This window comes from Diadema antillarum, unplaced genomic scaffold, assembly GCF_040938485.1.
Source record: "Diadema antillarum isolate AM-2024a unplaced genomic scaffold, OU_Dant_1.0 seq00001370_RagTag, whole genome shotgun sequence".
NCBI lineage: Eukaryota > Metazoa > Echinodermata > Echinoidea > Diadematoida > Diadematidae > Diadema > Diadema antillarum.
The window spans coordinates 1,505,552-1,577,017 of NW_027272131.1; the positions used below are offsets into that span (position 1 = coordinate 1,505,552).

Consider the following 71,466-nt stretch of genomic DNA (forward strand, 5'->3'; position numbering starts at 1 on the left):
TTACAGGTTTCCAACTTTTTTATGAGATAATGAGAAACCTCTCCTGAAGTATGAAAGAGCATACAATTCTAAGAGGAATACAAAATTTATTTGATGAAAATAGGTTTTGAAATAGCTGAGATATATCCAAATCAAAGCAATCCCAACAAAAGGTGGGACCCACCTTTAGATAGGATTGCTTTGTTCTACTTTGTTTTTGGATATCTCAGGCACTTCAAACCCATTTTTTTTTTAATCGAATAAACTTTCATTTCCTCCTAGAAGTGCATGCGCTTTATCATTTCATAGAGCGATTACCAAGTATCTTGCAAAAAGTTGTGAATCCTCCCCTCAGCCAATACTAGACCATCCCTTTAACCCTTTTTGTGCTAAGGACTTGGGGCAGTATGTGTAATGCTATGGGATCTTAGCCAATAAGCACTCAAGGCATACAAGGGGTTAAGACACCTGATACAGACCTTGACAATAATCGAATACATGTATTGTTTGTAAAGTGTGCAATCAACAAACATGGGGGCGAGGTAGTGGATGTTTTTGTGGTTCCTGCATTTGGTTCCTGCATTTCAGCTTTTTTTTTCTTTGTGTGTGTCTGTGGGCCAAACACACCCATTTTGGGCATTGTTTGGGCATAAAGGAATGTGTTTTAGAGATACTGTATGAAGTATCTGTGCTGACAAGTTTATTCAGCAAGCTTCCAGTTATTGGTATCAAATTTGTATGGACTGACTGAAATCATGGAAAATGTGTCTTAAACTGTTTACTTCAGACTATTATGTTTATGTTTAAATGTGTTGTATTTAAATATTTGGCTAGTGAGTCATGAGGGTAATAATTACATTTTTGTCCCCGCCGAACGAGTTCGAGCAGGGGACTATGAAACGGGCTCCGTACGTGTGTGTGTCCGTGTGTCCGTCCGTCCGTCTGTCTGTCCGTCCGTCTGTCTGTCTGTGCGTCCGTGTGTGATCAAAATGTTCAATTTGCTACTTCTCTGTCATTTATGAGCCAATTTTGATTCTGTTTGCTTTATATGATAGCACTACATGGGAGCTTTGAAACTTCTACACAGAATTTCAGTTGTGACCTTTGACCTTGACCTTTGACCTATATTGTACATTTTGCTTCAAAATGCTACTCCTTCGCCATTTCTAACCCGATTTCAATTCCGTTTGCTTTATGTGATGGCACTAGGTGAGGGCTTCAAAACTTCTACACAGAATTTTGACCTTTGACTTCTTTGACCTTTGACCTTGATTTTTGACCTATATTGTACATTGGCTACAAAATGCTACTCCTTCGCCATTTCTAACCCGATTTCGATTCCGTTTGCTTTATGTGATGGCACTAGGTGAGGGCTTCAAAACTTCTACACAGAATTTTGACCTTTGACTTCTTTGACCTTTGACCTTGATTTTTTACCTATATTGTACATTGGCTACAAAATGCTACTCCTTCGCCATTTCTAACCCGATTTCGATTCCGTTTGCTTTTGATTTTTGACCTATATTGTACATTGGCTACAAAATGCTACTCCTTCGCCATTTCTAACCCGATTTCGATTCCGTTTGCTTTATGTGATGGCACTAGGTGAGGGCTTCAAAACTTCTACACAGAATTTTGACCTTTGACTTCTTTGACCTTTGACCTTGATTTTTGACCTATATTGTACATTTTGCTACAAAATGCTACTCCTTCGCCATTTCTAACCCGATTTCGATTCCGTTTGCTTTATGTGATGGCACTAGGTGAGGGCTTCAAAACTTCTACACAGAATTTTGACCTTTGACTTCTTTGACCTTTGACCTTGATTTTTGACCTGCATTGTACATTTTGCTACAAAATGCTACTCCTTTGCCATTTCTAACCCAATTTCATTTCCGTTTTCTTTATGTGATGGCACTAGGTGAGGGCTAACACTTCTACACAGAATTTTGACCTTTGACTTCTTTGACCTTTGACCTTGATTTTTGACCTATATTGTACATTGGCTACAAAATGCTACTCCTTCGCCATTTCTAACCCGATTTCGATTCCGTTTGCTTTTTGTGATGGCACTAGGTGAGGGCTTCAAAACTTCTAAACAGAATTTTGACCTTTGACTTCTTTGACCTTTGACCTTGATTTTTTACCGATATTGTACATTTTGCTACTAAATGCTACTTCCGGCGGGGACATATTTTACGCACCGCGTAATTTCTACTTTTCCTTGTTGGAGACAAAAGTGGTTATAATTTGATGTACTGGTAAATTTTCTTCTAAAGTCTCTCTTACAATCACAGACCTGGGGCCTGTTGCTTAAAACTTTGTACCTGAGAAAAACTCCGGTTAGTATTGAATTTAACAGAATTTTTTCCTGTGTTAAAATCAATGCCAGCATCATGCTAACCATGAGTTTTCAGTTACTAGTATTACCAGAGTTTTCCACAGGGTAAGCATTTTTATGCAACAGGCCCTGATGTCTTTCATTTCATTGCATAACAATTCATGTGAAACTTGGCCTGGATGTGTACCAGAACTAAAATAACCCAGAATTCTTAAATAGTATTTTGTGTTTCATCATTCGGTTTATATGAGATATAATGTTCAATACAGGAGCAGGAATAACTTATTTTTAAGTGAATGTTGTAAAGGAAGATGAGTACTTAGGCTGATAAAAAAAAGAAGAAAATTAATCTATTCATTCTTCAAGAAAGTATTTAAGTAAACTGTGTTTGTTATGCTCAATCTTTAGCAGGAAATGCATCAATACTAGTGTGCTAGAAACCTTGGAATCCTTGGTTGTGGTTTCTAGTTGCCTGTTGACTCAGGAGAGCCTTTCACAATGACAATGAGAAACTGAAGCAATAGAAAACTTGTATATTTCCATAAACAGTTGCTAGGCAACTGCAAAACCTTGGCATTCAAAACATTAGCAATTATTCAAACACTGACCAATAATTCTTTCATCTCACCATGAAGTTTGCTGTCATGATTTACAGCAAGAGAATCTTCAACTGAAGAAAATTGGTCACTTTTCTTTGGTCACATGATGTCTACTGGATATTTACTTGGCAGCATGTGATCATATAATATGTATGCTGCATAGCAAAGACGCTTAACTGAAAAGACAGGAAAGTGCGCGCTAATCCTGTACAAAACAAATGGACAGCGCGCGGTCCTCAAGCGTATTACGCACATCACCTGAGACCACTCAAAGACGCTTGATAAACAACAACAACAACTTCAAAGACAGCGCGTCTCTGGTGATGTGCGTCTTTGCCTGAGATGCGCTGTCTTTGAAGTTGTTGTTGTTTATCAAGTGTCTTTGATTGTTTTTAGATCATGTTGTTGCCAAATTTTTACCTCCACGAAATAATCCTTATTACTTTAAAATCCAGTTCTTCAAAATAATTCCCTTGATCGAAAAAAAGCTACGACTATAATTTTTAGATCTTTTTAAGATAATAAGAATACCACTACCTTTGGAAATAAATGATGTTTCTAGGTGTACTGAGTTCGTACTTAGCTCTCTTTTGTATCGTCATGTAGGGTAGCCATTTTGTTTCTATTTTTATCACGCGCCTTCCGATCTTCCTCTACTCTCTACTATCTTTGCTGTATGGCTAGCTGGCCAGGATTTCGTCTGTGTGACCTGGTGCAAACTGCGAAATGACAATGTAATGCCAACGAGGTGGCAAAAGCTTGCAAAATTTGTCTAGTATCATAGCAATTAGAATTTTCATTGCAGTGAGAATGACAAGAGAAAAGATTGCAAATTGTACTGTCTGCACACACTCTATTCCCCACTGAAAGTGGATCTAGGGATGATATTTGTTGCTTTAATTTATAAGCAACAGATTTTTGCAAACTACTGAGCTGATAATCTGTCATTTGTAAGTCCAAAAGCCACAGCAGTGGACTTTTAGCCATAGAAATAATGCTCCCAGTAACATGCATTCACAGTTGTGATAAATATTACTTAAGAAGGTAAGAATGTGCCACATACAACTGACTGATAAGGAGCTTAATGCGTAAAGTTCCAAGATTTATGAGTGTTTTATATGTGATAATATTTAAATTCACATACAGAGATATCAGGGATTGTTTCCCTGCCGAATCGTCAAGTAGCACATGTGTACTGTTTCTTGTGTAGTATCACCAGGCAATAGACTGGACTAATGTTAGGCTATTAAACATTAAATAAAGGTCAGCAGAGTAGACACGTTTGATACACATAAGAATGTTTTTAAAGGGGAACAGACGTATGGAAAGTAGTTATGATGATGTTGCCTTGCTGTTGTGGTGTTTAGTGGTATTATGCCCATTTTAACTTCCTTGATTTATTTTCTTTTATAGATGAAACTTATTGGTAACGGAGACCTTTTCTAGAGTTTTTATGGACTTGTTGACAGTACATCCTATATATTTTGTGCAGGTTTCTGTTTGACAAATTTAGCAAGCATTGTGGGTGAGAAGAATGAAATGTAATGATTTATGGAACTTGTACAACATAAAGCAGCTATGGCAAGAACTTATCTGGCAGCATGGCTATAATTTGCATGATACTTACTCTCTAAAAAAAGAATGGAGTGAAAATATTCACTCTTGAAGGAGTGAATACAAAAAAGAGTGAATTTAGAGTGAAATTGGAGTGAATTTTGAGTGAAAATGTTCATTTTCACTCATTTTGGAATGACCTCAGGGATCACTCGAAGATTTTGGAGTGATCCCTGATGTCACTCTAAGAAGAGTGAAAATGAACATTTTCACTCAAAATTCACTCCAATTTCACTCTAAATTCACTCGTTTTTGTATTCAGTCCTTTATGAGTGAAAATTTTCACTCGATTTTTTTAGAGAGTAGGCTCAGAAGAACAATATTAGAGCTCAGTTATGTTGTATTGAATTAGATCAAAGAGGGTACGATGCAGCATTGTGTCAATGGGTAAGTTAAAGGGTAACTTTGTTAACTTAAAAAAATAGTCTTTCGCAGTTGCCAAGAAATCTCAGATAAAGTCATCTCTGGGATTTTTACTTTCAGCACAGTTTGATAGTAAATGATTCTTTAAAACTCTCAGTGAAAAAGATTCAGCTAAAATGGCCATGACCGCAAATTTTGACTTCCTCGACGACGTCCATGATACTGAGTCAAGGCAGTCGAGTCCAGGGCCCCCCCTGTGAATCTCCAGTTGACCCAAGAAAGTCAGTGAGAGAGAAAGCGAGGGAGGGATGGAAAAAGAGCTGCTCTTTGCTGCTAAGGACCTCTGAGAAGGAATCTTGTTGAAGCTAGCCTTGGCTTCTGGCTTAAGTATAAGATGGTAAAAAATAATTTCTAAAAATTCTCATAAAGTGCCAAGAAAACCTATTGAAGCTCATTGCAAGTGCCTCCTCTAGAACAAGAAGGCAAGAAGGTGCCGTCTTTTAACTTGCCTCTAGAGGTAACTGTGTTTAAGATAATGAGATGACAAGTGCCTTGTTGAATCTTTGCCAGTGGCCTTGTTCAGTCCCCAAGGAGAGTGCAAGGAGGGGACTTTCCCAGTGCTCTCCTGGGCACCTTGTTCAGATGAATAGGGGATTTGTTATTATAACTGACTTTAAGGTGCCTTCTTTTGGACTGGAAGACCTGAAGGCAACTTTTCAAAACTAGCCTGGAGTTAAAGAGGTACCTCGGCAATTTTTTAAAGTCCCCTTTCAATATCCTCTTCTTGCATAGATATAGCACTGTGGAGAATTTCAACACGTTGCCTTCTTGCTGCACACTTATAACTTCCGTACATAATTTACGTGGGCAACTCGCAACTAATGGCAATCCTCAAGAGGCCCTGATGATCTCAGTGCCCTCGACCTTCCCACGCAGAGCTGGAAGCGATATCATTTCTAAGGCAGAGACTGATCTGCGCAAAGTTGTCACTGATCCGGAACCGGCAGTGAATGAGGGGAAGAGCAAGAGAGGGAGAGAGAGAGGGATAGGAAAAAGGAAGACATAAACTCAGTGGGAAGTTTTGATGCAGCCTGCACTTTGTACTTATGGTCCAGTTCTCATTTACTTCATGAGTTTAGTTGTTCACCGGACATTCAAAGGGGCTGGTGTGATTGGAAGGGAGAATTGTACGCACCTAATTCTTTGAAGTGTCACCATGCTTCTGTGATCACGGTATGGCTGTGATGAAGCGATATTGCTGATTGGTAAGCAGGGATGGTGTACATGATTTTTGTCACTTGCTTCCATGATTGTATAAAGTTTAGCCGCTGTTTGTTAGTGTATGTTGCTTTGGTAGTGACACCATCAGCTGCAGTCATTTGCTATGCTGGTATGAGCACATTATGACTATGAGTAGGAATGTTTACCAAGTGGACTGAAGATTTAGTGGAATGACTATTTTTATTGTTTTCAGTGCTATTCATTTCTTCACAGTGTTGGAAACAAAGTAGTAATGCGTGTGGTGTGTCGCATGCATTATAGCCTTCAGAGACTACTACCGGTAGTCTGTTAGTGTAATTTATTTGACATAACTACAGATTGTGTACTTTCAGTGGCGATTGCCTGTTGAGAACCAACTGGCAATCTGAGCTCCTTGGCTATGTGTACTATTCAATGATTGAATGTATAGCCTATCGTGATATCAGCATGACTTTAAAGGCATAATTTATATTTTGCAGATGATACAAAAACCCATCATTAGTGCTGTAAAATAGTTCTAAAATGTGAGTTTATTAGGGAGAGAAACAACCGCTGTAAAAATTTAAATCCGTATAATCAATGTTAAAGGGGCTGTACAGTACTGGTTGAGGTGGGGATTCAGGTTTATAACATTCCTAACTGAGATAATGAGAAACCTCTTATGAATTCTAAGAAGGATTCCACGTTTATTTGATGAAAATTGGTTTTCAAATGGCGGAGATATCCAAAAAAGTGATAATAATAAAAGGCGACAGGCCACGCCTTTATTAGGATCTCTTTGTTTCACCTTGTTTTGGGATATCTCAGCCATTTCATCAAATTTCATCATGATTTTCATCAAATAAACTTTTGATACCCTTTAGAATTGCATACTCTTTGACATCTCATCTAGAGTGGTTTCTGAATATCTGGCAAGACGTTAAAAGCTAAATCCTCACCTCGACCAGAACTGTACACACCCTTTAAGTACTGTTGAATACACAAAATGTGAACAATAGTTATGATAGAAATGTTTCAAGACTAAACCGTCTAAAGTTATAGCTTATTGGAAAGGAAAATAATGATACACTCTGTATCTCCGTATGTTTTGGGCTTTTTCGCAAAAATTTTATATGGTAGGATGTTTTGTGATATCACTACTCCCAAAGGTGAACAGGACCTTTAAAGGGGACCTCCAGTCTGAAGAACACTTGTTTTAAATATCTGTTTCTGCTTTAAAAATGTGTGCCAATGAAATATCTATAACATGACAATGATTTCTGTGGAGTGAAACCAAGAAATAATTGATGGCATTCACAGTTAATGTGTCAAGTACCAGATACCAATGTATAATTTCTGTGTGATATCTTTTAATATGAGTGGTGTGTCTGCCGTATAGCAAGAGCAAAGTCCTTGCCTGGGATACCCTTTAATTCATGAACTCTACAGTCTTTGTTGTGGGTGAAGTGACTTTATGTGTCATTTGCTGTGAACAAGGACAGTGTATTGTACTCAACGTTGACTCCATAGCATTTATTGCCTTTCTGTTTTCTGTCTGTAGACTCATTATATCTTACAAGTGTATTTTTTCCCTTGTACTTCCTCTTTTTCCCAACCTACAAGTCAATGGCTTAATTGTGATCATAGATCCAGAATTATTGATGACTTGATCACTGTTTTTGTGAACTCCCCATAGGAGTTAATTGTGTTTTTACAGTCTGTGGTACTGTATAAAATGTGCATGATTGTAACTTTGTCACGCAAGAATTTTGAGCAATACACCTCTAACTTGTGTGCTCCGTCCATATTCTGAAGCTACACATTTTTTATTCACTCAGTTGTAATAATTTTGCCTAATTTACATTCTTTTCATGATATCTTCATGACGCTAAGCATTCTCACAAGCAAGAGATTTGCTATATTGTTACTAAATATGGAACATGTGACTGCTATTAATGATTGCTTAAGTTCTTCAAAAAAGGGGAAAATGTTGTCATGTTAACTTGCATAATTTGCCGAATTCCTGTCATAATCTATATGCTTGACTGATTGGCTGGTCTCTTGGGCTGTGTCTTGCAGGACTGTAGTGATGTCGCAGACTTGTCCATCGTGGAAGCAGCTAGCGGAGTCCCTACAGCCCAGGAGCCACCTAGAGGAGAGGACACGGCGGGGCCAGCAGCAGCCCGATGGCCTGGCGCAGTGGCAGAGAGTCGGTGGTTAGCGTGCTCAACTTCCCCACCAGCCTGCCCGCCTGCCAGCCGAGCCTCCAGCGAACCACCTCGGAGTCCTCCCTCTACACAAGGGAGGGGCTGGAGAACATCAGTCAGTCCCACTGCTATGATTTCAGTGCCTGCTTTCTGTTCTATCTGCTAGCTTGCCTGTTCTTTGCCTTTCCTTTGTTTGTTTCTATTTGTTCTTGCCCGTGTGTTAGCCTTCATCCAATGCTTGCTCACGTTTGCGTTCTTTACCTCTCATCAGTCTTATTACTCATGTTTCATTGTCTCCCTTGTTGTCAATGTACTCTACTCCAGAGGCAGGGTGATCAGAGGTATGCTAACAATTAGCACAGGGTAGAATCTAAAGCCCGCAGAAGGGAGGAATATGTGGCTAGACTGGGACCATGTGTGGTTATCAGTGACGGAGCCAGAGGGGGGCGCAACCAGCGCACACCCGATGGCCTGGCGCAGTGGCAACATTTTTCGTTAAAAACAAAGGAAATAAAAAGAAAAAAATGAAATGAAACCCGGAAGTGGCACCAGAAATATTAGTCACGACCCCCCTTTACAGAATTCCTGGATCCGCCCCTGGTTATGGTAGGAGCTGATTTGACTTTAGGGATTGGATTCGGTGGTGTTGGGGGGGGGGGGGGGGAGAGGGGTGATGATTAGGTAGTATTTTGAGGAGACAGCGACTGAAATAGAGACTTATAACATTAAGAGTTTACTTCTTCCTTATCCAAAATAAGAAAATTTGGTTTTATATAAAATGAAATTTACTGTTTATTTCTAGATTTCATTTCAATAACATGATGAAAACTTACAATTTTCATTTTGACCCCTCCCTCGATCCCCCCCCCCCCCCCCCCCCCCCCCCAGCTGACTCCAAAGTATGCATTTTGTTGTGCATCTGTCTTTGGTAATGTTTCTTCTGTATGTTTGTTTTACCTGCAGAGGCCAGCAGCCTGATAAAGGATAGTAAGGGGTGGGTGGCAATTCAAGGCAAAAAGAGGAAGTAGGAAAGATAAAGGGGGAGTTAAGTGCAACTGAAGTAGAACAGATGAGATTAGATGACACTGTTGTAGACAAAGAGAGATAAATTGATGGACTCACAACTCAATGTACTGTTGGTAAGGTTCCATTCTAGGTTTATAAACATGGATGCATGAATGAGGTACACATATTTAGGTGACCAAACAACAACAACAACAACAACAACAACAACAAAAGCTACTGCAATCATTGCACCAATTTGTTGAAATTTACCTTTGTGATCAGGTAAGATTCTATAGTGATAACACTTGAATATTGAAAACAGATCTGTACAGAAACACAGAAATTTCTACAGAGCAGAAACTATAAAGACATATTTCAGTAACTTTGATATCTGTGAAATATCTCATTGGTATTAACCTGTTCAGGGTGGTATTTATTCAAGTAATAGAAATTTGTAAAGTTCTACATTTTAATAGGTGTATACCTTCAGAGCAAAAACACTGAAATGCAAACATGTTTATTTTTCATGTTTCATTTTCTGTTTATTTTTTTGTTGAGCTTGTGGCATGCTCTATGGTAATGTGGATTCACATGAACAGAAACTAGGTTTGCAACTCGGGCATGGCATGTTAATTCTGCATATACCACAACCATAAAGGCGTAATATTATATTATATTTATGCCACTGCAATAAAGTCGAAGTACAGCTGGTCTACCATCTTGATGTCAAACATGTTAATCATTAATTTCTATTGACTACTCTATATATTTAGCACATGGCATCATCATCATATCCATGTATCAAGAAAACTTCAATCTAAACATAATTGCCTCTAGAATTAGCCGTAGAAAATCATTTAACCCATTAGGCCTACATCCTGGATACTACATTTCTCTGTGCATAGATGCTCTATCTTTTTACAGTATTTTTGTTCTTTTTGTTCTTTTATTTATTTATTTTTTATTATTGATGGTGTTTTTCATGAGGTACAGTAAATATACAATTTCATTTTAGGCTTAATTGGGGAATATCAAATTATTCCTATTATTTTTTTATCGCAGAATTTTTGGAAGCCTCTCAATTCCTAGCTCTATATTGTATGATTTTTACATTGGCAACATAAGTTAGAAGATTAAAGCTTGTGTTTGTCTCACAAATTGTCAATTTTTGTGTATATTTTTACTGACTTTGCACAGATTTTAGGAATGCAACCTGTTCCATCTAGTCTTTTACCAATACATTTCACATACTTACGTGATATCATTATATACCTAATGCACAGCAATTAGTTTTCATTGAAGTTTTTCATATCTGGGGATCTGATTTCATTAGCTCCTTTCGATCTCTTATTTTTTCATTGATATTCTGCTCAAACGCACAAACCCACCCAAATGGATCACCAAATTGCCCAATGTTGCAGTACTGTAAAAGCATTTTACTCGATTCCGTTCCTGTCACATGTAGCTTGCATTTTTTTTTTGTGGTGATTGACTATCAAGGGGTGTTCCCTACTGGATTTTTGAGTAAATTCTAAGTTTCTGTCACTGTTTTGTGTGCCTCTACAATGATATGTAGCTACAGGGCATTTGAAAGAAAAGCAATCATAGATTTTCATACAAATTATATCAAAGCAAAGCTTGGCATTTTCTCAACAACTTTGCTCATTACATGTTCAGGGTAACACAAATTTGTAAAAGTTACCTACATACAATTGTAGATTTGAAAAACAGAATGTTTTCCCAAAGCATGACTAGGTTGCTGTTTCAGAATAATGTGGCACACTGGGGGCTTACACCATGGCACATAAAGAGTTATGTAGACTAACAGTGCCAGGCTGACTGAAAAAAAAAATGCTTACATGAGGATTGTTCCATAAATTGAGAGAGCTGTCATTACCACTAGCAACTGAGATTGCATTTTATGTCTATCAAAAGTATCTGAAAAGAAGCAGTTCGAATAGGGTATAAAAATAAAATGCTTCTCATCAAGTCTTAGAATAAAAGGTCATTAGCATGCATTTAGGTATTCAGAAATATGCATGACTTGTTGACTTTCGATGAGTTATCTGGTTTGTCAAAAACATGAGTGGGCCTACTGATATCTATTTTTAAACAGAGATTCATTACTAAATCAGTAAATGTAATTATATCATAGAAGATAAGGATATGCATCATAGTGCCTAGACCAAGAATTTAACCAGGATACAGCATTGCCTTTAACGGGCTGAAAGTATATTCTTTGCATCCATTTAAAAACAAACTTATTATTACAGTGGAATTACAGGATTAAAAACCTGCTCAAGTGCTGTCATTTTATTAAAAACTATGTTTCAGTGTCAATGTTTTTGATTGATGTCTTACATGCTGTGAAATAATAAACAGCCCTGTGAATGATTGTTTACTGGACAAACATCCGTTTCTGACATCAGTCCTTCTCAAAATTTTGATACTTCAATTTGTTATTTTTTTCCATTAAGATTTGCTAATTAGGGAATTTTCTTTAAATCTGAGAGGGCATCCCCTCTTATACTCGCTCATGGCAATAGCATGCTGATGTGTGTCCCACTTAGTTGAGAGTATGAAGTGAAAGTAGCAAAGGTCAGTGAAAGTAGCAAAGGTCAGTGAAAGTTTCCTTTGAATCTGTACTTCCATACATTCACTCTGTGTGCTGTCCTTCAAAATGTTCGCCTTCCTTTTTTTTTTTTTGGCTCTGATTCAAGCAACACTTTGTCTTTTTTTTTACGGGGGGATGTGAAGCTTTTCTCGTTTGTGATTGGAATTGGCATGAAAGTTAAATAGCACTTTATCTTCAGTTTTACCTTTTTTTTATTTAGGAGTAAAATCAGGCAACAAAGAGTGGTAAAAGGATTCATTAAAGGCATATTATTTACCATTTGCAGATGCCAGCTTATTTCTTCAAAATAGTTCTAAAATATGAGTTAGGGATAGAAACAACCAGTGTAAAAAATCTAATAAGTATAATCAATGTCAAGTATTGTTAAATATACAAAGTGTTAAAGGGGAAGGCTAGTAACTGATCAGTGGGAATCAGTGGAAATGCTGGGAGATGATTGTTCCAATCCTTATGGGATTCATTCAAGAGTTCATTGTATATCTATTGTTGTGTGAAAATGATTTGCTTCAGAACGGTCTCATATTCAAGTAATGTGCAGATTAATGCTCCGTCACTGACCAGGGACGCTAACCTGGAAGCATTAAACTGCACATTACTTGAATATGAGACCATTCTGAAGCAAATCATAACATAAGAAGTTGACTACAAATGTTTGTTTCTTATTTCATATTTATATCCAAATTGCAATTAATAATACTTATATGTTTAACAAAACTAACAATAGACATTTTTAAAAATAATTAAGTAAATTAATTGAAAAATAAATTTTGTGAATAATTTAGTGCTATTAGAGGCCCAAGCACATTGCATTTCACACACAGCACAATAATTTTTGCACAATTACTTGACCTATATTTTCCACTTTGTTTTCTTGTTTCCCCTCTCTTCAGTACTCTATTCCCAGGCTTCCATCATTTCAAGCACATTCAATGTCCGGTCTGCTGCATTTTCCCCTTTGTAAATTTTGCTTTTATTTGACATCAACTAGACTTTGTTGATAACAAATTTGCAAATTATGTTTACATTTTGTTCTGCTGTCAATAATGATGAAAAATAATTATAAGCTAACTTATTTTGTACTCAAATGTTGAAAAATACAAAAATAAAGCCAACCAGCCAAACAATCAGATAAACCGGTATGATATACCATACAAACACACAAGTACATGCATGCATGTATGTAAACTCACTTCAGATTCATTAGAAACATTGAATAATGTGATTTTAGCCAACAAACTGTGCCCCCTGTGGCCTTCCGAACTGCTGGACAACCTCCAAGCTTCCTTTCTGAGCCCAGCCAGCTGAAGAGGCTCTATCTGTTTAACTTTGGATAGAGTCATCGTTCAGTCACACGACTCTTTAAAGTTTTTCTTGCTGCGAGATTTATTGCATCAGATGGCAGAGCAATTAGGGTTAGAAAATTCCCCAAAATAGCTCAAGACTTGGCACATCCCTATAAAAGAGTGTCATCAATTATTACGGCATGATTCATGTTAAGCGCATCTTTTTTCGTAAGTCACGGATCATTGACTGGTAGGAAGCATACCAGGTGCCAGCAGTGAAGTTTGTAATTTCGTTATAGTCATGGGAAATGTGCATATTCCATCAGACATTTCATTCTCTTATGCTCTACCTTTTTGCACAAACGATGCCGTGAGTACTGAGTTTTGTTATATTAGTGATTCATAGTAATACAGATCGATCGTACAATCATATTCACAGAGAATAATTCAATTCAATGCGTTTATATCCATTTCAATCAAAATGAAAGCAACATGAAGCATTCTGCGTTACAGATGAACATAAAAAACAATGACATGTAAAAGAAACCACAACAACAACATCAAACTTACAGTATGAATTGTTCCAGAATACAAAAGGCAACAAGTAAAATGGAAAATGGTTTATACGTAAAAAGCCAATAAGGCCTGTAGGCGCGCATACACCGTTGTTACAAATCATGTAGAATTGGAATTAAAGTTGTTTCAAAAATCATAAATCAGTTTTATACAGAAGATACACAAAGGAACATCAGACAAAAAACAAACAAACAAACAAAAAAAAAAGAAACAAAAAACGAAATGAACATAGAAAGAATTGTTAGATACATCAATGCAATCTTAATAAAAAGATAAAAGATGTCTTTCATACTGCTTCTTGAATAAATTATTTTGTTGCTTATTATAATTATCTGGGTTAATAATTGCATTCCAAAAAAATGGTCCTGTATGACGAAGAGTTTGTTTTAATTTCGTACTAGGACATTTCCATTGATGAATTTTATTGCAGCTCCGTGTGTTAGGAGTGTGTATATTTGAATTTAATGTGAACATATTCATGATGTATTACAAGGAGAGAGTGTATCTGTGTGGAAACGTTGCATGAAAGAAATTATTTGAAGTTTATTTATATCGTGCAGCTTAAGTGTATTCAGTCGTTTGAATAACTGAGAAGTGTGAGCTAAATGTGGAGATTTTGTAACATTACGAATTGCTTTCTTTTGTAATTTAAATAACTTATCAAGTCTGGAATTAAAAGTGTTTCCCCATACGACATTACAATACAACAAATGAAGCAATATAAAAGAATTGTAAAGAGAAAATAAAACAAAAGATGGCAATTCAAACTTCAAACGATTTAAAACACCTACAAACTGCGCAACTTTGCTGCATACATTTTCTATCTATCTATTATAATGGCAAAAAAGAAAACTTCCATGAAATATCAATGATCATTCTCAGTTAGAGCTCTGCTCAATACATTTGGGCCCATTTTCATAAAGATATTGATATAATAGCAACTCTTGCTGGAATGGCAATTGTCATGGTAATGACAAGAATCCAGCTTCCTGATTGGCTATTGCTATGGGAAGTTGCCATCATTCCAGCAAGAGTTGCTATCCTAACATCTTTAATGAAATGGGGCCCTGATGTGAATTCTTCTTTTACCATTGTGATAAGTACAATGTAAGTGAATTGCCATTCAATAGGCACCAGACAAACCATTACTCTCTATATTTCATTTTCACCCTAATAGCCTCAATAAATGAGGTCCATTCCAAGGTGGCTTAAAGATAATAAAAAGTTTTGGTACCTCAAAAGCTTCCCTGAATTTCCTTAGCTTGGTTTGTGTTTCAGGTTAAAGTACGTTGTCTGTGAGAATTACTCGCCCCAAAGTGCTCTCATGTCTTAGTAATCATGCAGTAATGGTTTCGTACCAGAGCCAACGCTGTACAGCGTCGATAAATATTGTACGAAACCACTGACTGCGACCAGCAGCGTGCAGCCCATTGTACGCATAGCTAACTGCGACCAGCAGCCCCATACGCATAGCGTAATGGGGCTTCGCATTGTAGCATTCAGGATCATGACAGAATTAGTATCGCGGGTAAATGTCAACTTAAAATCCAAAAATTTCTTCGATTTGAAGACTTACCAATTAAGTTGAAGTATTGAAAACAGGCTTCAAACAACGTTTGGTTCTGCCAATAGCCCCTTTCTGTTCGAATTGATGACTGAATGTGACTCGGTCGAGAGGAACTTGGGAGAGCTACTAGTACATACACTGGATACCATGGCCAGCGCATGCGCACACAAACATCTTATCCGTTCATGGATTTGAAATTTGTGTGCATGTGATGTGTTCGCATGCACTGGCTGTAGTATTCAGTGTACTGTATGTAGCTCTCCTAAGGTCCTGTCGACCGAGTCACAATCAGTCATCAATTCGAACAGAAAGGGACTATAGGCAGAACCAAACGTTGCCCGAAGCCTGTTTTCAATACTTCAACTTAATTGGTAAGTCTTCAAATTGAAGAATTTATGGGATTTTAAGTTGACATTTACCCTGCGATACTAAATCTGTCATGATCCTGAATGCTACAATGCGAAGCCCGATTACGCTATGCGTATGGGACTGCTGGTCGCTATGCGTATGGGGCTGCTTGTCGCAGTTAATTGCATGATTACTAAGACATGAGAGCACTTTGGGGCGAGTAAGTCTCACAGTGTTAGTTATATGAAAGGTACTTTAACCTGAAACACAAACTAAGACAAGGAAATTCAAGGACACTTTTGAGGTACCAAAACTTTTTATTATCTTTAACTTTGTAAATTGTAATACAAATTTGCTGCTTGATGATAGCAGGAGGTATACTTTACCTTTAGGGTCCATGTAAGTGCTCTCCTTGACTTGTACTTTATCAACTCTTGGGTTCTGTTTGAAGGTACAAAGGTCAATACTCATATCCGCAAGATTTTGTGTGGCATATTTGTCAATAGCTTGATGATCAGGGACTCCCCCATAGTGTCAATAGTTAGCAGCTAGCATGAATACCATTTGAGTGAGGTCATAGTTGTGAAGCTTGACCCCCTGTGATGGCTAAGTAACCAGTATTCTTGACCAATAAACAGCTCAAAATGTGTGCATACAACTTGCCTCACTTACGTGCATGTAAAACGTTTGCTGCTTGTTTCGTTGCGGAAGCATAACCACTATTGTCTGTACTTGTTCATACTGATGTTAGCAGCTGCACTGTCGGCCCCATGATTAAAAAAGAAAGAAAGAAATGACAATTTCTTCATGGGACTATATACTCTGTAGGAAACACTGATCACCTCAAAATTTAATACACTTAAATAATTTTCATCGTTAAGCAATGTCAGTTGATAAAAAATATAATATGATTGGTATGAATCTTATGCATTAATGGTAAGAATCATGTGCACAAGCTCTTGGTTAAAGGAGCTATTAACCTTTTCACTGCGTAATGTTATCATCAGTGTTTTATTGTATGATTATACAGGTATAATGTCATTCATTCCATATGCGTGGCATATTTCATGTTTTCATGAATATCATAACGTCGCTGGGGTGACAAGACCTTGTATCTGCAATTTTAGTGAAAATGACTTTTTTTGATTACTAGTCAAATAATGGGTCAAGTAATGTCCTGTCCAAATTCCAACTGTCTTACTCCAAAAATGAAGCCACCACAGCATGTCAAAGGAAAGGCTCTCCCATTCGCTATAGTGCTTTGGCCGCAGTGTTTTTTGGCTCTCCTGAACATTTGACATTTTGTAGATACGAGGTCTTGTCGCCCCAGCGACGATAAGTCAAGTGATACTTGTGGTACGTTGTAACTCCATGTCACACAAATGTGCTGTATATCATCTCTAAGATGGGAAGTCGTGAAGTTTTCTTCTGAAACGGACAATACACATTCGTGGTATCTTACTATGTAGTGAAGAAATGAATTCTCATGAATGTTGGCCCATTGTATTAAACTTATTTAATCCAAACAAGACTAGAATAGAGTTGCCAGGAGTGGAAATGTCAAGAGTTTTTGAATACCATTGGAATGTTAATAAGGGAAAACATTTGCATATAACATGGAGGAAATGACCTGAAACTAAATTAATAATAAAACTAATGAACTGTAAAAGTTGACATTTTCATGGGATCGAAATTTTCTTAATTTTGCGCTATGTGAAACTAGCTTGAAAATAAAAGTGGGCAAAGTCTGGGATTGTATATTATGTTAATGTCATTTTATACCTTTGATTTCATGTAGTTTTCTTCATGTTCTCTATTCCTGTAGTGTGAATAAATTTGCTGTTGTGATTCAGTCCAGTTATCCTTTATCATAGTATGTGCTGCCGAGACCCTTAATTACCCTGGCAGTGGTGAGCTGTTTGAAGTGTTCACTCAATTGTGACCATCCGCACAAATTTAAAATGGGTAAAAATCATTCTGCCCAGCATTTTCATTTAAAAGATATCAGTAATGCCACATTTCATCTGTAAGGAGTGAAAGTTAAAGAACAAAGCTTTGGATGGAGTGAAGTTGTCAGATTTTATACATAATTAATTGAGTATTTTTGAAACATAACTAGCGTTAAATCATGGAACTACTAGTAGCTTTATGGTTAGATATCCTTAATCTCAAGACGTCATTGAGGTTGTGAAATGATATACTTAGTGCAATTAATTTCAAGAGACTACTATCAATGGGCTTGCTCTCTCTTCCTATGGGGATATAAAAACTCTACCACCGGAAATATTGATATTGTCAATGAAGCTAATTAAAGCAATTTTTTGAAGTGTTGATGTGTGGTTTGAGGCTTCTTTAAGTCAAAATTGGGTAGAAAAGTTGATTGACATTTAATTGCTGTAGGCCCTAAGCTTTCATTTTCTTTGAATTTGTTGTGTGGTGTAGTGGGTAAAGGCTCTGAAGTTGTAAACATGGTCTTGGGTTCAAATCCTGCATTACTCAGCAATGTGCCTCTTTACCTGAAGTGTACAAAAAGATAACCATGGCAGTGGTGGGGTGATGATAATGGTTGATACTGAAGAGGTTATATGGGGTAAATACGACCATACCATTACCATGATCATTGTTTTTATCATTATCAATATCATAATCATCATCATCATTTTCATTTTCATTTTTGTTTTCATTTTTCATTTTTGTTTTCATTTTTCATTTTTAGTCTTTGTTGTTGCTATCATTATTGTTATCATTATCATTATTTTCAATATCATTATCACTATTATCATCATTATCATTATCATTACCACCATTCATCTGTTGAGAATGAGAAGGGCGTTAAGTTGTCTTGAACACTGTGGGTTTAGTGGCAACTTAACGCCCTTATCATTCTCAACAGACGCATTATTCCAGTTCCGTAATGCTTGCTGATTAAATTCTGCCATTGTCAACTAGAATACAGAAATATAATGTGTTTAACAACAAGGAAGAAAAAATGGGCTTGGGAACTCGTATAAGGAGGTAATTTCTAGGGACATAACATTTCCTCTGCAAAAGTAATTACAGTTTACTCAGCCACAAAGGAGCTTCAAATCACACTTGAAAATATGCTCTGACATTGTTGAGCCTGAATTTACGACCTTGACTCGACATTATGTTAAACTTCTGAGATCACGTTACTACGAGGCAAAGATGACAATATGGTATTTGCGCACACCACAAAACCATTATTGGTTAGCCCTGCCCCCCTCCCCCCTTCAGGGTGGTATTCCCCCTCAGTATTGATAGAGGGTTTTTTTTTACAGCCCAAGTTGATTGGTGAAGAGACACGTTTGTCAATATGCCTAGAAACTCGCTTCATGCTGGTATCGCGATAATTCATAAAGTTTAAAAGCAAAAATACATGCCACGCTTTCCAGGGAGGACATTTCTCAACACACAAGCAGACAATGCATGTTCATAGATGTTTTCCAGTTAAGTTTTGATCAGGTTAGGGTACCTGTTTGTTAAATGTCGGGTTTGACCTCTGAAACACAGATCTGTGCAGAGGTAATGGAGCTTAGAATGACCTCATAGTTCCACTACGGTGCATGCATGTATGGACATCTCTTTGCATGCAAGCACAAGAGGAGTTGTGTGTTTGACTGACACTCATGGAGAATTGATCTAAATGTCATTTGCACTAGTTGTTGGCCAAACAATTCATTTCAGTGTGTAAATACGCTGTAGCTCTCGACACATTTTGTACTCTAAAAACGAGTAATTGAGAATGATGCCTGAATACATCTGAAACCTATATGAGCCACTAACAGTAGAAATATGCATTACATGTATGAATGAACCGCTGGTTAGCTTTGATACTGGTCTGGAGGGGAAAAAAAATAATGCAAAAGCCTATACATGGGCAAATTGGCTTGTATTCTCTTAAGCCTGCATTTAGATATTTCTTATCTATTTATAGATTTATTATAAGCCTTCGTTGAAGTTTCCTATTCAAAGGGTTATGTGTGCTTTTGAAAATCCCTTTTTACCACAGACTAGTTTCTAGTATAGATGGTGCACTTTCAGTGTACCCCTAATCATTATTTGATGCAGCTAACACATTTTATAGAGGATCACATCTTTCATAGCTGCAATTGGTCTATTGATGACTGCCACCTAACCATTCTTAAAGGGATGGTATAATTTTAGTTGATATGGGGCTTCAGGTTTCCAACTTTTTTTTGAGATAATGAGACACCTCCTATAAAATGTAAAATAGCATACAATTCTAAGAGGAATTCAGAATTTATTACCCTGACGAAAAGTGGTTTTGAAGTAATTGAGATTACCAAAAACAAAGGGCCCCCAATAAAAGGTGGGAACCACCTTTTATTAGGACCACTTTGTTTTACTTTGGTTTTGGATATCTCAGCCATTTCAAGACAGATTTTCACCCACACATATTCCTCCACAGAATTTCCTTTAGAATTGTATGCTCTTTAACATTTCGTAAGTGGTTTGTAACTGTTTTGCAAAAAGGTAAAGTCTGAATCCCCATCTCAACCCAAACTATGCTATCCCTTTATGTGGCTGAAATGCCCTGCTACGCACTACCTTCACTATAGTGCCATCAGTATTGCCTGAATATTACCACATCTGACACCTGAAGAATTACTAGTTTCTGCCACAGATATATTTTCCGTCCAGCCATAAAATGCTAAAATTGCTTTGATAATCACCCCAACTGCTACAACACTTACCATCACTTCTGCTATAAACTGCTACTGATATGACTACTATACTACTCCTATCAGCAATACCAAAGTTGTTTAGTGACCACTTTCATTGATTTGGGTACAACCATCACTACCAACTTTACTACTGCATTATATACACGTATAACAATTGCTTCTGCTGTACAAATACAATTGTATGTTGGTTTTCATTTTGTTCTGACAGTTGAGAGTTGATGCCCATTTGAAGGACCAAAATGTTCCCAAAAATTTGTTTATCATATATTTTGTTTTTCCATCTCCCAAGGTTCACTGGTTTAGTGCATGACAATAAGTTTGAGCTCAACTTTGCAACACATCAGGGACGGATTTTGGAAGCACCACGAGACAAAACTCCACAAAGACTGCTCTAGTTCCCCTCCGGCTGCCCTCGGAGAAACAAAGATATCATAGTGGGTAAAAAGGTTGGAAAGAGATAGGCTGTTGTACGAGGAGTCCAGGCGAAGCTGAGAAACTCTGCATGACTGTAAACGTAGCACTGCTCTCAGATTGAGGCAAAAGCAGCTCAAATGATGGACAAAACGTAAAAAACTGTGTGTTTGACTGTAATGTAAAGTAGTGAATAGCGCCACCGAGCCGAGAGTTGACCAAGGCTGATCGAGGGCGTGGACGCATACGGGAGCCCTCCACCTCCCCGGCATCCCTGAGGCGTCACATCAGCACTACCCAGAAAACTGATCTGGATGGAGCCAAATGTACCTGAAGAATTGCATCAGATAGGTAAACACCTGTCACCTTTCTGTATACTTTAGTGGACTGCTGACTGGTGGAGAGCTAGTCACATGTCAAAGAGATTTTTTGTTTTTTTCTGTTACGATGGTATTTGCTATTTCTAAAAAGCAGGTTTTGCCTTACGAATTAATTGTTGATGCCTGCTGTTGGTCATGTGTCTGTACTATGACTTCCAAAACTGTTCAGGCCTGGAGAAAGTAGCCATCTTATCGACAGACGTTAAATCATATCTTTTAACAAAGGAAAATATTTTAAAATTCCATCACCAATATAACCACTTCTAAATATTTTTATCTGTATGCATCTGCAACACTTGAGATTGGTCCTAAGTTGGAATATTATAAATGATATTGTGTTTTTTTACGACATGAAGATACATGTAGCTGACAATATATGCAGCATTGAAAGTGTCTTTTTTGTTCTTTGTTTTTGAAACCATTAAATCGAACAGATATAGAAGAGAGTACCCCCCCCCCCCACACACACACCTTCTTGCTTTAACCCGTTCCGTACAGGAACTGTTGGCCTGTATATTAAGTCTGTTAGATGGGCATTTCAGAATTCTGTATGGAATGGGTTGATTAACCATTACCGTGCTTTGTTCACCAATTAGCATAATAAGCCAGTTCGTAATTAGCTCATGTACACATTAGCACAAATGACCTTTCTTTTTTTCTCAGTTGGTTAGACACTTCACTCGTTTTCAAAGCGGCATAATGCATAAGCTTGCCCGACGTAACAATTTATGGAATTCATGTTCAAACAAAGAATGAACTTTAGATCAGTTTAGATCAGGGGAGTGTTTCATCAACGTTTGTCAGCGCTGACAACTTGAATCACCATAGTAACAGTCAGTGACCAGAGCATCTCAGCCAATCAAAACCAAGGCTTTTGCTGAAATTGTCAGCGCTGACAGTTGTCAGCGCTGACAAACGTTGATGAAACACCCCCCAGGTGATCAGAATACTCCATCAGTTGACAATTTAGCAGCAGGCATCCATTTCATTGTTTTGTATTGAATGCAATAACAGCCTATTTCCTTTTATATTGCAAAATACCATTCTTGCTTTCAGGTGGATGTGCTGGCAAGCACCATTTAGATAAGGATCACATGAATAATCATCGCATCACAGATGCTTATCTCAGTAAACTTACAAACCAAAAATGTTTGTACAAATGACCTTTTTCTGCTCATGGGCAAAGTGGAATTACGAACTGGTCTATTGGATTGACACAAATGTCTGGAAACTTAATTGTCAAGGAATAAAGATTATCTAATCCCCCTAATCCCTATTGTGTCACTATGGCCTTCATGTTGGACTGAGGCCTGAGTGAGCTTGCTATACCACACCAAGGTCAATTCTGTATGAATTATGGAATGCTGATGAAAGAGCATAGCAAGTTAAAGGGAGAGTATCCCAAAATGCATGTGGATTGAGTGAATACAGAAATATTACTAGAACACATCAGTGAAAAGTTTGAGGAAAGATGGATAACCCATTCAAAAGTTAGAGATTTTTAGTTTTGGTACAGTCATCACTGGATGAGAAGAACACAACAGTTTGTGACATCTTAGCAGAACATTATATAGAAAATATAAAGAGAATTTTCCACAAAATGTCATTTCTTGCAAAAAGTACCTATTCCTTTGACTATGACAAATATGTTCAGAGTAATATCAATCCCCTTGCTTTCTAAAAAATGGAAGTCGATTGCTATTTAATAATGCCAGAAAAAATGAAAATATCCCACATACTATGATCTTCCCATAATTGAAGAAATGGTGTTTCCCCAGTAAAATACTCTTTTTTTCTTTTTTGTTGTTGTTGCTATTTTCAGCATGGGTTGTGCTCCATGGTGTTTTCTTGATGGAGCCGGGCCAAGTATGGGTGGGACGTTGTACGTCAAAGATGTTTGAATTAAAGAAAACAACAGTGTCATGTAGCGCACGCAAAGTGCTTAGATATGTTTACTTACCGTCTTGCTTTTGTGGGGGAAAAGTGAGAAAGTGAAACTCTGACATCATCGTCTCTTCTATTTCCTCCTCTTAGTGGAGTCTCCATGTTGTCTCCTCTCTCCCACCCCGTGTCTGGGATGCCTCTAAGATCAATTCCTTTACCAAAAACTCTGTGAAAACAATCATTTTTTCATTGTGTTGGTTCTGTGCCAGATGCAACCCTCTGATCAGTGAGTTTGCCTGAACTGGCCCTATATGTTTCTGCCCAATCCAGCCCTCGAAGGCTAATTTTTGCGTAGTTGTGGTAGAAAAAAATAAGAACAACCCAGTGATTTTAAGAGAAATCAGCTGGAATTGATTTGTAATGATCCATTGCATAAATTTCTAACCACATGGTTCAATAAGACCAGAAATACTAGAAAGCTTCCAAAGAAACATGATCAAAATGAATGAGAATCTATGAGTTTTCATTTGTCAAGTTTCTTTTGAAGTGGAACAAATGCCAAATAAGAGAGTAAAATGACATAACTTTTCCATTCTTTGTCAGGTTGCATTATGTTACTGTTCTTTTTCTGTACTTAAGTACCCTGAACTAACCTTCCCCCCCCCCCCCACAAGAAAAAGAAACCTCCTTACGAGCTTTGCCTATTAACCCCACTTCTGTATGTTGCGTGACTCGTCTGCAGCTTAGAGCACCTTGCGACAAGAAGGGATTAATTTCCCCATTCATCTGAAAACCTGTTACTGTCGCAATGTTAATTGGACATCCTCGCAATAGACTTGCCCATGATTGATTAATGGTTTCACTGCCTGCGGCAAATTGGACTCGGTAGAACAGAGACTTCAATTAAGGGAGGGGGGGGGGGCAGGAGAACAACCTGTAGTCATAGCCCTAAAGATATGCATCTCCTTGCAGTGGTGTGTAATGGATGTTACTTTAATAATTCATTCAAATGTATTGTTCGGTCTATGATATATGTTTAAAGTGTGACTTGTGTAAGACAGAATTCACTCGTATTTTATTGCTTTATTTGTAGCAGTTAGTTTTTGCAGACACAGCAATATTAGGTGAAACGGTTAATTGAAAAAAAGAGGAAAGAAAAGAAAAGAAAAATATCACCATATCATCAATGTGTGTTTCCTGCTTGGTAAATGTGTATGATATCTATGTTGTAGTAAGCTTTTAACCATGTGTGGCTGTAGACATTTTCTAAATCTGAGGGGGCCCTCCATCTTCGTGCTGGTCAGCAACGTCCGGATTTGTAAAAGCTTGTTGAATCAGTGCTAGAGCTCGGAAAACAGACATCCGGTTGTCTGTAAGAACTCAAGAAAGAAGCGGTATCGGTTGACAGCAGCAATTGGGTCAGTCTACCACCAGAAATCTCTGCATCACTGGTCCTCACACTCCAATTGGGGTTCCAAAGGATATTTTGTGGTTCAGTACCTGCAGTTCCATCTTTCTTTTACTGTTCTTCGTATAGAATAGAATAGAATTTTCTTTGTGTTAGTGTAGCTCTCACATTTCTGTCTGTGACTAGTCTCAAGAGGTTCTTAACCTAAAGCTTTTCGTCCAATTTCTTCTTGTTTTGGTCAAGATTTGTTTACTCCTTTAAAGATACCTTCATCTGATCAGCACATTGCTGCTCTGTTGAGTAGGGACATTTTAGGCAAATCAACTTTGGTAAGAAAAGGAAATGATGAAAAATGTGATAATCATGGCAAAATTGCAATAGAACATCAAGAAGGAATGAATTCCCAACACCCTAATCGCTGTAGTTGTGCATACTTTTGCAAAACTTGAAGGTTTCAAGTACCGGTACACGTAAATTGCCCCATCATGCACATACAGTATGTGCTTGTTGTCAAAGCTGTTAGTTAAAAGTTTTCAGCATGATGCAAATCTGAGTCGTTTGTAGAACATGCAAAGGTAAACAAAAAGCTCTAGGCACATTGGTGTGGAGGATAACACATGCTGATCTGGGCTGCTGACAAGTCTGTGAATGCGGGAATTCCGGGGCGTAGAGATCGAGGTATAGTGTTGCGTTGCACAAGCCCTATTTCTCATCTGTTGTCATGACTTGAAAGTCAATCAGTTGGAGAGTTGTCAGCATAGACTGCATCAATGAAGACTGATGAGTAGTTTAAGTTTTGATTCAGGCGAACAATGCAAGTTGATTGTGGCATAAGATGTGGCGAGTTCTGTGAAAGGCTTGAATTTCCATTACCTCGACACGCACTTGTTGTGTCTTATACTAAGTGGGGCTGGATGTGGAACTGTAGTAGCTCAGTGGATAAGGCCATAGACTCTCAATATGTAGGTCTGTGGTTCAAGTCCCATGTCAGCAGTGGTAGTGCTCTCAAAGCAAGACACCTTGCCCTCGTTGCCCATTCCTGTAGAGGGCACTTGTGTCTCTGGTAGATGAAGCTGGATGTCTCACTGTTGTGGCTCAGTGGATAAACCACCGGACTCTAAATCACAAGGTCTGTGCTTCAAACCCTTGTCAGCAGTCGTAATACCCTCTAGTATAGGCAGAATACTTGCCCTCATTTGGTAGTCCTTTGGAGGGCACTGTAAGCCATTAGCCTGTAGCTGCTCACCTACGACCAAGTAATTGCTTCCTTAATGGTAAATCAATCAAATTCAAGTTTTTTATGTTCTTTTCTGCATGGTACTCTTGGTGTAGATTAGGAAAACAATTGAATTCTTTTTGTCAATGTAAAATTCACTACCATGATATTTATGTTTTCATCAGGCAGGAAAAAGATACAAAGTGAAAGAGGGGACAAGAAGGGGCTAATTTTCACGGAAAAGAAATTATGGAATAACCTATTTTCAAATAGGATTTATCATTTAAAAAGAATGCAACATTTTAACAATTCCTTTTTTTTTCTGTGAAAATTTTTTATCACTGCAACAAATCTCGTTTTCCTGTTGGTTCAGTTTAAAAGAAGATTTGAGTATCCAGAAACTTTGTGTGGTTCCTCCATCGGAGAAGAGAAAATATGAATGTGAACAAAACTGTAGAATAAATCAATTGTTGTCTGTTGCGATGTTTCTTCAGTCTTAATTGTGATTACTTTGCAGAGTCAAACCAGTGGTTTCGATTAAAATTTGCGGAATTGCTCTTTGCTGACTCCTGGGATGCACAGAGAAAGTGAAACTCTTTTGTTATGAATGCCATAAAGTGTCCCCTTACACACTGGAGTTGCTTTGAAAAGGGGGAAGAAAAGGGGGTGAATAGACCCTTGCCATTCATGTTTGTCAGGAAGTTGTCCTACGTTCTCAAGTTATCATCACTTCCTCATTGACGCCCTCAGTCCGCGAGCTCGTGGAGAGGCAGAGCTAAATTCTCGGCTTCCTCGGGGGTGGTGCGCCACAAGAAAGAGAGATATATTTATATGCGTACGACTCCACCCCATAAACACGGCACCGACAAATGGTTGATGCAACAAGTGTGCCTCGTGAGTGACAAAGAGCCTGCCCAGCCTAAGTGTGGGGATTTGCTTGGCTGAAACACGCAGACTGATTTGCAGATGACAATCTGGTGCTGCTGGAGGTGAATGGCCCTGAGGCAAGTTTGCAGCCTCCTCAGAGTCCAAGTCAAGAGGAACATAATGACACAATAATGCTTGAAGCACCAGTGAGCACTAATTGTGATGGAGAGATGGGGGCATAAATGTCTTGAGAAGGAGAATTACCATTTGGTATAGTTACCGCCTTCCGTATCGATACTCATCTCCATCCTCTTTGATGAGCTCTTCACTGCTGATTCTGAAGTGGTGCTAGTCCTTGGAGATATTTGCGGATGCTAAATGCAATGCGAAGGTGATTCCAGGGCTGTGTCGTCTGCGGCTGAAACTAAAAGAGCATATGGAACAATAGACTAGTCGCTGTGGTCGACCCATGTGACTGATAAATATGCCTCTTACTTCTCTAAGTGAGAAACGGTCCATTGTTTCCTGGAGTTGGAATGTCATCAGCTGTGAGACTTGCATCAACTTTGCTGAAACATTTTAAACCGCTTCTTCACCAGAGAAGGCTGGCTCATTTAGAGTGCTATTTGGAGAAAGCAAAAGCAGGACACAACTGGCATGAGTTATCACTCCAAAGATGTCCAAAGGGGGATTGGATGTGGATTCAATTCACGCAGTGTTCTTTTGCCAGAGCAAAGCTTAAAGGCACTAGATCTTAGATGGGAGATTAGTATATTGCTGGATTTTTTTTTTTTAAACCAGTGATGCCAAACACAGTGGATGATTGTATTCAAACTGCCTTGTGTTGGAGTTAATTAACTATGTCTATTTCCAAGACATGGTCTGCAATGGTGATGGGAAAAAAAGTTATGCAATCAGCAGACTGACATCTTGAAAGCAGATTTTTTTTTTCCTAGTGTTGTGATACTGGTTGTTTGTTTGTTTTCATGTTTCCATTGGAATCAATTGTTTGTTTTGGCTCTGATTTACATGGATATCGTCTCCCCTATCAATCCTTGAGGATTTGTAAGGTGGTGTATTTTTGCAGATCCGGATCCGTGCCACTTTTTTTCTCCCACAAAGTGGAGACAGTCTGCGCATGTGATGCAATGCTTTAATTCTGATATGTGTGTTTACCTGCACCGTGATATGAACTCGCTATGGAATATGCCATCGATACCAGTTTTGGGTGAAATCAAGGATACTTTAGCTTTGTTGTTAACTGACATTTCCCATCTTCTGATTATACTTCATTAAGACTGTCAAGTGAATTCAAGTCTAGTGTTTCGCATATTTTGTTGAGTAGAAGTGGTATGGGATCATGCTTTGACTGAATTTCCTCCACTGACTGTAGGAAAAGCAGTGGGTACATCTTGCAAAACATTGGAATTCTGTTTGGATCTTCGATGTTGATGGATTATTTAACAATATACACAAACTTCGTTCATTAGTGACTACATCATGCCGGGCAGCTCTATAGCATTCACATATCAAGGACGTAAGTATGGCTTTACCCGCTCCCCCCCCCCCCCCCCTCCCCTTATCACATTATTGCACATATCGTCAGCGGACAACCAGAAGAGTGCTATCATGTTCTAAGATATTAGTGTAAATATTAAAAATGAAACAGTCAATTTTTATGAAATAAAAGATTTATCTCATCAAAAGTGAGTAGATTTATAAGCATTGTTTCGTGTATTGGATAAAACAGCACCCTATTGGTTTTAATTTTTAACATTTTACTGATAATGAAAATAATTTAAGATTGATACCATAATGCAGAGAGGATATAGCTCTACAGCATGATATCAATTCCTCAATACTCCCCAAAATTGCAATAATGCCCTTCTGGTTCTCACCCTGGAGTATATGAATGAGTGACTGAATCAGAGAAATCTGGGCTAGATGTGGAAGCACTGATATTATCCTGCTGTTCAGTGACGTTCACATAAAGCTGAGATATTGACACAAGAGTTGTTCAAAGTGTACACTCATTAGGTGACTGGAGGGAAACAGTTTCTGAATTAGTATACCATAAATGCATCTTCCTTTTATGCATGAGTGAATAATTTTTGTTTCCCATGAACATAGTATGCGTGACTATTCATGAAAGAAAAGGAAATACCAAAGATATCAAAGGTAAAATTTGTCACTTGTATTTGGAAGAAAAAGTTAGCTTTGTGATTATGCAATATCTGATAACTGCACACACCATACTTTCTTGGTCTCCCGGAGAGAGGTATATTTTGATGAGATCTGATCTCGTCACTGGGGCGAGATAGGTAATATGAAGGACTGGGGGAGGGGGCACTCATAGATGATGTATTAAACACGATAAACACTTAAGTATTTTTCACATTTTGCCCTTATTTATACAGGCAAAATGACATCTGATCAAGAAGTTGTTTTTCAATGAAGCAGTCCATGTTACAGAACAATTCTATGATAACAGCATTTGATTGTAGGCTACATGTGTGTTTATCCAGTCTGTGAGGGAGCACCCCTTCCAAAAACACAAGTACATGTTGGAGTAGGGATGTCACAGATAGATCAGTAAATTTGGGATGAATATGATGAAAATATTATACTTCAAGCATTTTCATGCATATTTCATCAATATTGCAACCTGTGGATGCCATGATCACTTCTCAATGGTTGATAAATATTCAACAGTGTCTGAGAAACTTTTTTTTTGAGCAGTGAGGTATGGTGGAAAAGGTTCTAGGATTTCAAACAGGAGTTCTTATGTTAAACTCTTCTCTTCTGCTTACATTTTCTATTTTTTCCTGGTAGTGCTGCCACTAATATTATTATTGATTTTGAACCTTTAGTGTCTGTGATGCTGATTATGGCTAATGGATGCAGATTGTTTTTGGGGTGTCAGAATGTGTTTGAATGCGTTGATATTTTCATTGGTCGGGCTTTGTTATATGGCCAAAATATATTCAGCTTTCTGAAGTGAAAGACAATTTGCAACAAATACTTATTTGTTTGGACAGGGAAGCCTGAAGCATAGATAACACAACTTAGTGGATTTTTGCAGATAACTAATGTATATATATATATATATATATATATATATATATATATATATATATATATATATATATTTTGAAACAAGGAAGGAAAAACTGACCAGAAACAATTGTAATAATAAATAGCGAAAACTTTGAGCAAAGAAAATGGGTTTTCATCGGGATTCGAACCCGAGACCTCCGGATTACTAGACCGGTGCTCTACCGACTGAGCTATTGAAAGCCCTAGATCGGTGTTCGTCCCAAACCCTTAACTCTCTTTGCTCGTGTGGTCAGAAGCTATAGTGTGTGTACGTGTGCCACACACACACACACATTAACCTGACATAAACCCAAATGATGTAAATCAACTTTGGAATAAATGTGAGGGATCGCCGAAGCGATGCAGCTTTTTGTAATATATTTTGAAACAAGGAAGGAAAAACTGACCAGAAACAATTGTAATAATAAATAGCGAAAACTTTGAGCAAAGAAAATGGGTTTTCATCGGGATTCGAACCCGAGACCTCCGGATTACTAGACCGGTGCTCTACCGACTGAGCTATTGAAAGCCCTAGATCGGTGTTCGTCCCAAACCCTTAACTCTCTTTGCTCGTGTGGTCAGAAGCTATAGTGTGTGTACGTGTGCCACACACACACACACATTAACTTGACATAAACCCAAATGATGTAAATCAACTTTGGAATAAATGTGAGGGATCGCCGAAGCGATGCAGCTTTTTGTAATATATTTTGAAACAAGGAAGGAAAAACTGACCAGAAACAATTGTAATAATAAATAGCGAAAACTTTGAGCAAAGAAAATGGGTTTTCATCGGGATTCGAACCCGAGACCTCCGGATTACTAGACCGGTGCTCTACCGACTGAGCTATTGAAAGCCCTAGATCGGTGTTCGTCCCAAACCCTTAACTCTCTTTGCTCGTGTGGTCAGAAGCTATAGTGTGTGTACGTGTGCCACACACACACACACATTAACCTGACATAAACCCAAATGATGTAAATCAACTTTGGAATAAATGTGAGGGATCGCCGAAGCGATGCAGCTTTTTGTAATATATTTTGAAACAAGGAAGGAAAAACTGACCAGAAACAATTGTAATAATAAATAGCGAAAACTTTGAGCAAAGAAAATGGGTTTTCATCGGGATTCGAACCCGAGACCTCCGGATTACTAGACCGGTGCTCTACCGACTGAGCTATTGAAAGCCCTAGATCGGTGTTCGTCCCAAACCCTTAACTCTCTTTGCTCGTGTGGTCAGAAGCTATAGTGTGTGTACGTGTGCCACACACACACACACATTAACTTGACATAAACCCAAATGATGTAAATCAACTTTGGAATAAATGTGAGGGATCGCCGAAGCGATGCAGCTTTTTGTAATATATTTTGAAACAAGGAAGGAAAAACTGACCAGAAACAATTGTAATAATAAATAGCGAAAACTTTGAGCAAAGAACATGGGTTTTCATCGGATTCGAACCCGAGATCTCCGGATTACTAGACCGGTGCTCTACCGACTGAGCTGCCATCATTTGGGTTTATGAAATTGGGTTTGGGTTTAAAAATCCACTAAGTTGTGTTATCTATGCTTCAGGCTTCCCTGTCCAAACAAATAAGTATTTGTTGCAAATTGTCTTTCACTTCAGAAAGCTGAATATATTTTGGTCATATAACAAAGCCCGACCAATGAAAATATCAACGCATATCAAAGAAGTGCCTTTTTACAACAGTCTTGATTCCAATCTCACCTCATGTATGTCTAAAGTAATTGGAAGTTGTTTGCCTTGCTTTGTCAGTGTCAATTCAGATAAGGAAATTAGATGTCACCTTAACATGAATGTTACAACAATATGGCAACACTATTGTATACATCTCTCAGAATAAACAAGAAAAGAAGCAAAAGTACTATGGAATGGGATTTATATGCATAATGTAAACTACGGTACTAGAAGCTGAGCGTAAATTCTACTAAGAGCACGATTGATGCATGGACAGATGAAAAGAGGCATGTCCGTATGAATTTCGATGACCACATGTTTATAGATTGTGATATGATGAGATGAAAGAAAATGCATGGACGAATGTATAAATTGAGTAGATGAGATGAGAAAGCATGGATGAATGGCATGAAGAATTTACCAAAGAACTCATTAATTTGTCATGAATGATGAATTAATCAGTGATTGATTTGTTATTACATCTGTGAAGTCCACTGATTGAAAATCTATCTTTGTTTTTCCTCATTGCAATGTAGTTGCTAGTGGTAGTTACAAAGTTGATTGTGTGTGACTGAGAAAATAAACAAGGAAATGAAGCAACAATGTTTTATCGCATACCAAATCACACCCCCTTTCCCGAAAGAAAACAACTATAACAATAGCGCAGAATGCAGATGATTATTTTCATCTTTGTTGGCCTATCCATATATCAGGTGCCCACGACATCCTACTGCGAGATGTCATGCACTGCGGCTTCCTCTACAAAAAGGCCCAGGAGAGGCGGGTGGACGTCCTTGGGGAGGTAGGGGAGCAGTTTGGGCGTGTGTTGGGCCTCCAGGACCTGTCCCGCCGGTGGCAGCTCCGGTACGTCATCATCTACCAGCACTATGTGCTGTACTTCAAGGACGACAAGGCCCGCCGCCCGCAAGGCGTCTTCTCCCTGACGGGCTACAATAGGTGAGTCTCTGAAAAGGAGCAAGGTAGCCATCCAAAAGGAAATAAACAACAACAACAACAACAACAAACCCATGAATGCGTTCCCATAACGTTCTTTTTAAGGAGGAGTTCTCATGCTAAAGCGGTAAGAGATGAGATGGTAGGATGTACTAAGTACTAAACTCTATATCTCGCAGCGCTTCCGTCCTGAAGCAAAAGCTCCCTGAACAGTATTAATGCATTGAACCAGAGTATTTAAAATCAATAATCATTGGATGCGGCAAGTCATGAAAACATTCAAGCAAATGAAAATCATGCCGGAAGTTGTATGCGCAATATATTCCACAAATGTCATCACTTACTAATTGTTTTTCTGTTCACAGAAATTGTACGCCATGCTAAAGATTTTTCATTGGCATGTGTTTTTGAAGCAAAACCAGATAAGAAAGGTCTTCCATAGCCTGGCGATCCTCTTATAACTGCAATTTGCCACATCAGGCATGCTGTAGTTTAAAGGCTGGTCTACACGTAATATCTGATCTGAAACAAACTGTCAATGAGTTGGGGGTTTTTATGACTAGCTCATACCTCTGGTATATCATTAAAGCCTTTGTGTGGAACTAAATAATGCCCTTTGCTACATCCTTGTGGACTTGTCTATGAACTCTCATGGAGATCAAGTTATGTTGTGGTTGCTTCTGATTCTGATAAGATGGGGGGGGGGGGATGGGAAAGTGTTCTCAGTAGGTATATGACAGTCAATCAATGTATGTAGCAAAATAATCACAGCCAATTTCATGAACCCATGTATAACTTTACTTGTAGCTATCAAACAAACTGGCTTTTAGAATTTCCAAATGCCAGCATTGTTGGATTACTTTGTGTGATAAAGTCCAAAAATATGCACTACCCTTCTAGAGCAAAATGAATCAGTACTAGAAGGATATAGGTCTAGAGGGGTGTGGATGGTAAATCTGTATTAAGTTTTCACTTAGCAGTATGCCAGATAGATTATTAGAATAGATAGATAGTGACGTACTGAAGAAGTACAAGAAGTTTGTATACCAACAAACTGCATGAAGTTAAACATTGCCAATCTTCTTGCTCTGAATATCTGTTCATTGATATAAACTCATTTAATTATATTTTTTTCTCGTACTCCTTTCGTGTGCCAAGCCAGCTGCCAGGCCTGTGCCAAGATGTTTATCATCCCTATGTTACTCGGTTAATTTTGGCGCAAATTAATTGTTTCAACACCAGCGTGCAGACCACTCCCATGCGTTGCTAATCTGCCCCAGTGATAGACTGGAGCCCACGTTATAAATAGATGGCTTTGGTCTAATCCACGTTCACTATCTCATCCACACAGTCCATGGCATGAAAACTATTATGTGACTGTTGCATTTACATGTGAATGGGACTCGTTACAAATGGATTGATTATTTATATCATAGTCATTGCTCACCATTTAAAATTTCCTGCTGTTTGCCAATATGAAAAAGAAACTGTTCACTGTCAGAAAGATGGCACAATGAAAACTTTTTTCTTCTTCTTCTTCTTCAATCTAACAATGAACAGCAATAGGTTCATCAAAATGTATTTCTGCTGTTGAGAAATGAAGTTAAAATCTACCGCACAAAGAGTAGATTGTTGTAGAAGCTTTGCTTCCTGAATGATACAAGCTGAGCTCATTTCCTTTTATTAGATATGTGACTCCTAAATGTTTTTTTTTTCATTATTTCCTGCCCAAACATTCTTATGAGCAACACTTCTGTTAATTTGTTAATTCTTTCACATATCTATTTGATTTAAAAGTAAAATAGAATAATTGATCGATTACTCAGTGAATTATGGTATATCAATCCAACTAAGTGCCTGAAATGTTGATAAAGACACATATTCATTCATTTGATCTTAATATCTTTCAAGCAGTCCTCCATTGATGAACATTAAATGAAACATTATACCTCTGGCAACTTGGTGGCTCACGTAACGCTCTTATCCAACTTTGTAACAGTGCGTAACCTCAAATCACTTTCAAACCTCTCCTAGGGTCATGCGGGACGAGGCAGTATCCGATGACAGGAAGTGGTCATTCAAGATCATCGGGCTCCGGTCAGATTCCCGAACGTGGTACTTCAACGCCGCCTCGGAGAAAGAAATGAAGGTATGCGTGGGAACAGTGCACCAATTGCTTAAGAAATTTTTTTGATGAAATGAAATGTTGCAGAAATCAACTATGACTAGTATGAGCATTATCTGGAGTCAAATTTGCATACCAAGTTTCTGTACATTCAAGTGTATATTTTCATATGATAGCCGTTATGGGCACAGCATGGTCTTAGAACTATTGTACAGTGGAGAACAATGACAAGTATTACCATTATGTGGGGAAACCCATGTAAAAAATGTATAAACAGATGTGGTTAGGGATTGTGTTTGATGAGAAACCATGTGGACATTCTACTCCATGTTTCCTCCATGAGACGACTTTCATGCGGCTGACTCCTTTAAATAACGTTGCCTCATCGTGTGAGAGTTGTCTGAGAACATTGTCCCTCAACTGCCAATCAACCTCTTGTTTCACTCTTGGACCATTCCGTGACATCGAGAGTGAGCGTTAAAGTTTGCGCGTCCCTCTTGCAACCCTGAAAATCAGATTCATTTCTTGAGCTGGTATATTGTAGAGGTAGGTAATGCAGACCTTTCCTCAGAATGACAAAACTGGAAACTTCTCATTGATGGAGGGGGAACAAATACTACAGATTTCTAGTGAATTCATTCAGGCTAAAAAAAAAAATCCAACAATCATTCTCAATACAGAAAGGGAACATATTCTTGAGTGACATGGGGCTAGTTTTTCATTATGCCTCCGCCACGAAGTGGTGCCGGAGGCATTATGTTTTCGGGTTGTCCGTCCGTCCGTCCGTCTTTCCGTCCGTCCGTCCGTCCTTCCGTCCGTCCGTCCGTCCTTCCGTCCGTCCGTAATGAATTTTGTGGACAGGGTAACTACCAAAACCTTTTGAGGTATCCTAATGAAACTTGGCATGTATGTGTATTAGGGGGTGAAGTTGTGCCTATCAACTTTTGGGTGCACATGCTCAAGGTCAAAGGTCAAAAGGTCAAGGTCAAATGCTTAAAATTTTACTATTTCCCCCATATCTATGCAATGCCTGAAGATATTTTCTGGAAACTTAGTGTATACATGTACTACCCAATTAAGATTCTCTGGTGAAAGTTTGGGGTCATGAGGTCAAAAGGTCAAAGGTCAAAAGGTCAAGTAAAATGTTAAATTTTCACTTTTTTCTCTGTATCTTGGAAATTGTTCAAGGTATCTTCATGGAACATAGTATGTATATGCATCTACAGACTGGCAGTGGTTATCTAGGGAATGTAGGGTTCATGGGTCAAAGGTCAGGGGTCAAAGGTCAAGGGTAATACTTCAAAATTTTACTATTTTCCTTATATTTATGCAATGCCAGCAGGACTTTTTTTTTTTTAACTTGATGTATGCCTGTATAACCCAATAGAGATTCTCTGGGATTTTTTTTTTTTGCCAAGAAGGTCAAAGGTCAAAAGGTCAAAGATCAAGTGAAAGTGCTGAACTTTATTCTTTCTCCATATCTCGGAAGTGGCTCAAGTTATCTTGAAACTTAGAACATGCCGAATTTATGTATGTTCTGCCTGACAGTGATTCTCTTATAAATCAGAGGCCAGATGAAAATGATAACAATTTACTGTTCAATACAGAAATTGCACTTTTTCTCCATACCTTGAAAATTACTCAGTGCATAAACTTATGAAATGGTCAAAGTCAAGTTAAAGTTCTTTAATCCCCAAATACATGCTCTCCTATTCATCCAATAAACATACATGGTAGGTCAAGGAAGGTAAACATTCAATACATTTGTGACAAACATGTCATTTTAATATTTTGCCAATTTTGTGAAAATGTAATCACACATTGTCCACATGTACTATAGACCTATTAGGAGAATCATGCATTATGGCGGAGGCATACCAGTCGCCATAGCGACATTTCTAGTTTCTTATTTCAAAACATCTGAGGTGCATTACTGTAAGATCCATTCATGATTGTGGGAGACATTCTTCTTTAACCATATAATATTCTGTGATGTTTGCAAAAGGGATTATATGTGACCTTAAGATTCTGTGTAACACTTTCTGCAATCAGCATTTGTCCTTTTCTTCTTCTTTTTTTTTGGGGGGGGGGGGTTAAGACTCAGGGGCATAAACAATTTAAAAATTTAAGTATAAAAAGAGGCATTTATCATTGACTGAGAGAAAAAATTTTAAATAAGAAATATCTACAATGTATATATAATTTCATGTACAGTTTGTGAATTGTAAAATCCCATTGATAAGTATTATAATATGTTTTTATTGTAAACTGAATGTATTTCAGACTCTGGGCTGCTATTTTCAGTCAATGAATAATCAACATCAATTAAATTCCATTCAAAAAGATTTGGGTTATCAAAAAAACAGACAAGTAGAATTGAGGAAGTTTTATGAAAATCAGACCCAAATCAAGAAAGTTACAGCCCATGGAGACTTGTAGGTCATCGTGTTTTTACCAAACAATGATTAATTAGCTGCAAGCACACACATAATGTAGTGTAGATGAGATGATGACATCATAGCCTCACAAGTGTTCTACTGATCTGTGCACATTTTTGTTTTCACTAGATTTCCTTTCCTGTTAAAGTGAAATTGAGATGTACCTTGAAATCCTGTCAGATTGGTGTTGTTGTCCGCAATTTGTCTTCATTTCTATTTCTCTCTGATTCTGTGATTAATGATGGAATGAGACAAATGGACCAATGGGTGACTCAGCTCTTCCTGCATGATAATTTCCTTATTTTTTTTTTTTTGCTTTTTTTTTTTTTATTGCTTTTTAATGGATGCCCCATACTCTTGCCTGCTGTGTCCGTATCAAAACTAATTTGTCAGAGGGGGTTCCAGAGGGAAGCGGAAGGCTGTCCATCCCAGCGGGGCAGGGGAGGGAAATGATCTGGTTACAAAGTTGATGAGAGAGTCGGGGGGGGGGGGGGGGGGTGGGGGGTGAAGGGATTGGAAGGGGGTAGGGCAGGTGAAGAATGGAAGGGGGAATGAGTTCATATAAGTACACTTGGAGCTCTTGAAAGTAGGGAGCCTATTTACAAAATTGCAAGCCCTTTCAGACATCCAAGGCATTTCCCGTGCAGACAACACACTTTATCAAGCATATTCAAATAATATGGTAGTATCAACAGAATGCGTGTATGAGGAATCATGCAATGCAGTGGCATTGATTAAAATGCAAAGTTTAAAAAAATTCTATTACCAGTTTGAAGCCAACATCCTGTTTCATACCACTTCAAAAGTGTCTTTCATATCAAAATTCATGGTTGTATGTATAAATGTATCCTGTATTACTTTAAAAAAATGAAGAAGGAATAATGTAGCGGTTTGAACACAGTGTGCGATCTTGTGTGAACATTGTCAGCAGCATATTTAAAGCCAATTCATCCATAAGCTGTCTTATCATTATTTGGAACAACATACACTGGATACATAATCACTTGTGACTTAGGGCAATGTTGTCGTCATTTTGATTATATGGGCCAAGATAATACAGTGGACTCCCATTATAACGAAATCCGTGTGACCGGCAGTTTTCTTTTGTAACATCAAAGTCTTGTCATAACCGAACAAATAAACAATGAAAATACAAAGAGCTGTAATGTTCTGGCGTGAATTTTTATTTCGTTGTAACCGGAATTTTGGTATAACTGTGTTCGTTATAACGGGAGTGCACCGTAGCAGATACAAAGTACAGCGTTCAACTAACAGCAACTTTCTAGTGAGTAGCTGCTGAGAGGAGCGTAATGTGGCGTGTGGATGAAACGGTGAATCATTCTTGAAGACTGGATTTGTTGATGTAGTGAAAGTCATGTTCGTGACTTCACTGACCGTATTTTTGTTTGGGGTGGGGACCTTTCCTCCTTCCCCCTGCAGGAAAATTGGACCCCCTTGGAAGAGGGTCTCTTCAATTTCCCATCCCTCCCCCCTCCCCTCCCCCCACCCCCAATTTCTCACCCTTTCGTATCTGGGGGAACGTGATTTCAGGTCAAGTCACATGTCATGGCATGCTGCCTGCTTGCTAATGCCAGAAGTCACCCTGTGCAGGGTAGCTGCTGACCAACTTCTGGTTCCAGGGAGCCCTGATAACTGCGATGACGTATCAGTCTGTTCCGGCATTCCCTCATGTCCCGGCCCCAATCACCAAGTCGTTCCTGACAGATTTGAACAACCTCAGGAACCCCTGCAAGCCACATCTAATGATGCACCAAAAATGTTGCACAATTAAACTTTGTATAGTGGTAAAGCAACTTTGAATTTTCATTTCGGGCTCACGCAATAAGCAAGTGGCCATTGCCACTGGGGGCAATGAAATGACTGTTCTGTGATGCTTACTTCCGGCTCTTAGTATTCTTGAAAAGAATATGCCTCTTTCTGACTTTAAAGGGATGGTGCAGTTTCACTTGAGATAGATGGCTCTTCAGGGTCTAACTTTTTTGGTGATAATCTTTTCAGATAATGAAAAAACTCTTACAAAATATGAAAGAGCATACAATTCTATAAAGAGGAATTCAAAGTTTATTTGCTGAAAATCGGTTTTGAAATGGCTGAGATATCCAAAACAAAGCAATCCTGATAAAAGATAGGACCCACCTTTTATTATGATCACTTTGTTTTACTTTGTTTTGGGATATCTGGGATGTCAAAACCGATATTTTATCAAATAAACTTTGAATTGCTCTTATAATCATATGCTCTTTTACATATTAATTACATAAAGTAGTTTCTGAGTATCTCGCAAAAAGTTAAAAGCTGAATTCTCACCTCAACCAATACTATACTATCCCTTTAAAGGGGCATAGTCCCGGTAGTGTAGAGGGCGCTGTGGATGATACTGCCGATCACCGTTAGCATTGATACGAAGATTACCAAAGTTGAGCTGTCATCAAGAGTAAAGTGCGTAGGTGTTGCTAAGTAACGTTGCCTTCGTTGTCTTCTCTGCTCATCGCGCAGTCTGTAGCAATGCATATGTGCTTGTTATTATGACATCACAAAAGAAGTTTGCTAGAGCTGTCATCCCCCTCAGCCGAATCATGAGCCGAACTGTGATCAGACTTCTTCGGACTCGGGGAAGTGGGCCACAGCGTAAGCGCTAAAGAGGAGTCGATAGCGTAGGTCTCTATAGGAAACTTGCGCTGTGCGCCCGTGTACGCATTTGACTAAAACACCGGGACCATGGACCTTTAAGTTAGAGGCTCAGGATGAGTCAATCATACTTCAAAAATTGCTGGTAGAACCAGAAATAATGATATCGACAGATGGAAAAAGCAAGCAAATTTTGTGATATGCAGACATTCTTACTGCAATGGAAGAAATCACTGGAACCGAACTTTTGTTGAATCAGTTGATCATGATAGAGGATTGTGAAAGTTCCCTCTTTATATCACAAAAAAATACACATTTGAATTCATACTGCGTCTGAATAGATGCTAATTAAGACAGTCCATTGTCACACTACTGAACTCTTTTTCAATAAAATATTATAGGAGTAGTGACACAAAACTACAATAGGAAAATAAAAACCCCTCTTTGCAATGCATGCCATTAAAGCCAAGAACGTCCTATGGCAGCAACAGGAATTGAAGGTCTTTTGTAGGTAGGGTAGTCTGTTTGATCTTCCTATTGCCTGGTTTGTGAGTCTAGCTAAATGTTTTTCCAGACCCATGCTCCTGAAAATACCATGTTCATTTATCAACAAATTTTGGAGTGGTATATCCATTTATAGTCACTATCAGCAACTGGTTTTAAATGTTAGCTAAATGTATGAATGATACTTTATGAAGAATTGTTGGGAAGAAATCCACTTTTTTTTTTTACTTGAATGTGTATGGGGCGATATATGCGGCATGGTGTGACATAAGTACTTGCCCGATTGCCCCAGGCAAGAGAAAAATAAAAGTCGGGTAAGTGTTTTGGAACAATGAGAAAAAATGCTTGCCCAAATGTCACAAGCAAAGAGTTTTGAATCCACCTTTTTTTTTTCACATCCCTCCTCCCCATACAAACCTACAAAATCAACCATACAGAAGCCCTATGATAATCACGTGACTGTTTAGTGATGCAAGCAGCTCTCCAACACATAGTATGTGAAAAACCCCAGTGCAATGCAATGCCTACTCTCGATCAACCAAGTCTGTTATTCCAATGTATTAAAGTGTGCGAATCAATGTGTTCTGTTTATTCAAATGATTGTGTTTTATCAAGGACCTTAACTCACAAGCTCTCATTTTCTTATCTTTTTGAATTTTTTGTGTTTTGTGTTTTGTTTTTTCTTTTTTTTTTTTGTTTCTTAATCTTTATTTATTTATTTATTTATTTATTTTATTATTATTTTTTTTTTTTTTTTGGGGGGGAATGACAAGTATTTTGCAACAATATGAAAATCTGCTTGCCCGGCCGACAAGGGGTTTAAAATAGTTCTGTTGCATCCTGTATACTATGCCTATATATTGAAAATGGTGTAATACGATTATACCACGAATATCATTTGGGTTCCCATTCAGCCTATGTTTACTTATAGATGCTATCTTAGGCTGCGAGAAATGGGGGGACATTATCATTAGCATTTTGTTATGATTTGGTTTGGCATGAAAGCAAAAACAACATTTGAATCACAAGGTTTAGGTTTTTACTGGCAAACTTTCCTTGTGATCATGTAAACAATGGTTTGAAGACACCAGCTATTTATGAACATCAATTAAGACATCTGGGTCTGATACATGTACTGTTTACACCTTATATTTTGCGAGTCTAAATTTTCGCAAATCAGGAATTCCTGACAATTTCGCGAGTTGTTAAATTAGCGATTGTGGAGTTCTGTGCTGAACGGAGAAGTGAACACGACTACGTCACATTTGCATCGGGATCAGAGTCAATATTTTCATGTGCCTTTAATTTCGCAAATAGCACCTGACTCGTGAAATTCGCGAAAATAAAAACCTCGTGAAATATTCGGCGTATACAGTATTTGTTCCAGAAAAGAGACCCATATCTATGCCGCACATGAGATTGACCGAAGCATTCAACAGTACTGCTGGGTTTGCTCTGAGGTTAGCTCTATTCCTCGTTGTGCTGAACAGTTTAGTCTGTTGGTGCTTGCTTCTGGTACCACATTGGGTTGAGGATCTGTCAGACAATGAGCATTAAACGTAGTTGTCTCTGAAGTGAGTATGATGCTTCTTGACAGAATTTTTTTCCATACCATATCACAATGACACTGTGCGATGAGCAATCGTATGTGTCTCCCTAGAAGTCTGACACTCTCCACCAGCACAGTGTCCTTCATCAACGCATATTTCATTAATTTTTTCAGATATCTATAGCCAGGGCATGACAGTAAGTTTTTACGTCACTTCCCCATGGGGCAATTTAAATCACTAAATTTTACATTCTTACATGCTTTAAAGAAACAAAGAATTTGCCCCCAATGGTACCAGCATATTATTGATTGATCTGATTTTCATATTAGAAGTCATAATTATCATCTATTTTCACATGCCAGACATGCAATTTTACTTGCCCCTGGCAAGGAGGGTAATGCTTATGATGTCAAGCCCAAGTATCATTACTGTATCAAATGTCATTACTGTAAAGTAGTTGTAAAGTAGTTGAAGTGGTACACATACACTCTGTAATTTTCCCTCTTCCCCCTACCCTTCCCCCTTTCTCTATCCCTTATTCTATCCAGAGTAGCGAAGTATAGGGTCTCCATACCGTCAAGCCTCGGCTTATTTGGAGACCCTTCTGTTTAAGTTCCCTAAGCTGTTTGTATTTGTTTTATTTTGTACTAAAAACTGTGTGTCGATATACTGTTTGTCATAAATGACTTGTACACAATCATATCTGATGTAACGGAATTAAGCAGAAATAAATCAAATCAAATCAAAATCAAATCAAGTAGCACGGGACAAGATCAGGAGAATGACACAATTATTTGTTTCTCTTTCATTTACTTCTCAATGACCTGTTGAATATCACACAAGATAAAATTGCAAGACAATTATAGTCCACTCACACATTGGTGTCTGTGCTAAAGGGGGGCCGTAGCACGGAGGAATATCTAGGAGCTCCTTTTGCCGGATATACCGGATCGGGTTCAACCTTGATTGTTTCCTCTCTCGGAATGAAAGATGGGTGAACTGTAAAACCACCCTACGCAAAACAGTTGTGTTCATATGATGACTCTTGCAGTTCTTTCACATGATCTATGGACTGGAGAAATATTTACAGGGCATGGGACAGTCCAAATGGCCTGGGAATATATCTGTTAACTTAAGGCAAAATCTCTTTCATTTTCTTTAATGCTATGAGTTCTTGAAACAGAACAGAACAGACCTTGCTTTCTACCACCCTGCATGAGCTAAGCTTTATTATATAGTTTCTAAATTCATGGAGTAAGTGTGTATGAGCTAGACACTTTGAAACCTCTAATAAAAGTGCAACACAGAATGAGCTTTCTTTCTCTGTAATTCAGGGGTAATGACATATGTACACATGATTTAGTTTGGTGGTTAAATCTCTGGTAATGACAGAAATGGATTCCAGGAATTTTATATCACATATATTTCTCATGTAGATCAGTCTTTTATTATGAATCTCAAGCATGCATAGACTCTTTGAGTTTTCAGTTGAGGTACTGATGTTTTGTAAACTTTCATATTCTCTTTATTGCTAGTTCTGAATGGCATCAAAGTTGAGGTTCATACTTCAGTTGAGGTACTAATGTTTTGTAAATTTTGATGTTTTCTTTTGTATATCTAGTTGTGGATGGCATATTTCAAAGTGGCCATGGAGCAGGCCATCCATGGGAAGGCAAGAGAAAAGTAAGTCATCATTTTGTTCATTTAACATCATTATCATTTAATGTCCATTTCACCCACTCTACGGGGTTGGACGTGTCATTATCTTCATTACCCTTCTGCTAGCAAAAGTGATGATCAAATGATTACTGTAAAAGCGGAAATTTCCGCAATGTTGAAATGTTCACACATTTCATGCAACCAGAAACTAGGGTGAAAATAAAAGCACATGAATATTTTTGCTTCCCGTTTGTTTCAGTAGTCGATGTCTTGATTCCATGGAATTAAACACATGCAAAACTCAATTTACCCGGCCGCGGGCGCGAAAAATTACTAATGCGAAAATATCCACTTTTACAGTAGGTTAAATTGTCTATTATTGCAACTTTCTATTAGGGATGTCAGTTTTCAGTAGAAGATGTGTGATCTGAGGTTCTTATCAAAGACTTTTTTTTTCCGTTTTCCCTCCCCGGGTCATAGAATACAAGATTATTTTTTTCAAATTCTGAGCGTTTTAGTGTTTGACCACTTGTCCACAGGTCATGGAAGATATTGCAGGACTTGAAGAACAAGAACACTGTGAGGGAAACTGTGATGGAAGATGAGTCGACCCACTCTGGCTCCAGCACGGGGTCGGGCAGCATCACTCAAGATCCGCAGACCTACGAGGACATCGAGATGCCCCTCTACGACGACACGGCCAGCCCAACGACGCTGGATCATCCAAAAAGGCCGCTTCCGTCTTTGCCGTCGCCAGTGGATGAGTTCGTTTCGAGTAAGATGTGATTCATGTCATCCGTATGAGTAGAAGATAGACATCTATTTTTTGTTTTTCTTTGCAAAATTGAATACATGGATGCTTCTCTTGAAAAAGTCCTGTCAGTCCAAGCTTCATGTAAATCTTTGTCATTTAACATTAGCAATTTCTGAGCTAGTTAAAACCAATGTATGGTTGCCGTTATCAAAAGTCAAATAATGTAAAATGTTCATCTAATTGCTCCGTCAAACAGAAAAGCTGCAGCAGCATCATATCAGCTGCAAAAAGCATAGTTTCACTGATGCTTTGGTTTTGTCCCTTTGGTGTTTTTTCAAAGATGCACTTTTTACATATTTTGTCCTCCAAGGATGAATCAATATGCGTTGAATCAATTTCACTGGTCAACTTTGGCAAGCAAATTGACACAGACATAAGAATTGTAAAATTTATGGCACAATTGTGTATTTGAAGAGTTTGTTTGCAAAAACCGATAAGTCCATTTTTGAAGATTTTGAAGTACGGTCTCAGTCATAAAGTACAAAATAATACCTTTTAAATGACATATTGGTCACTACATATAAAGGTACATTTTTGAAGTTATTGTCAAAAGAAGCAAAAATTTTCTTATTATTCTCTTTTTTTTCTTGACCTTTAATCGCAAATATCTCCATTTGACAATTTTGGACTTATCGGTTTTGGCGAACAAACTCTTCATTTAGAAGTTTTTAAATAATTTCGAGAAATTGCATTGACTATTGTACAGCTTTATTTCTCTTTCCATGTGTGTCCCAGTAAATTAGATCTTTTCTATTCCTGGTAAACCCTATGTCATCTTGATACATTTGTGTTGCATGTTTTCATCTCTTCCTGCTGTTTTCCGTCTTTTGTTATCTTGTGCTGTCTCCACCTGTCTGTCTCTGTCTCTCTGTGCATGTCTGTTTTTTTTTTCTAAATTTCATTTCTCTTGATTTGATCACCTCCTCGTTTTTTACATCGTCTGTTGAGAATGAGAAGGGCGTTAAGTTGTCTCGAACACTATGGGTTTAGTGACAACTTAACGCCCTTATCATTCTCAACCGACGACATGTCTTCACCTGTAATGTTTCTTTGTCTCAATTTCATCTTTTCTTTTCCACCCGTCCCCTAGCTGCTGGTCTAAGGAGGCCGTCGGGCGGAGCCAGCTCCCGACCCATCCTCTCAAGATGTCCACCAGACTCCATGGAAGATGGTAAGGAAGGGTCTCTTATGTAACCTCTTACATTGTTTGGCCTTGAATTTATTTCCTATCCCCCTCTCTAAGGCAATTGCAGTAATGATCACGGTATCAAAATTGCTGTGAAGTGTGTTTCAGTGTATTTACAACTCCAACAGAACGCTCACTGCACTTCATGTAGTTGCAGCATATCTGCACAAAGTGCAATATAAAGAAATACTCATGAACTTTCGCATCACGTAGAAACCACAAATGTGACCGAGATAAAAGGTTTGCACGATCCGTTTATATGATCATTGATACAAGTTGGATGCAGTTTGTTACCACTTGCACCCAGCTCAACTTGAGCTGTGCAACCAATGAGTAACTTGTCTTTGTCAACTTATGATTTTAGCTCAACGTACACTCGTACAACACTTGCACAACAATTTCACAGAGTTAATCAGGACTTGCCTTCATGTTTACTCCAAGCTTGCGTGGTACTTACTAACCGCAGCTGGCAAGCACGACTTGTCTCGAAAATGAGAGTAGTTTTAAGTGAGGGGTTGAAAGTATCAAAGGGTTGCAGTTAGTATAACTACCAAATCAAGAAGTATCCTTGCTTATTGCCAAGATCTAGAGGCATGCAATTATGTTACATAAGATCACTTCAAACAGTGTAAGGCTTGGACATTGAATGAACGAAACTCTTTATTGCATCTATTTCCTGATATGTAGTCGTTCTGAATTTTTACTGTCAGGAAGGTATAGCTCATGAGCAAGATATTTGCAAAGAAATCAAGAACTTTTCCCAGTGCACACGGTAGGATATGCAAGCAAAACAGAAATTCCTTTTAATAATGCACTGTGCTTAGACATTAGACATTGTGTTCATAACTCTGTGTCATGATACGTCCAAGAGAATGCCGACTGCAATTTTGATAGCATTACGAAGATGTCGTAAGCTGGCGAGAGAGACTAGCGCCATCAACATAAACCCTGCTGTGATCGTAACTATAATGTACACCCGTAGCATCTGGAGTTAGGGTGCATTTGGACCCTATCATGCAGCAGCAATCTGAAGGTGCCCTCTCTGCGTCATCATCGTCAATGTCATCATCATCATCATCGACGTCGAACTCGTCTTCGTCATCAGGGTCCGTGAGGTCGCACTCGGCAAGGAACGCGCCTGGCTCGCCCAGCAGTAGGCCACGTTTTCCTGAACCCATGACCCTCACCAGTGAGTGTCGGAGTGACGTCGCACCCCCGGCGACCACTCCGGAGACGCATGCAGCCAACGACGATTATCTAGCACTCGGTTTGTTGAAATCTTGATGAGAGCACAAATGAAGCATCCTTTTCTGACTTTGTATCTATCATCTGATCATCGCAAGCTTCTTCATCATCATAGTTGTGATTAATATGGCATGATTACGAGTAGCCTTCATCTCCATCAACAACATCGCGTGATTTCCCTGTTTTAATGTTTGCAGTGAGATTTCTTTAATTCTTAACTCTCCCTAACAACCATGTCGAAATGTGTGCAGCCAAGTGAATGAGTACTGTTTGTAATGTTTTTATCTTTATGTCTGTTGTTGATATCTTAACTACCTGGTATTATTATTTTTATCATCAACATCATAAATGTGATTATTGGTATTATCAATATCATGATTATCATAATTATGATTTATGGCCATCATTTTTGTCATTATAGTTTCACCATCATCATTTCTATTTTATTCCACAGATTTTGAATATCACAAAATGCAGTAAATTCAAACCCATATTGACGAAAAAAAAAATTTGAAGAAGCATCACACAAACTTGAGCATGCTGGGCTACCTAGGTTTGTTGAAAGTCAAGCTATTGAATTTTGAGCCTGCAAATTTCCTCCTCTATTCCACCCAAGCACAATAAAAATTGATGAAAAGAAAGATGTGCAAGAAAGTGTGAAGAAATAAGATTAAAGAGTAGGAAATTATTTGGTTCATAAATGAAGAATCTTGTGTAAAAATGCAAGATTGTTTATTGACTAATAGTACAAATTCTGTGATGATTTAGTCAAATGGAATTGGTATTAGATTTGTGCCTGCGTGGAGCGTAAAAGTCAGTTGCTTCAAAAACAGACAGGTAGCATAAGGGTCATTGTAATATTGCAGACATGTCATTGTGAAATATACTTATTCTTTCTTTTGGTTGTCTCACTGTAACAATTTGTTGGAATGTTTCGGGTCTTTGCCGTGTGTGTTTTTCTCAGTCTGTATTAGCATGTATTTGTTTGTACTGAGAATGTTATGGAAGAGTCTTACAAACATTTGAGATTATTTAAAAACAAAAATGAATTGTTCATTGTAATGCTTTAGAATAGACCAAGTCACAATTACATTTTTTTCTTCACTTCCTTTTTAATTATTTGATATTCACCGGTGGATGCGTGGTTTTCGTTCGTTCGTTGCTCAGATTGTGTGTAGTGAGGATATCATGCCGTTGCCTGCCTATGTTTTTTTTTTTTTTCATATAATTATATACCAGATGCTTTATTGAGCAGAAAGAATGATGTATTCATGCCTGCAAGTCGTTCTGTTTTAATTTTGTTTTGTTCAGAAATGTGTTTTCTGCTCTGTGCAATTTGATACGTATGGTACCACAAGGTATATTTTAGGTGATGTCTACAACTTCTGTAGTGTTGCATAATGCACTTGAGAGGAATACAGTTTCTCTCAATTCTACCGTCAAATGTTGCTCTGGATGATTTTGTTACTAGCACTATGAAAGCCGTTTGTTAAAAGTCAGCTGATAATATTTATTATACAAGCTTTAGAAACATCAGAAAGACAATTACTCATCACTTATAATTATTTCTTTCATGCATGGTTTTGATCACCACACACCGGAGCACAGCTTACAAATTTTCTGTGCTCTCAAAAGGGTCAAGATGCTATTGTTTGAGAAAACTCTGCAAGGATGTTAGAAAGTGAACACATCATTTTCTTTCCACTCTCAAAGAAAGCCTCTAATTAATGCTCCACTCCTATACCATTGTAAGGACTATCGTGACAGCCTTTCCCTTTCCTTCTCTTGGTTCTGTGGGCTCCTCTTCACTTTTTCATCTGCTTTTTAATAATTGCCCGAGACTCTGATATATATTATATTTGTCTGCCTACTTGATCCATACAATGGGTACTAACGATTCTGACCATGACATAAAGTGTTGTAATGAATTGCATTTGCAACTAGTACTTAACAGACCTCATTATGGCGTAGATATCATGCCTAGATGATGACTTTGCAAAAATAGAGGCTGATCAAAGAGACCAATTTTGGCTCACGCAAGAATTGAAGCCACGCCAAGAATAGCCTGAAGTGAAACTCCACTGCACCAATTAAATTTTCAGCAAACTCTCTGACTGATTTTTCACAAACTCTGTGACAACTTACATCTTTCATAAAAGTTCAAGTCAATAGACTTCATCTTGTTTCTCCTCAAAACTAGGAGATAAACCAGTCTTGGCCATGTGACAGTGATTAACCTACCTTCCACCGAACTCCTGATTTGTTTGTTATATGGATTGTAACTCATTTGGAAACCTGTCAATTTTCTTGTTCACAATTCACAAGCCTCCATGCACTGATAAAAGCACACAGGATGCAAACTTTGTTCCAACTCTCATAGAGAAGGTACACTTTTGATATTGGAGTAAATTCATCTTCCAAATTCTAGACGGTAAAGAGGAAATTCCATGGCTGTGATGCCACATGACCAAGATTGCTACTTGGGGATTTTGTTTTTAGCAATGCCCTGATTGTTACTGTACTGATGTAATAACCAATATATTTCCTATTCTTTTAGTGAAGATTGTCCTTAAAAAATTATTACTTGTAATCAATGCGGCACTCAATGTTCAAGTAAATGCTTCATAACAAGGCACACAGTTTGTTTATTTTTTTCATTTATGTATTCACCAGTCATATTCTATTAGCTTAAAGCTCATTCCACAAGCACAGCCAAAACCAATATCTCATTTTCTCACTTCAGAAATTATTTTAGCACACCTATTTATGCCTATAGAGATAAATCATTTTGTTTGTTGTGTATGTTTTCTGTTCACATGACCCAACCTTTTGATAATCTAGGTGTGGAGAGAGAAATTGCCTTATGCATCTTGAATCTCAGAAAGCCTGCTGCCACATACCAGTAATGAGACCGGAGTCACACATACACGTATATCCTGATAAAACAGTTTACCAGGTTGAGAGTTCAGAAATGTAGTAATGAGTTCAAAATTACATCAAGTTTTACCTAAGGGACTACATATCGTAGCACACTTGTTGCCCATATATAATATACCACGGTGTAACATTCCTCCACACATGTAGCTTTTGAAAGGAGTTTGTCTTTGTTGGAGACATTTGCTGAAAAAATTGCCATTTAAGCAATATCTGGTCTGGGAAATGTTGCCGTAATATCATCCCATTAAAGTAAACTTCAGTTTTTCTGAGTCCTAATGAAACAAACAATGGTTGCTGCATCTTGTTATCTCCGTTCTATGTATACTAGGACTTGTCCGTACAGGTGAAAATTGAAAATTGAAATTGAATTGAAAACTGTTTTTATGCTTGTATGGCATTGGAGAGAGAAAAAAAAAAAGTATCTTAAATCTAGGATTCAATTTTGTGTGAAAATTGATTTTGTAATTTTGTTTAAAAAAATGATAATAATCATATCTAATCATCTTTCAAGACAGCAACTACAGTTCATGCGAGTCGAAATCTTCATTCCATGTTTATGTAGGCAGTCTGGTGCCACTGCACTTCAGCTGTAGTCCTTTAAATTCATAATGAAAGTGGCTGTATCATCCATTCCCCCCAAAAAGGAAGAAATGAATGCCCAGAATCTTACATGCACCTCATCATTTCAGTATGGATGGTAATTTTGCCTGAACAGGCACGTTGTTTCATATTTCTCCTTTTAAAGAGGCCATGCATGTGATAGTGTGATGTGGCATCAGATTAAAAAAGTGGCCACACACTTTTGCAAGCAGTGGGACGGATGCTATGACTCTGTCATGACGGTCCTTCCCACTAGAAGTCGAGGCTCTCCCAGGAGCTTCTTGTAAATGAATCAAACTGAAACTCCATTTTCTTGTTTGATGTGCGCTAGTTCTCAAAAGACTTTGCCGGGCAAAGAATGAAACTTTTCAGAGAGGTTCTTCACTGATGCTCATGCATGTGTATTGGATATGCCTGTTTGGTGAAGAATTGGAATGATGTGCCATATTGCGTTGTCGTGGCAGATTTTGACGAGGACTACGTCACCCCCGAGCCAGAGTGCTCGTCACCGCAGATGGGGCGACCTTTGCCCCCTCCCCCTGTCACAGCCCCGGAGCCGCTGTTACTGCTGAGCAAAGGTCTGCAGCAGGCCTTGGAGAATCGAGCGCGTACCCGCGACATCCCACCGAAGTCTGTGAACAAGAGGATGATGACGAGGCAGGCATCGATCGATGAAAGCATGGATGATGACAAACCAGGTTTAAGGTTTGTGTCAGAGTCTTCCTTTTCTTTTGACGTCCCTGATCTTTCAATTGTTTGGAATAATCATATTATGATAATATTCGACCTTATAGACCTTGAACCCCCCCCCCCATCCTCAAAAAAAAATCCTCGGCCCGTGCTTTTTTTTTTAGCAAAAGTCTCTGTTTGGATTAATTCTTGCCATGACATTAAATCCAATAGTCTTTTGACAAATATTCAAATATACCCTTTTGTTACGCAAAATTTGACTTGAGACTACATTGTACTTTCACTGTGACATAATGTCCGATAGGCCTCTTGTTACATTAGATTTTCCCCGTCCCTGGTATGATAAAGCTGGTCTGAAGGGCGTCAGTTTGTCCAGCAACAAGTGACAGAATGCAAATATGCCTCTTCTGAGTATGGCCGTACAAGTTGTATCTAACTATTGTATTTTTACATTTGTTCCATTCATAGTCAAGCTCATGATGTCTTTGTACTCAAAAGGATGATAAGTATACATCCATGTTTAACTACAATGTAGATATCACATGTCATTTTTATGCATGAGTTCATATTTAATGTTTTTATTACTATCAATGTCCCTTTGTTACCTGTATTGTCAGCAGAAGAGGACCCGAAGGCAAGAGCTTTAGAAAGAATATCACTGAGAGACCACACCTGCCTGCCGAGGTAAATATCATACTTCTGGGTATGATGTAATATTCATCTGCATAAATGTACGTGACAGATAGCATACTCCAACAGACACCCAGTAATGAACATACAAGCTGACACGCTTTTGTGAAAAGTGAACCTGTTTTGTGCCTGTTTTGGTCCATGGACTGAATGTTAATGGCAGAGTTGATGTAAACTGCCTTTGTGAATGTGGGTCATGGTGTTTGGTTGGAAAAAGAGACATGTCACTCATGTGATGTTAAGCCGTTGAGGACAAGTCCCGAGTATACTCAAGTGTCTATGGGAAATGCGTGTTGTAGCAAAATCAGCCCATCCTCAACAGGTTAAGAGGCATTCATGCTTCATGCTTGGGTTTATGAGAGCCTTACTTAGCAATGAGAGTATCATAATTGTATTGAAACTTGTCTGATTACATTCCTACATTGATTGTATAACTTGTCACATACCTGTACCGTATGTAATGCTGTTTTCTTTTGCATGTTAACACATTCAGGACGGACTGATTTTGCTACAACACGCATTTCCAGTAGATGCTTGCCGAGTATACTCGGGACTCGTCCTCAGTGGTTAATAGTAACTTTGCATAGTAATAGTAATGTATATCATTAAATTTGTTTATGTGTGTGTAGTTTTTGCAGTGAACTGACTTAGAATGAGATTAAAAAATCTATAGAGGCTGGTTCCTCAGATTGCTTCTGGCTCCAGCTTATCTCTTACCTGTTCTTTGCCCTCCCCCACCCTAATTTTAGCAGGTGCCCATCAAGCCTTTGGTAACCTCCAAGCCATCTGATGCCAACAAGCCTGCCACCAGACCAAAACCAAAAATTGCTGCCAAGCCGCCTGTCACCAAGGTAATGGGAAGTTTCTCATGTTTCTCGCTCCTTCATGCTCTTATTTCCATTCATTTCTTTGTCTCAATTTCATCTCACATGTCAAAAAGGATATGTAGAGATGCAAGAAGTAGCATACCTGACAAAGAAAATGAATATTGTGTAAATTCTTTACTCAAGGGTCCTCTGTTAAACCATGATATGAAAGTGAGATTCATGGAAGTGTGAATGTGCTTTGTAGAGAACAGTGCCCATAAGGCATTTTAATCTAAGAGTAAATGTATGGATACAGAAAATTTATGGATCTCTTGAGAATTAGCTAGTTTTGTTTTTTGTTTTTGTTTTTAGTTTTGTTTTTTTTACCCGTTGCATGTACCATACCCCAAGCCTCTCTTTTGAGGTATAGCCGTGCATGTATAAATGTGTGAGTAGCATACTGCCCTGTATTGTTTATGATTGATTACAGTTTATTAACTCTTGTGTCTGTGAGTAAATGTCAATTGATCAATCAAATTTATTTTGGCATTGTTGAACGTCAAGTCAAAGTGCTTTAAGTCATATAATGTGACATTTTTTTTTTTTTTTTTTTTTGGGGGGGGGCGGGGGGATGGGGGAAGGAGTGTGAGACAGAGTTTGTTTAATGTGAAAAACTCCTCTTGTTATCAACTACTACCAACTGTAGTGTATAGAAAAGGCACACCTCTCATGACAGAGAAATAAATTATCAAATTGAATCATCATCAGGTGTATTGCACCACTCAGGACACAATCCATTTAATGTCAATATAAGATACGATGACCAGTAGGCCTCTGTGTCACCAAGCCTGTCAGCAACAGTTCCTTGCATAGTCCATTATCATTATTTTTTGTTGTTGTTGTCAAGGTTGCCTAGAAAATATAAACAAATCAAATCTTACAAGGGATGAGTTTTAAAAGGGTGTGTGCAGTTCTGGTCGAGGTGAGGATTTAGCTTTTAACGTTTTGTGAGATATTCAGAAACCACTCTATGAGATATCAAAGAGCATGCAATTCTAAGGGGTATCAAAAGTTTATTTGATGAAAATCGGTTTTGAAATGGCTGAGATATCCAAAAACAGGGTGAAACAAAGAGATCCTAATAAAAGGCGTGGCCTGTCGCCTTTTATTATCATCACTTTTTTTGATATCTCAGCCATTTGAAAACCAATTATTATCAAATTAACTTTGAATCCTTCTTAAAATTATATGTTCTTTCATATTTCATAAGAGGTTTCTCATTATCTCACTTTATAGGAATGTTCAAAACATGAATCCCCACCTCAACCAGTACTGTACAGTCCCTTTAACACCTGTTGTCATATTTTCATTATTCCACAGTCCCAATGGATTTGAAGTACATGTAAAGAATATCATTTCTGTTCAATGCTCCTGTGTTTGCCACCGCAATAAAAGTTACCATTATAGATTCTGTCCGTCCGCCCCTTAGCCTAAACCGCAGAGTGCTCCCGTGCCGGTTCCTCTCCTACCGGATGCAGCTGATATCCAGTCCTCAGACAAGGCGTACACGGAAAGGTATGTTTGCTTTTTCTTGTTTGTGTATGTATTTTTCAATTCTAATTTTTGATAAGAAATGCTGCAGTGTCATGGTTAAATGATAGTGTCACTGATGCATGAGTGGTACTGTGCTCTAAAAAGCAAAATGCAGCTCAATGTTCAGGTTGATTGAGATATCTAACAGACTAGTAAAAGTTTCATGAGAATCAGACGTAAAATGGGTGGAAAGTGATCAAATTCTAAAGATTAATATAATTTCATGTCATGTAGCAGTGATATATTGTTCACAGTTTAATACACAAACAGACAGAATCTTAAGGCCCATCTGATCACAGGGCATCATGTGATATCAAAGATGATTAAAGAACTGTCATAAGAATCTTCATTGTAATTATAGTAAGAGTATATATTTGACACTACTCAAACCATGCCTGCATCTCAAATCTGTGAATGGCAATGGCAAATGAATTGTAAAGGATACACACTTCATATTTGTATTTCACATAATTGTTGTTGCTGATATATATTCACATAAACCTGTATCATCACCTATAATTTATATATTACCTTAAACTTGTCCGATTGTCATATATCTACTTAATCAAATTTTGTGATAATCAAAATAAGTTATCGTGATCTTTCTTCAGTCTAATTTGTCAGATTTTGCTAATGAGCTTTACTGTTTTTAAAGTGTATCCCAATCTATTTTATAATCGACTCGATTGTAACATAACTGTGTTAGTCTTTGGCGTTTTGCCATAACATTTTTAATCGAGTAAACTGAATGATTCACAATCTTCATCTTAATCTCTATCCCAACTAATACAGGGTTGATAGCTATCCTTTTATTTTCTGTGTGAAGTAGCCAGTCAAAGGTCATGGGTCAAAGGTCAAGGTCAACTCTTCATAATTTCACTTTTTGTCCCCGCCGAACGAGTTCGAGCAGGGGACTATGAAACGGGCTCCGTACGTGTGTGTGTCCGTGTGTCCGTCCGTGTGTCCGTCCGTCCGTCCGTCCGTCCGTCCGTCCGTGTGTCCGTGTGTGCGTCCGTGTGTGATCAAAATCTTCAATTTGCTACTTCTCTGTCATTTATGAGCCAATTTTGATTCTGTTTGCTTTATATGATAGCACTACATGGGAGCTTTGAAATTTCTACACAGAATTTCAGTCGTGACCTTTGACCTTGACCTTTGACCTATATTGTACATTTTGCTACAAAATGCTACTCCTTCGCCATTTCTGACCCGATTTCGATTCCGTTTGCTTTATGTGATGGCACTAGGTGAGGGCTTTAAAACTTCTACACAGAATTTTGACCTTTGACTTCTTTGACCTTTGACCTTGATTTTTTGACCTATATTGTACATTTTGCTACAAAATGCTACTCCTTCGCCATTTCTAACCCGATTTCGATTCCGTTTGCTTTATGTGATGGCACTAGGTGAGGGCTTCAAAACTTCTACACAGAATTTTGACCTTTGACTTCTTTGACCTTTGACCTTTGACCTTGATTTTTGACCTATATTGTACATTTTGCTACGAAATGCTACTCCTTCGCCATTTTTAACCCGATTTCGATTCCGTTTGCTTTATATGATGGCACTAGTTGAGGGCTTCAAAACTTCTACACAGAATTTTGACCTTTGACTTCTTTGACCTTTGACCTTGATTTTTGACCTATATTGTGCATTTTGCTACAGAATGCTACTCCTTCGCCATTTCTAACCCGATTTCGATTCCGTTTGCTTTATGTGATAGCACTAGGTGAGGGCTTCAAAACTTCTACACAGAATTTTGACCTTTGTCTTCTTTGACCTTTGACCTTGATTTTTGACCTATATTGTACATTGGCTACAAAATGCTACTCCTTCGCCATTTCTAACCCAATTTCGATTCCATTTGCTTTATGTGATGGCACTAGGTGAGGGCTTCAAAACTTCTACACAGAATTTTGACCTTTGACTTCTTTGACCTTTGACCTTGATTTTTTACCTATATTGCACATTTTGTTACAAAATGCTACTTCCGGCGGGGACATATGTTACGCACCGCGTAATTTCTACTTTTCCTTGTTCCCTCATATTCAAATGCAATACTTGCCCGATTTTTCTTTAAACTTGATCACCCAACAGAGATTCTCTGGGAAGTTTCTTGCCCAAAGGTCAATGATCAAGTGAAAACGCTAAATTTCATTTCTTTGTCCATATCTCGAATGTTGCTCAAGGTATCATCATGAAACGTAGTACATATCTGTACAGATGCATGTTCTACCTGACAGTGATTCTGTTGGGAATTTTAGGGTCATAGGGTCAAAGGTCTAGGGTCAAAGGCCAAGTTGAAATGCAAAAATTTTACCATTTGATAGTAAAATTACACTTTTTCTCCATACCTTGAAAGTTAATAAATGAATAGACTTATAGCAAAAAGACTCAAAGTGAAGTAAAAATCCTCAAATCCCCAACTACCTGGGCTCTTCTTAGCCAGTATAGCCATACATCCAATTAAACCTATTTCAAGGAAATTGAACATTCAACATGTTTGTGACAAACTTGTCTTTTCAATATTTTGCCAGTTATGTGAAACTCATGACACATTGTCAAGACATAGTAGTATAGACGTGGAATATTGCGAGAACATTAAGGCGGAGGCATACCAGTCGCCAAAGCGACATTTTAGTTATTTCTGAATTTCATGCTCGCCAGTAGTGTTTTATGGTCTCATGTCCTTTTTTGTCGTCCAGTCTTCTTCGTAAATACCGCATGGATGGAATGTACCTCATTCGCCTTGGATCGGAGCAAGGGCAGGTTGGTGTATTCTGCTCTTTACTTTCTTGATAGAGATTGGACATTGTTATGATGTCTCAGAGCACAGGTTTAATGGGAATTATAGAATGAGTAGCGAGAATCCTGCGATCTCATTGGTCGAGAGCTATGTGTTGGTTTTTACTGGCCGCACGCTAAGTCACAGTTGTAAACATGTTATCGCGCACTTGTAGCAAGAGTACGCGTACTTGTAACAAAGGTTCGCGCGCTAAGCAAGCGTTCGCGCACTCAGTATGAGATGCCTATTGGCTGAAACAACCATGCATCAGTTTTTACTGGATGCATGGCTGGCCGTGCGTCCAGTAAAAACTAATGCACGGCCGGCCATGCGTCCAGTAAAAACTGATGCATGCTCGTTTACGGCAAGCCAAAAGGAAATACATCCAGTAATTTTGTCATTGGGTAACACGATAGAAAAATGAGTTTTTGGCAAGAAAATTACCCATTCTATAATCAGATGACGCACATGTCTTTTCGTGCGTCAGTCGGAATATAGTGTGCATGCGGCAACTATGGAATTTAACCTAAACCCACTCGGCTTCGCCTCGTGGGTTAAGCATTCCATAGTTACCTTATGCACACAATTCCGACTGACGCACTCAGACCTGTGCGTCATTTGTATATTGGTAAATACAATGTGATCCTTTAAAGGGATCTTATATTGTTGGTTGAGACTTAACCTCAGGTTTCTTACATGTTCTAGATAATATAATGAGAAACCTTTAGTGAAATGTGAGAGAGCATGTAATTTCAAGAGGAATTCAATGTTTATTTGATGAAAATTGGCTTTGAAATGGCTGAGATGAAATGAGTCGTCAAGGAACCATTTCCCTGCTGTATTAAGAAAAATATAGTTTTTGGAGGTTTTGTGTAGCTTGGGAATGAGATGAAATTTTGACATACACTGAAGGCATGAAAAACTTTCTGTCAGCGATCCTAGCATCCCCCTCTCCAATTAAAAAAAAAAGGACAAAAATACACCAGGAGAAAATGAAAATTGTACACATGATACTGAAATCTGCAATAATGCTTTATGCATTGCATCTCATAGCGATTCTAATTGATTCAGCTTGTAAGTCTTTGCTGTAGCACTCAATGCAAAATATTTGAGAACATATGTCATCACTAATGCCTAATCAATATATGACAATTTCTGGTGGAATACTGTATATTGGTACACCCTGAATTTCCAGAACATAATATTTTGTGAATCGTAATGTGTGAGGCAATTTCACATATAGTTAAAGTTGTTATCAAGAACCACAGAGATAGAATGAAAGATAAGTTTTATCTCTTTTCAAGTAGTATTGACTTTGGAAACAATACATATTAAACTTGTATTGAATTTGTTTAAACTTTTGTTATGTTTTGTCACATTTCATTTGCAAATCAGGTGGCCTATAAAACCAGAGCTTCTCGCTATTTGAATATGTTTGTTTGATTTTCAGTTTGTTTCCCATGTCAAAAGTAAAGAAAATGTATGTTTTGTAAATGAATACATGTGTACTTGCAATTTTATCTCGCATGTACTATTTGGGCAATTTGTCACATCTTATGCCAAAATATGATTTATATAAATATAATAAATATGATTAATATACATCTGATTTTCTCAATGTGTGTCAGTATGTTTTTAGAGCTACACCCCTGCAAGTTAAACAGAAATAAAACGGCCAAAGGGTATTGTGGTGTGTACAGTTTATTTGCGCTTATCTTTTATGAACTGTGGTACTTCATGCTGTTTGACTCTTCTCTAGGATCAGTGAGATTGAAAGACTGATAATGCCCTGACACTGAAGCGTTTCTTAATGTCATTTCAGGTGCTGATGGTATGGGACAGTCAGAACACAAGATGCAAACACTACAAGATCTTCCAGGATCAGGTAATGGAACAGAGTCTTAGCCCTTCCTCTGCCAAATTCTGAACTCCCCCATACACTTTGTGCAGGAGTGACCAGGTTTCTGTAAGTAGTGGGTTAAATGAAGACCAAAGGTTAGGAGCTGTTGTGGCTCAGTGGATAAGATAATAGACTGAAATTTAAAGGGGATGGCTAGTAACTGACCAGTGGGAATTAGTGGGAATGCTGTGGGATTCATTTAAGAGTACATTATATATCTTGTGTGAAAATTGCTTGCTTCAGAACGGTCTCATATTCAAGTAATGTGCAGTTTAATGCCCCGTCACTGTACAAGCATGCTATAACTTGGAAACATTAAACTGCACATAACTTGAATATGAGACCATTCTTAATCAAATAATTTTCACACAACAATAGATACATAATGTACTCTTAAATGAATCCCACAAGAATCGAAACAATCACCCAGCAGCATTCCCACTGATTCCCACTGATCAGTTACTAGCCATTCCCTTTAAGGTCTGTGGTTCAAATCCCGAGCTGCAGCAGTTATGCCCCTGGGCAAAGCACTCTACATCCTCCATGCCTAGTCCTTTGGAGGGTATGAGGCATAATGAATCTTGAAGTGTTGTCAAGATTTGATTAAATTCTTAAATTTTTGAAACAGATTTGCATAGATCAAATGTTACTTTAAAAGAAACCAAAATGTGGAGTGAAATGTTGACTTTCTCCTAACTCTTGAATTTCATTTAAACTTTCATCCAATTTTTTTTTGCCAGGGACTACTCTGAGTGACAAAACACTTGGGTATTTTTAGAAGATAGGAAAATTTAGGCTCAATTGCTTCCCCCCCCCCCCCATGCCATTTATGTCATTAACAGTTTCTGAGCTGTAAACCAGTGTAAAAGAAGATTTTATTTCCCAATGTTTCATGCATACCTCTTGTTTGTCACTTGTATTGTAAAAAGATGCTTTATTTTGAAAATTGAAACTCATTGATGTGTATTTTCAGACCGCACTGAAGCATGAATGTGAGTTAATCCCTCTCAAACATTTGTAGCAACTTCACCATCCTCCTAAAATAGAAGAAACTACAAAATGAAACAAGAAATTAAATTATACAGTCAAGTAGATTTATAGGTAGGAAATGGAATACCCATTAATGTTTGCATATTAAAGGGAGGCAGAATTAATAATCAAGATTATCAATATGCATGTGTGAGCGAGCATTGATGGAGGTTGGTTTTTTTTTTTCTGCTGTCAAGATAGATGTTCAGTCTAACCTCCAGACTTTGTCCTTTCTACAGGATTCCAACCTGCATTTAGACCACAACCCCAAGTTTGACACTGTACTGAAACTCTTGGATTTCTACAAGAGCAACTACCTGCCAAACAGTCAACTGTTGCTCCAGAAGCCGTACACAGGATGAAGCAAGTAGTTGGACAGACTTCGGCATAAATCGCAGAAAGCATCCAGCCGTGACGGTGTTGAGGGCTGGAGAAACCCAAATTCTGATGCTTTGTGGATACTGATGTGATTCGCTGTGTGAGATTTCAGATACCAATAGTGGACGAGAACGTTGGCCAACCCGATGTGGGCAGGGAGGTCGCCTTCAGCGAAGATGATGGTAGTGATGATGACAACGATGGTGGTGATGGCGATGGTAATGATGATCGACGCTGCCGAAAGCTGTGACAGCCCAAAGCTGTGACAGCCCAATACATCCCGCCTCTCCTCCACCCGGCAACCAGCAGGGAAGGAGTGGGCTGTTGGATGAGGACGCGGATTATAGTCTACCTCGGTTTCACCACCCAAATCATATCTGTGAGGTCACTCGGGACCGAGACAATTTTAGCTTTACTCTGCAACGTCCATAGAATTTTCACACTCTCTGGGTGTGGTCTGTCAAAAGGCAACATTTCCTGGCACTGCTATAGCGCCCTCATAGTTTGTGCATCACTGGATCCGCTTTTGATTTAGAAAGCTGTGCAGGTTTTGGAAGATATTATTCAACATAAGTGACTAAAGTACAGTTTGGAGTGTGTTTCAACTACGTGTCATGTAGTTTTTAAAAGATCTTTTCTTCTTTTTTTTTTTCCAAATATGAAAAGTCTGTCACCTTGCCATGATAAATGCGAGGTGAAGATGTTACTTTTCCAGCCATTTGGAGCAGGGTTGCAATCGTAAACTTCTGCGTGAATGCACACATTTGGTAGGATTTGGTGGCCTTGTCAGTAAAAGGCGGATTTCGTCAAAGCCTGTGTGTGAGTGAGAAAGCAAAGCCCACATCCCTGTCTGGTCAAATTTCAAGGTTGCTTTCAGTGGAAGAGACAGGAGGAGAAAGATATTCAAAGAAAATAGGGAAAAGATATTATGCTTTCCTATATGATGAAAGTACCATATAGTCATTAGAGGAGCTGAACTTCATTTTATTTAATTCATTTTCATTTTCATAATTTCATGCATAATCTTTATGCTAAAGATTCTCCTTGAGTGTGGAGAGTGAGCTCTTATTTTGTGCCTGTCCCAACTGCTGTCCACGTATTACACGCCATATGAAGAAAGTAGTTGGAAAATCACACAATTTGTTCAAATGTTTTGAATTTTTGAAGTTTCATTGCAACCATCACGAGATGAGAAGACTACTGCAGCTTGTGATGACGATAGAAAGAAAATTTCTTAAAATTTTGTAATATTTTCACTTTTTTTAATGATAAAAGACCATTTTATGTGCCTCTTCTGGAAGACAGGGGGGGGGATGATATTATCCTTAAAATATGGTAGTAAGAAGTTGAGGGACTGTGTACTTTTTTCAATAAATGCAATTTTTTGGAAGTCTCTTCTTATTTTCCTTACGTCGTTCCACACATGTGATATCATAAACTGTAGTAGTCTTCTCATCCATCAGTGACTGCACAGAAACTTGAGATTTTCACAACTTTTGAATGGATTGTGCAATTTTCCTCAAACTTTCACTGATGTGTTCTACTGATATTGCTGCATCCACTCAGTACGCATGCATAATTATGAAGGTGAACTTGTCCTTTAACCGTTCATATGCTAGCTGGCAGGCACTCAGCTTACTCTTGCCAAGCTTTTTTTTTTAATCAGCATACAGTAATCACTCCGAGCTTGGCCTATTTGTGGTTGTAAAGTTAGCAAGGGGTGGCAGTGTGCTTCAATCCAACAAGGAGGACAAGGGACATAATTGGCATAAAGTGGATTTAGGTAATCCAAATCCATGAAAGATTAGGTAATCTTTATTCATTGACAAGTAGCTACCACACAGCTGTGCCAGTTGATTAAGCAAGCAATACAATGCACATGTCATTTGGTGAACAAAGTGAAATAGGGATTTAGAAAACAAGAACTCATCTGGGAGAATAGATTTCAGGATGATGCAAATCTCAGGAGTGAGCTCATCGGACCATGATGTCACTATGTTTGACAAAATCCTTCACCATACATATTGATGTAGTAGTAAATGACCCAAGATCCTCTTCTTGTCATGGTGTACATTTACCTGTGGTCATTGATTTGGATTTTTTTGTGTGTATATTTTGTGCTGTACATATCTAAATTCGATATCTTAAACCTGTATATAGAGAAGACTTCTGTAAATACATTCATCCAAACGCCCAGTCTGTATATGTATGTATGTAGGTGTGTATGCATCTTTGTATTTCACAGTGCCTTTTCTATAATTTTTTAACATGTGAGCATACCTTAAAGCACACTCTGTCTATATTCATCATTCGGGATGGAGATAGGAGTATTATTTATGCAAGTGGTTCATATCAATCCAATCAGGGGAAATGCGGACATGAGCTATTCATATACATGAAAGAATATCTCAGTGTGCCGAAGACTGAATGTGGCTTCCATGACGCAGGCACAGTGACTTATCGCAGACAAATCTTGCATGTTTTTATTCTACAACACACAAGCATTTACCCCTTTTTTTTTTTCCCCCTTGAGTTTGACTGCTAATTCCATGGACTCTTTATACACCTGAAATAGGTCAATGTTTGTGCAGATGAGATATTGTGTATACATATTAGAAGTATATATCTTATACAATCTGTCATCCCCCAGACTGTGGCATTACTGTGTACAATAGCTGAGATACACCATACCATCTCTCAATTGACTCTATGTTCTTGCACACAAAAACCTAGGCTTTCATCTTTGGTACTTGACTCAAATTCTCAAAGGTTCTTTATGTCTTAACAGTCTTTCTTCTTTTTTTTTCTGTTTTCCTTGTTCTCCTTTTTTTCTTCTTTTTTAATGTAGTCCATGGACAATGCACCCACTTCAATCTATTAGTCCACGGACTATATTTAGCCCAGCATTCAAATCAAGAAGGTTAATCAAGTTAATTGAGGTCGTATGAATGAATCAGGATGAATAAGTGCAAAAATAGAAAATAAGTGAAAACAATAAAAGATTAAAAGATAAGGAAGCCTATTTTGAATGAGTGTCCAGTCTGCTCACAGAGTTAAATGGCTTCCTATTCATATAGAAATGTGTATTTTTCTTTTTTTTTTTTTCTTGAGGAAGAGATGCAGCTTTTATATGACAATCTGATGTGAGATAGGATGAAGGAGTGTCATTTTTGTGCCAAATAATAAGCTTGAGTCACTTGTACATGTATATATCAGAAAAAGAGAGCTGTTCAGTTTTTGTGTGTTTTCATCTTGACTCTGGAGTGGTATAGAAGAATATGCCTATCAGGTTGGTTTTTGCTTTAAATATAGTAGTTTTGTGAGACTTTGCAAGATATGCATTGTGTTTTAGTATATCATGACATGACAAATCTCCGCTGGCTTCTCTTTGTGACCAGACAGCAAGGATTGACCAAGATTTGATACTTCCATGTGGTATTTATGATGGTATTTACTTTTTTGAGCAGTCGTAAGACACCTTGCGCTTTCATGAACACCACTCAGTGGACACAAAGTGTGTCTAACCAAATTAAGGAATAGTACCGGCAAAATAAAGAGATTACTCCCCCCCCCCCCCCCCCCCCCTCGCTCTTCTCCTCCCTTTATGCACACTCTCCTTGTGAGGGGGCAAGTTTGCTTTGGTACTGTCAAATGCAACTTCTTTGTCAATGTGAGAAGCAAAGAAACTCAAAACGCTATGTTAAAGGGCTGGTATTTTTTTGCGAGATATTAAGAAACTACTTGTGAAATAGTACATAACATACCATTTTAAGAGGAATTCAAAGTTTATTTGATGATAATGGGTTTTAAAATCGCCAAGACATCCAAAAACAAAGTAAAACAAAGCAATCAGAATAAAAGGTGGGTCCCACCTTTTATTAGGATAGCTCTGTTTTGGGTATCTTAACCATTTCAAAACCCAATTCATCAAATAAACGTTGAATTCCTCTTGAAATTATATGCTCTTTTGCATCTTATAAGAGGTTTATCATTATCTCACACTAAAAGAATAGAAACCGGAAGTTAGGTCTCAACCAAAAACGATATGTATACCATTCCTTTAACACCCATCATGATAGCTGTTTGCTGAAATAATGCAAAAGGAGCATTTGTATGTCTATTATAGTGTCGGTATCGTCAGCAAAGATGTATATGTTTGAGTTTCTGTCAGAAAGTATAATTTGTCTTCCATTTTTTGTCTCACTTTTTTTCTTCTAATGATAACATGGTCTGTGGCAAGTACTGTTAGATGATTTCTGCAGGTGTCTTGCAAGACTCTTGCCACATATGTAAGACTCTAACATTTCCCTTCAAAATATTTCCATCTTAGAGTTGGCGACAAATAATAAGTGTGGAATCTTAGATCAAAAGTTATGCCAAAAACAACTGAAGACAGGAAGACAACCCCCCCCCCAAAAAAAAACAAAAACAAACAAAAAAACAAAAACAAAAACAAAAGCAAAGCAAAACAAAAGTCAAAACAAAACAGGAAGATGTGATCATTTCCATGTCCATTCATTTTTGTCCTTGGGTAATATCAGATATCTGTTTCCTGTTTGTATAAAAACAGGATTTTGCCATTGAAATAGGACATTGAAGTGATATAAAATAAATTTCTTATGTGTCATATCTGATGTGCTGTTACTATTTGTTGCAGCCATTCTTTTTTTTTTGTCAAAGACTGAAAAATATAATTTTGATCTGATGGAACAATATTACTGTCGTCACCACTGTAGGGAAGAGTTAGAGACAGTTAATGACTTTTGTTTGTTTGGTATTTTGTTTTGTTTTTGTTGGAGTGGGGATTTCTGGTGAGTAGAAATAATTGAAATAATGTGCCATCTATATTGCCAACGTAATGGAGATTCTGTCGCTAAGAATGCGAAGAATGAATTCAAATATTAAAAAAAGGAAAAAATCTCCCACTATTACATTGAGCGTGTTCGGACAGCGATGGTAGCTCGTTGCATACAAGGCTTCTACTTTTTCCATGCAACTTCTGCAGAAAAAATAATAATGTTCAAATGTCTGTTGGTTTAATCCTATGTCATTTTGTAAAAGTGTATTCGGATATGATAACAGGAGATAAATTTTCTCCGGTGTTGCCCAAGAACTTTCTTGTATTGTTGCATCTCTTGTATGTATTGTATGTTACACAGAAATCATCTGCTATTTTTGAAATAAAAACAATGAAATACTGACTGAGATTTTGTGTGAATGATGTCTCAGTATGTCTGTATCTTGAATCAAAGACGGTGTCTGGATGACTTGAATACAATGTCCAAACGCAGTTGATGATGTATACTGTTAACACTTGGTGACACAACATTGTTTGCTCGTGCGACAATTCTCAGGTCTTATTTTCTCCAAGCATTTAGGGTTAGGGTTGTGATAGGGTTTTAGGTTTAGTTTGATGTGAGGATTAGGATAACGGTAAGGGTTATGTTTGTGGGGAGAATTTTGTTTGACTTGGCGTGCAGATATTTCACGGGAGCAATTGTCGCAGGAGCAAATGTCATGGACACGTTACACTTCATACTTGGTTGTGCATGATAGATGACGCTAACAAACCATAAATCAATTAAATAAATTCATAAATTCAATGAAGTCATGAATTCAATTTCAATTCCATAACATAATATGTCACTCCAACACCGAAAATGGAGTAATTTTGGTATTATTATCCTTTTATATAGATAATTTGTCAACACTCTATAGTCTTTCTTCGATGCATGATAAAATAATGTGTTTGATCACAAATGCATTCTTGTCAAAAGACATTTGCAATTAAACATGCTAAAAACAAAGGAAATGATGAGAACATGTCATGGGGTATCTCTAATCTTAAACAATTGAGGCATCACTGCAAAGTTTCATTTTGCTCATCCAATGATGGACTTGATCTTACAAAGTTAAAAAAATGACACCTAACCCTGTCCTGTGATAATACTCTTCATAAAAGCATTTGCTGAATCTAATTACACGAAATATAATAACAAAGCACAAAGATTACATGATACAAATATCTACATATCAAAATGATATAAATATTCAATTTTAATGAAATGTAATAATTCTAATCTATGGTATACTGTATTCAAAACGGATACTGGGTAACGGTAACATTGTAAAACTCTACCTACAAACTGCAAGTATGACCACAAGAGGGCGTTCTCCGTGTCTGACCCTAATACCAGGAAATGTCGCCTTGACCAACTTCTAATATTGAGTAAAACGGATCCGCACTGTTCATGATGCGCAGTGATGGTCAAAGAAGATAAAGAAGAATTTACCAGCCTCTGTTCCGCGGTAGATCGAGGTTATTAAAGAAAAAATAAAGTTGAATGATAATACAAGGTTTATGACTACAATGAGACGAGAGTGCTGATTACTGGCAGTATTTGTCAAGAATTAATTTGCTTTTTCTACGCTGATTTGTGATAGCAATGAAGATTATACAAGGAGGAGGGAGAAGTTGAAAAAAAAAATCAAAGGGGTGGGGAAGGACGGCAAGGGGGAGGTAAAGAGATGAAATCAAGAAAATTACACAGTAAAAATAAACACACGAGACAATACGCCCACAGTACAACATTCATCTGTGCGTCTATTCAGGAACTCGGTTGGATACATCCACTTTGACAGTCTATTTACTGAATCAAGAATCGGGTGGTATTTGCATATATGTTGTGCATGTATGTTTTATGCGCTCCTATCTTTTCGTCGTGTGCGCTTATGAAAGGCAAAGGAGAAGCGATGAGAATAAAGAATGAAGCTTTGTGTATATGACATCCTACACGGTGTGTAGATGCACAAAGATAAAGAGATAGCAGCAGAAGAAATAGGCGTTTACATTTGCAACGTGATGATTAATTGGAACGACCTCGGTACGAACGAATATGGCGAAAATTCTGAACAATGTATAATGGACATGATTTTGTGTTGCATTACTACCGAGTGATTAAATACTGTTTTAACAGACTATCTTGAAAGATTCAACGTCTTAACGAGACTGTTATGATGACTATGTGTGTGAGTGCTTGTATTTTCGTTATGCTGCTCAAGCTAATCATTTCAGTGTTTCTATTTCATCGTTATTTCTTCAGAAAAAAAAACAAAGTACAGAGTACTCCATCGTAATGATGCAGTCAACGTTTAATACAAATCATATGGTTAGGGAAGCAACATATGAGCTAGGGCTCACAAAAGTAATTATTTCACTTTTGCTGTAAAGTATGTGACCCACCATGACAATAAAAACATTTTTTTCAAAGTAGACCAATAATGAAAATATGGCTTGAAATTACACAAATTGAAATAAAGATATTAGGCTACTCCATTTCATCAGATGTTACATTTAACAAGCCTTACTCAAAGATATACCTTCATTTCATTGAATTACAAAAAAAAAACAACTAAAAGAAATGTAAATAGCAATACGGTCATAATGATGTAAATAGAAAATAAGATATTTTATAAGATTTAAAAATTTGAATTGATTATACACAAATTCTTAATAACTTTATAGCAATTGAAATTGTTAAAAAGTGAAGGATCTCATTAGCACTATCCCAAAAACTTCAATTCTGTGTAAACCTCCACTCATAAGAAAAAACAAAACATGTGATTTGTTATCTTCTTTTTTAACCTTGGTCCGAGGGGATCATCCCACCAGACCGACACCCGTACAGCCCACGACTTCGACAGTGAAAACAGGTCCATGAATTATACAGCTCACGAGTCATACAGCCCATGAGTTCGACACTAGGTAAAAACAGCCCACGAGTTCGACAGATACAACACGGGGCTCAATGTGTCGGTCTCGTGGGGCTTGTTAGCTTTAGTGTCGAACTATAATTGGCTGTATGATTCGTGATCTGTATAACGCATGAGCTGTAGCATAGGCGCCGGAAGTGGGGGGCGGCCGCCCCCCCCCCCCCCGTCCAAAAAGTGGGGGGCAAAACGCATTTTTGCCCCCCCCCCCCAAAAAAAAAAAATGAATAGGTGAAATAATGAAATAAAACAAATATATATATGTACATGTATATATGAAATACAAATAAGGAAATTTATTAGCTAAGACTAGTAATTCTAACTCACAAATGTTTAGACATTCATTTTTCGTTGCGTGTGAGCAGATTATCTCAACCGCATTCAACGGTAACCGTTGCAGTTTTTAGAGGCTTTTGGCTATGGAAAATCGTGTAAATATCAAAATGTTAGCTTGAAGCACTGGCGGATTTAGAGGCGGGCACAACTGGCCCATGCCAACCCTCCTTTTGAAGCAACTTTTTAGAAATTCTTCTTTGTTTTGTAATTTTTATACGTGTGCCCCCCACCCCCCGAGGAAAAAAAAATCTGCCATACGTCCCTCTTCCACCGCTAGTTGTTACTAACGTGACACCTGACGTAGGTAGCGCTCCCGGAAAATAGTTTTAACCCCCGCCCGCACCACCCCCCCCCCCCTTCTTCATTTCCAAAGCGAAAAAATAGAGCTACAAACGGCAGTTTTGGGACCGTAAAATGTCAAAATTTTCAAGCTCGCTCGCTCCGCTCGCTCGCTCGCATGCAATCGCTATGCCATTCTCCTGATGTTGCTGCCAGTAATTGCCAGCAATTGCGCCCGGTGCGTCCCCCCCCCCCCCCTTGATTTCCAAAGCGAAAAAATGTAGCTACAAACGGCAGTTGGGGACTGTAAAATGTCAAAATTTTCAAGCTCGCTCGCATTTAATCGTTATGCCATTCTCCTAACGTTGCTGCCAGTAATTGCCAGCAGTTGAGCCCGGTGCGCCTCCCCCTTAATTTCCAAAGCGAAAAACATAGCTACAAACGGCAGTTTTTGAACTGTAGAATGTCAAAATTTTCAAGCTCGCTCTCTTCGCTCGCTCGCATTGAATCGTTATGCCATTCTCCTAATGTTGCTGCCAGTAATTGCCAGCAGTTGCGCCCGGTGCGCCCCCCTTAACTTCCAAAGCGAAAGGTATAGCTACAAACGGCAGTTTTTGAACTGTAGAATGTCAAAAATTTCAAGCTCGCTCTCTTCGCTCGCTCGCATTGAATCGTTATGCCATTCTCCTAATGTTGCTGCCAGTAATTGCCAGCAGTTGCGCCCGGTGCGCCCCCCCCCCCTTAACTTCCAAAGCGAAAGGTATAGCTACAAACGGCAGTTTTTGGACTGTATAATGTCAAAATTTCCAAGCTCGCTCGCTCGCATTTTATTGTTATGCAATTCTCCCGATGTTGCTGACAGTAATTTGTCGTTTCACACCGTCATTCCATAATCGATGTAAGGAAAACTTACAATGTTGCTCAATAACTGCGTTGTTGAATACACGTATCACATTCCGTAAAGTATTGTAGTCCCATTAAGTTTGCAGACTGATAGCGCACGCACACACGCACAACCATACACACCCTCAAAATTACTTTTCCACAAGGTACCCCCCCCCCAATGTCTCGACCCTCGGTACGCCACTGTACATACATATATATATATATATATATATATATATATATATATATATATATATATATAAAGATAAGTAACAAAGCTGCAACAAAGTTCATGCTGTATTCACCAACGGTTTATTTCTTCACACAAATTTTCGGGCGTCTCGCCGCCCTTTCTCAAGTGTTGATACTGAGAGAACAATAACAAAATTAAGCCATAACAATATATTGCAACCGTGTTACCAAGGATGCGCGCTTTAACGCATCCATGCTAGGCATCCTAACACCCAGCGCGCATCCTGGCAACAGTACAATGTTACGTCATAATGAAATTACAATGAGTATAAAGCATACATGAAAAAACTTGGCACGACTGATACAGAAGTAATTCCTCTGAATACGCAGATGCGGTGGTAATGTAAAAGCAGTGCATTATTTCTTTCAAAATTCAACATACACATAAATTAACTTTAATTCTAGTGTATAGATAATCTTTACATAATCTGAAATTATCATGATCAATATAAACATTCGATTTTTTAAAATCAAACTGAATCGTCACACTGATGGTTATGCAAAATATGTGCAAGCAGTTTACCATTCCTTTCAAACTTCAGCATACACCTACATTAACTTCCAAATTCTGGTGAGTAGATAGTCTTTAAATAATCTGAGACTATAGCATGAATATGAAATACGTGAAAAATCATATTTTTCTTCTTTGATTAAATAGATACGTCACAATACGTCTCGGAGTGGAAAAAAGACTGGTTCCAAGAAATGGTTAAAAGGAGCGTCAGCATTATATCACTCAAGCAATATAATGATAAGATCTATTGCAGCGGGGTAAACGGGAGAACATACAACAATAAGCGGCGCGCCTACTTGTAAAAAGTGTAGTTCGTGAGCCATGATAGATCTATGTTCATGCCCTGTCCCTGGAAGCTTCGTGTGCGGATGATTGTTTTTAGTTCTTTCACGTGTCTTTCTTCAAATGCTTCCATGTCCTTGTATAAAATGCAACATTGCAGATCTGTTAGTGTGTGATTTGTTTTGTTGAAGTGTTGTGCGACTGGATGTTGTGTTTGACTTCTAATGATTGTGCTTTTGTGATTGTTGAAACGTTGTCTAAAATTTGTTGTTTCTCCGATGTAGACAGCCAGGGGACATTGCTTGCATGTAAGGCTGTATACTACATTCTTGCTGTTGCAGTCCCCTGACGTCGGATGGAGGGTGTGGCCGGAGCCAAGTGTGATATCTGTATCTGTGATTAGGTGAGCGCATATTTGACATCGTTTGTTTCCACATTTATGATTTCCAGTAGGATTGATTGTTCTGTTGACTCGAGATCGTGTAAGTAAACTCTTCAGGTTGCGTGGCTGTCGTTGTGCATGTAAGACACGATCTCGAGTCAACAGAACAATCAATCCTACTGGAAATCATAAATGTGGAAACAAACGATGTCAAATATGCGCTCACCTAATCACAGATACAGATGTCACACTTGGCTCCGGTCACACCCTCCATCCGACGTCAGGGGACTGCAACAGCAAGAATGTAGTATACAGCCTTACATGCAAGCAATGTCCCCTGGCTGTCTACATCGGAGAAACAACAAATTTTAGACAACGTTTCAACAATCACAAAAGCACAATCATTAGAAGTCAAACACAACATCCAGTCGCACAACACTTCAACAAAACAAATCACACATTAACAGATCTGCAATGTTGCATTTTATACAAGGACATGGAAGCATTTGAAGAAAGACACGTGAAAGAACTAAAAACAATCATCCGCACACGAAGCTTCCAGGGACAGGGCATGAACATAGATCTATCATGGCTCACGAACTACACTTTTTACAAGTAGGTGCGCCGCTTATTGTTGTATGTTCTCCCGTTTACCCCGCTGCAATAGATCTTATCATTATATTGCTTGAGTGATATAATGCTGACGCTCCTTTTAACCATTTCTTGGAACCAGTCTTTTTTCCACTCCGAGACGTATTGTGACGTATCTATTTAATCAAAGAGGAAAAATA

General features: G+C 38.1%; 1 protein-coding gene across 1 annotated transcript; it reads left to right on the forward strand.

The window, feature by feature from the left end:
- Positions 1–21,096: 21,096 nt before the first annotated feature.
- On the forward strand, positions 21,097–60,172 carry LOC139708752 (SH3 domain-binding protein 2-like). The gene is made up of 14 exons (XM_071620687.1): positions 21,097–21,245; positions 32,157–32,400; positions 34,432–34,546; positions 43,285–43,346; positions 43,862–44,097; positions 45,227–45,307; positions 46,305–46,589; positions 50,569–50,809; positions 51,415–51,478; positions 52,237–52,335; positions 53,780–53,865; positions 56,589–56,652; positions 58,491–58,553; positions 59,837–60,172. Exons 1-14 carry the CDS (start codon positions 21,209–21,211, stop codon positions 59,957–59,959), a joined length of 1,800 nt encoding a protein of 599 aa, XP_071476788.1. The 5' UTR covers positions 21,097–21,208; the 3' UTR covers positions 59,960–60,172.
- Positions 60,173–71,466: the final 11,294 nt, after the last annotated feature.

Coding starts and splice junctions, on each gene's coding strand:
- LOC139708752 (XM_071620687.1), top strand. CDS start 21,209: ATGGAGCCAAATGTACCTGAAGAATTGCATCAGATAG. Junction 44,098..45,226: donor AGTGGATGAGTTCGTTTCGA/GTAAGATGTGAT, acceptor CCCGTCCCCTAG/CTGCTGGTCTAAGGAGGCCG. Junction 51,479..52,236: donor GACCACACCTGCCTGCCGAG/GTAAATATCATA, acceptor TAATTTTAGCAG/GTGCCCATCAAGCCTTTGGT.